Source organism: Papilio machaon, chromosome 2 (genome assembly GCF_912999745.1).
Source record: "Papilio machaon chromosome 2, ilPapMach1.1, whole genome shotgun sequence".
Taxonomy (NCBI): domain Eukaryota; kingdom Metazoa; phylum Arthropoda; class Insecta; order Lepidoptera; family Papilionidae; genus Papilio; species Papilio machaon.
The window spans coordinates 9,272,119-9,344,207 of record NC_059987.1 but is presented as its reverse complement, the minus strand read 5'-3'; the positions used below and the strand labels follow the sequence as shown (position 1 = coordinate 9,344,207).

The following is a 72,089-nucleotide window of genomic DNA, read 5'->3' as shown; positions in this document are numbered from 1 at the left end:
TGATTTGTGGTTCTCGCTCGTTGAAGACAAATGACCTACGTAACTATATGGTTCTGAACTATTATGTTTTCGATCTATCGGCTATTGTGTGGTTAGACATTTTAGAAGGGTAAGGTTTGTTATTATGATGGAATTCCATTTGATACATCATTTTATGTTACTGCTGGAAATATGCAAAAGCAGTAAAACTAAGCGTACCATATTTAAAACTTACTTACTTTTTAGAAAATTGTAAAAAATTCTTTCCATTTTTTTTAAAGTATTTGACTCGTAACAGAAACTAGACAATGACACTTACAAAGACGAAAATAATATTACATTTTACGAAATTTGGATAGACCTAAAATAACATATACGTGTGACATAATGGTATGGACGCGTTGTGAAACGGTCCCAAAAATAAAAGAAAGCACAAGAAGGCTCACATCTCGAGTGTGTAACTTGTTTGCTTTCGGAAAATTGCGTTTCTCCAGCATATACAGAAACTATAAATGACTTACTGTTTTCAAAGTTTATTTGATAAATGCACATGCAAAATATTACATATAATTCAGAAGACTGTCAAAATAAAAAAAAAACTCTAATATGTATGAATAAAGCAGTACTCTTGAACGAACTCAACGGCTATAATGGATTAGAATAATATTAAATTAAATGCATAATAAAGTCGATAGTGCTTTCATTTGGTTATACCAGCATGGAAAATTAAATGAGCTGCGAACGAGTCCTAGCTACGAGTATAAACCGATATGACATCGAGATAGCGCACTCGCGGAATATTGTGTGGTATTAATGGCCTCTGTAGTATTCTCTGTTCAAAAGTCTAAATATAGTATACGTTACTTTTCAATACTCAAAAAATATGTAAGCGCACCCGAAAATTATATGCATGTATGCGTAGATGTATGAATGTGGGAGACGAGAGATGTGTGTGTCAGGACCGCGTCAGATGGAAGTCTGTGGTCGCGGTCTACCCCTCTGGGTTACGACTGACTTTTATCGTTGTTTGTTTGAACAACAAATAAATCTTTGTTAAAGTTAACCCTCTAAATTGTGTATCGCTTCATTAAGTCTATTTCAACAAATAACCGAATCAATGACGTCAGAGCCGCTACGTAATAGAATTACTTTTTGCAATTAGCTTCCGGAAATACTATCCATTGAAGCAAAAGCAATAAAACGTGATATATTGTCTGCAATTCTATTTTCGATTTTTATTCTTTTGGTTTCGACAAAGTTTATAAGAAAAAAAATTGAGACCTAAATAGAAAATATTAAGATTTTCCAAACATCCTGTGCATAAAAAATTCACTCTAACAGTAAATTAACAATGACATATTTGTATGAGAATTGTCATCTCCGTTTTTTACCAACCAAATGAGAGTGACAGCAACAATGTTATAAAGTATATTACTATAGAGTTAACTTACCATAAACATAGAGCAGTGGAACTAGGGTTAGGCGAGTTCACCTCAGCTGTCATTGCATCTAGGAGTTCATTAACGCAACCTTCCGAGACAAAGGGGTCTAAAGTAAATGAGTTTCCAGAAGCGTTGCTGCTACTAGCGAGAGCACTTCTCTCTACACTTTTAAATTAAAATTGCAAATTCAAATGGAAAATTTACTTGTTAAGAGCACTAGATGTTACAATGACTCAAGTGTTTGAACAACCTTCTAATAAACTAGAGGTATATAAAAGACGTGACCTGCTTTTACTATATTAATATATTTTGATGAAACTAATTTGCTTTAATTTTATATATTTTCATTTTATGCAAAACTAATAGGTACTCGGATTCAGTTTGACTTACAATTTAATATTACTTCAGAACACTTAACAACATGTCTAAAGTTTTAAATTATCAATAACCCAAGATTCATGTACAATGCACCAGAAGATGGTTATGTTTTTTTCACGTATGTACTTTTATCAATTTGGGTTCATATGTCTGTCAATTTCATTGTGACGTCCAATAGCCTACACAACTGGACCAATTCGGACTAGCGTATTATTATAGAGCGGTATAGCCAGTTAGGTGTTTTGTTTTTGCTCTTTTCGATTACATTAAATCAATTTATTATACTTTATACAAAAATATTCAAGTACATCACTAATAAAATATTAACACCACATTTAAATTTATTGCCATAGTAATGAATAAAATTAAATAATATTAATGTGAAGGAAGCAAATTACTCTGATGATATGTAAAGTTCTTTGGATCCACTTACGAGAGTTGTGCGCGACAAGCTACCGTCGTCTGATATGAAGTTGTATACAACTTCGCAAACAATGTAATCTTGCTTAAATTATTATAACGACTTTAAAACAAGATTGATACTTCGAATGCCTATTTTTATAACTAAATAAATAATTAGAAAGATAAGTGAACATAAATAAGCAGGGTACTGTGGGTTTTGGGTCTTGACTATGGTCTTCAAAATAAACAACTTGAGAAAGATTCGCTTGGCCATTGAGTAGGAAGATTGATTTTCACTTTTCTATTTACAACATTATTCTAAAAAAAATAACTCATATTGAGGATAAGCATATTAACTATTTAAGTGCAAGGATTTCAGACTTTCCTCATACGTTTTCGACTATTATATTTCAGTAAACATTTTCTTGTATTAAATAATAAAAAATATAAAAAAATCACTTACACTGCACGAACCCTACAGTGCTTTCAAAACACGAGACCTATCTTTGTGTGTCAGCTGCGCGAATCCGATTTCAGTTTACGCTACAACTGACAACGTTAAATGGGAACCGGCGACGCCACACCAACTAGCCGGATCATTCCTAACATTTTGTGTTGGAAGCTATACTTAAAATTTTAATATTACTGATAAAAGCTATATTGCAATCATTTAATGTCATATGAGTGAGATGAAAAGCACCAATTATCGAGTAATAAAGTACGTTCAAAAATTATTTTTAGTTGTTATACTATAAATGAACAATTATTTTACAAATGTAATATCCAAAGAGATGTTTTTAAACAAAGAAAATGATGTCATGTTATATTTTCAATAGAAAAGAGCTAAAGATGTCAAATAGCTAGTAACAAGAACATCACAAAGCTAAATTTTAAGATTAAGATTACCGTAACCTTGAACAATCTGTGCATTGTATGTACGCTGTTTTCTACTGGACAAAAGTAAGAAGAAAGTGAACAAGTGGAAGAGAAGCCACAAGTAACGAACGCTTACTTAAATCTATTAGGCTGTCCTTGATGTAAGAATTTAGTAAAGTGCTCGCTCCTTCCATTTATCAAAAGTGCACTTTCACAATTTATAAATTACTTTTCAATTCAATTTGAGGGAAAATTTATGTTATACTCGGTATCTATATTTTAAGGTAACAAGTATAAAAGATGAGTAAAGTACATTCTACGAAAAAGAACGATTGATAATGAAAACCCAAGAAATCAGTAACTTAACTCAGGGAACATCGACCTTTCGAGAACGAATTACTTAAGTCTATTATTATGAAGATCTTAAGAGATTTTTGACATAATTTGGCAAAGTAGGAAACGTAACGATTAAAAAATAAGCGGAATTCGCAAAATTATGTAAAGCCAACCATTAAAATAGTGTGGAAAAAAATACCAGTTTTTTGGCGTTGAAAGATGGTAAAACTCACGCTGGAATGGTTCCAAACATTTCCTCGGTACAAAGTGTAAAATAATTGTATGTAAAACGAGAAGTTTTATAACCAGTTAAAAATTAAAATAAGGTGCGGATAGAGAGCGCCACTGCGCTTTTGTACGTAGTACCAAGACCGGGCCTTGAATAGTTAAGCATTTTTAACTTATATCTGGACAAATACTTCTTTAAAAACATACATAGTTAGAGTAGTAGTACATACAAAAAAGCAATACTTATCGTGGGTTACTGAGACCTAAATTTCCGTTTAAAACCTATTATCATCTCTGTTTTGTCAAAGATAATGACGAGGATGTCGATATGTTTTACACAGTGATTTAGGCGTCAAAAACCTACTATTAGAAAATGTTTAGTTTATTTGCTTTTTATACCAAAAGGCAACATAAAGCCTACCGAGCGATAAGTCTGCCTGTCGTTTTTAAACAGCAAAAATACCATTGTTTTATTCATAGCACGGGATGAAAAATAACACAGCAATAAAATGAAACACTTCATCAATCGTATCGCCGGACGGAATAAAAGACAAATATTGTGAAAGTTTCACCGTGCAACTGGTTCCATTCCCCTTCCCGGACAGGATAACTAATGATTGGGAAACATATAGAAGCTCACACACACTACTAGTGATAATTTTTCTTATTTAATGAACAAAAGAGGATATTAGTAGACATATTGGGGAATGCGTAGATGTTTACATGTTAAAGATATAAAAAGATTGCAATTGGTCCCGTAAATACGGTATTTTTTATAACCATTTAGAATTATTTTTTCATTAATGGATATTGAAATGTGGTACATAAAAAATATATCGTTAAATGAGATCCGAACGCTATAACCTAATATTTTAGCTCAGGGTTTTCGTACATTGACATTTATTATATTTTATTAGGGTCTTCTTTTTTCGATATCTTTCTACTCTATTACCTAAAAATGTCATAATCAATAAAACTATCAAAAACAGATATTACAGTAACGTTTGTTTATTATGAAACTAGCTGTCGCCCGCGACTCCGTCTACGCAGAATTAAAAAAGCGTTATAAGTAGCCTATGTGTTCGTCCAGATTATGATCTACATCTATGTCAAATTTCATCGAGATCCGTTGTGCTGTTCTGGAGATACCTTCAAACAAATATCCATCCATCCATCCATCCAAAAATTCGCATTCATAATATTAGTAAGAAGTAAGATTTATAAGTGTTTACGACAATTTATACCATGTTTAAATATTTAAACTCCTTTTATATAAAAAATAAATATACATATTAAAAAAATTACTACACACAAGATATAAAATAATACATTTTCATAAAAATGTTGGTTCGTCTAAGTGCTGGCAATATTGTTCACTTCTTTTTAAAAGTTCATTACCAACCCTTTCTAAGATAGTAAAGGTTCACAAATGAAATTTTATTTAACATCTCTATCGATACCTGGAAGTGAGAACTTTTATTAAAGGAATATCTCGATAGTGCGATCACTTAAATTTTCCTACAGAAATTCACATCTAAAGTGTATTAACAAAGTGCTTGCTACGAAGAGAAAAAATTCCAATCTATATTTTTAAATTGTAATAACTAATCCAAGTATTGAAAACGTATAAATTGTAAACAATTTAGAAATAAAAAAACATGATTATTTGAAATAAAATTGACCTTTGCCATCTATTACACCATAATAGAAAAAACTTCAAAAAAGAAAGTAAGCAATTAGAATAAACAGTTCATAAAATATTCAGAAATATATTCTAAGGTCTAAAATGTTTATTTAATAGCTTACAGACCTTGGATTAGAATTACACAAACCAACGAGTTACATTTATATCTAGTGTAATAAACAATCGGACAAAACGAACAACATCGTATAGAAATCCTCTCAGAACAAATACTTTATCTGACTCAACTAAGTGTGACAAATGACTGTTCCTTTGGTTTATCAAATTTGTCTTAGCACGACTGCATCGAGAGTTCTATTGACACCTTAAAGCTGCCGTACGGGCCAAGGATTCTTTGATAAATGAATTTCACAGAGGCGCCCCCTGACAGCATTTCTTCCAAGCGCATCCCGGTACGGAATTAAATTCTTGATATTCAATTTAATTCACTACGTAGGAATATCTTCGAATATCAGAAATTTAAGATAATATTTAACAAAGATTTTAAAAACAAATATTTAAATATAAAGTAGGTAATAAAACTATCACGCACTCTAAAATTCTTTAAATAATCATAAATTGCGTACTTTGGTGTATTAAGAGACAGTTTGAGTAGGTAGGTATTTATTTCAAATTCACAGATTCCCATCAAAAACTATAAAACTTTTTCATTTGCCTGAAATAAATCAACATCGAAGAGAATTTCCAAAATATTTCGACACAATAATTATAGCCCCTCAAGCTACACTAAATGGAACCGTTCAAATTAGACTCTCCTGTGCTTTTGTTTGCAGTGTGGCGCATTTTAACTCTATAGAGCTTTCAAACGTTTTCTACTTCAATCTGGTAAAGTAGACTTTTCTCTCGGAAAGATGGTAATCAGTGTCTTCAAAGTGTACAAAGTGTATGAAACACACTCGACGTCGTCTGCTTGCACACATTGCATTAGATAAACCCTTCTTTATATTACGCTCTTATGTATGAGAATGGGAAAGGCACCCATACGTGCCTAAAATTCCAGTAATTTTAACCATTTCAATTTTTTTCTATAATTTTCATGTGCAAATCGAAAAATAAGTCTCATCACGTCAGAAATCAATTTGAAGTTTTACGACTTTATGATTGAGTTTTTTATTGAAGCGTAATTCTTTTGCTATCAATACGAACTTGTTAAATTGTTCTTGATAGATTATGCCTTTAAATAAAAGAAATACACGAAGCAATCATCTATAAAGATGCTGTATAGGCAATCTATAAATAGGCTATACGCAGTCTCATGCTATCAAATATTGACCAGCGCGATATACAAGTGATAAAAATACGTCGTTATCTCAAGTAGGTACTATACCGAAACCTAATAAAGTTATCACAATTACCGTCACCAGGCACACTCTGATAACACATAACAAGCGTAATAACTGACAGGATAACACCGCTACTTCATATGAAATTTTTAAATAATATTCACATGAATAAAAGTATATTCGGATACAAACATTAGCTTCATTGAGAAGTTCTATAATGTAAATTCAGTATACGAACTCACTGACCCTAAAGACTGTATGGATCAGGTAAGAATACTAGAATTAGATTGGATTTATCAGAGATGCAGAATATTTGACTAGACAAACTGATTCAGTTATTGCGGGCTCTTCTGTTGCTTTTATAAAATTCGTAAGTTTTATTGTTAATTTAACATAATGATGGCAATTATTTTAAGGCCATGGTACTCCATTATTTTCATACAGACATAGAATTCCTGTTAAAAAGCCCATTGTCTTACTTAATTGGTATTTATAACAATCGCAACCACCACAATGGTCTCGGCAACAACAAAAGTTTTTAAAAAACTTGGTCGTAAAAATCAATTAAGGATAACAAAGGCTTCAATCCCATATTGCGGAATAAATGCGAAGCAATAAATAGTACAACACGTATAGTACAGTTTAACATTAAATAAATAAAAACACCCAACATATCCTCATTAAAATATTCACACGGAATATTTACTGCCTAATTTTGATCTGATATCCCGTCATGTCTATAGATATAGGCGTTTATACATCTATAAGTATCAAAATCCCGTAATAGAAATTGTACGGGGATCGCAATATAAACAAACGACACAAAACTTTCGAAACCTCATACCGTAGATTTGTAAACGTAGTCGTAGGTATATAAATGTTAGTAAAACTGACTTTCCCTCACTCGGCCATGGTCCGTTGACCGGCTAACTAAACTACAACTATTTCTCACAACAATTGCGCGTATAATTTCAACTAGACCTCACGAACGACACTAATGTTACCTGGTTAAAGTTAAGCTAAATTCGTAAAAAATGGGTAATGCAATTTTTTATGTATTTGTCGCTGTTCTGAACGTGAAAAGAATCTAGAAATTTCTAATATTATATCAAGAAAAATCCTGAATGAGATTCCTTGAATCTAAAAAAAGAACTGTTTAAAAATATGAAAAAACTAAACTAACATTAAAATAAAAATTACAACACTAATTGAAATAGAGGGCGTTTAAATAATAAAGCTCTGTCATTAGGGGCTCGCTACAGACAAAAGAGCGGCGCCTAGGCCTTTCCGTTTTCATTCGGACTTGCCTCATTTCGTTTACAATTATGACAAGGAATTTTTTGCCCCGCTAATGATCATACTTCCATATTACGCAAATAAATACTAATTGAGACAATAATATAACGAGGTTTTATTTACTTCACTGATAAATTCATAACAGATGTTTTGAAATTTCAAGCACACATGCAATAGATGTAATACAGAAGTTAGATACCAACAAACCCTTTGACCACAACAAGGTAGTGGGTTTAACCTATGTCCAATCTACTTCATTTCTAATCTACTAACGAAGATTCACAACTTAAAATTTCCCAAGAACCAAATTTCAACTCTAAAGGTTAATATGACTAGTCGATATACTATAATTTGGTATATGTCAATAACTTTTGTCCTCTGTTATGTCACCTTGACTTTGACAGTAGCCCTTTTTATAACTCAACTTTTATATTTAGAATAAAATCAATAACACGTATACGTCCACATACTTTGTTCTACCTTTGTTATAAAAAAACAAACTGTTTGATACAACGCATACTCCAAACTTAGAGGAAAAACTTGAGAGGTGTCAAGGGACACCCGGATGGAACGAAGTTCCTTTCTATTAATTAGTGAAGGAACCAATGTTTATTCTATGAATAAAAAACTTAAGTCTTCACAAGAAGTACATTTTATTTCTATGAATTTTCGTTAATATGTTGTCACGTCGTTGCCATGGTGAAGTAGCGCTCATTCGTCGTTAACATACTTACTATAGCAAAGTGTCGTGACACCTTTTCGTAAGAATTTTTTCCGTCTAGCCCCCTTTCACAACGCGCGATAAGGAACTTCGTTCCACTAACTTTACTCCTCCACTAAGAATCCAATCTACTGATTCTAGTGTATTGCATGTACACTATATATACCGCGCTTATAATTTACATAATTTCCCTTTAGTCTTACCGCACTGTATAGTTTAACTACCTACTGTCAGACGTCTACGGCAGGTCAGGTCGGCTTACAATTGCCTCGCGTGTCAGTAATCGCTTTACCAACTGGGGTTAACGTCCGCTAAGACATTACTTTATCCGTCTATTTTTAAAACTTGGCAAAATGTAGTGATAACATATACAACAAAAGATTATGCACGATGACATACCACCTGAAGTTATACACTTGACTTACTAAACAAATATTCCAACTAACGCAATAATTTTTTTAAAGGAATTGGACACCATACAAATTAATGTTGTGAGATGTATTTACTGAGATGTACATTTTGTGAGATGTGACGTAGCATTTTGCAGGATAAAGTAAAATAAAAGAAAAGCAACGACATAAAGTATTTTAATATCAGGCGATGTCGACAATAGCAGTCATTCCTTTCTAAGACCCTTTTCAATTGTTTACTAGAAGAAGGAAGGAATACTTATATTTCTTTATTCATTTCGAAATAGTATTCTTTTCAAGCTACTTTGAATATAAGCCCCGGAATACTCAGGATTTCCTTCAGTTACAGTTAAATTCTATTTTTCCTTTTATAACAAAAAAAGATGTGATAAAATCATAGTTTACGTTTAGTAAACTAATAAACAGTTGTAAATTAAAAATATTCTGTGTCGAAAAACAGTTTTATCAATTGTAAAACATATTGTTAAAAACATGACCAATAGGCATCTAAAAAACGTTTTCTCTATAAAAAAAAAATGGTTCAAAAAGTTGTTAAAACTTAAGTTGACGTAAAAAGTGTTTTAAATGTAAATTTAAATAGTGATAAAGTAGAAGTTGTGCGGGCAGCGAGCAATCCGACAAACAACTTTGTTAATTTCGCCACCGCCCAACGCGCTGCGCCAAGCAAACTTGTTCGCAAAACGAGCGCACTCTGTGAATAACGTTACCCCTACAATTTGTACCTGAGTAGTACTAACAACAAACTTAGCTTATTACCTATTAAACCTCTACCTTCATCATCCTAATTGTAAGTGGATTATAAGAATAACAGAATTATATCAATGAGTTAAAACTGAAAAGTAATAATGCTTCGGATTTGAACATTTTAACGATATTATAAAATGGTCACGTGAAATTTAAAGTAGGTACCTACATGTGTATTTTTGAAAAATCACAAAATACATAGTAATATAGCAACAAAGTCAAAGCTGTCACAGGCGAATATCCGACGTTCAGACTTTATTTTAACCTTTGAGTGCATGTATACGTGATTTGTAACAGTTTAGCCATTCCGTGTCCCATTTGCAAAGCAGACAGCGAGTCAAAGAGTTCGATAACGAGCTCGCAAAGCTGTGGCTAACTGAGTTAATTTCAGCTTTTCGTCAGAGCTGCTGCTCCAAGCTGTATAGATTATAAATAAATAATTTCGCACTATACACGTCGTAGAGCAACTAGTTTACGACAAATTTCATTGCACTAAAAGCTGAAAGGCTTACCAAGTTAGTTGCAAAACTAGTTGCCAGTAGCAAAAATATAGTCGATTGTTTTACAAGCGTTAGACATTGAAATAAGGAAGGTGTATTACCAATTGACAGATGATGTTCAGAGTTTGCGTCATAACGATGGATTTCCACTGTCAAAACAAATGTATTATATTGTCTATTTTTTGGGACAAGAATACGAGTTTCCACAGTGAAACTTCACTGTAAATGGTAAACATTTTATCATTAAAAAAATGGTCATCATAGAATATGGAACAGCATAAAAAAACGTAAAATTCAACGCGCCGTTGAAAAGGGCGTCCGTCATTAAAAAGCGTTATCGTAGCGATAAACCATCGCCACTGGAGAGTCGATAAAAACGAACAGAGAGCTTTTGACGCTACGACTAGCTGCTCCTACTTTTACATTTAAAATGAAGTTCCGTATTTACAAAATTTAAATAACAAAATATTTTTTTTGTTTATCAACATAGCAATGTCCGTTATATTTCTTAATAGCGTAAGCGTTACGTTTGTTATCACTGTCTAATCTTCTAATTCCCACAAAAAGAAACATAAGTTAGTCATAATGTTATCAAAAAGTACAAAACCCTCGTCTATAAAGGGGATATCTTTACAACATAATGGCGGAGTAGCTTTTAGTCGTCGTCCACAACGAGTGGCAGTCGTAAACTGTTAACAATTGTTCCGTTGAAAGTGCCAGGTGGAAATGGAACATTCGAGAACCGGACGTCGCCGCTCGCAACTCGCAGCCTCCCACTGAGATAACGTCCCGGCCGCCCTAGCAACCGCGATTACACATACGTATAAATAAACAAAATAGCAACATTTCCCCTAGTTATTTAATTCAGATAACCTTTTAATAAATTACACTCTTTGCCATGATAGCATTTTTACGTGAACAGGCTAATAGAAAGCGAATAAGCTACAATATCTTCAAGTCAAATAAGAAAGCCTAATCGCTCCGTTTTCTGACAACTTTGTATCGATACAGTATCATCGAGACAACGACACGTCACGGTGGTACTGTAGACAGTACAACAATAGCTATATAAGAAGTTCAATTGACCTATAATCTCTTGACCTTTCCAACTCGATGAATCTATAAAAGGATAAAACATTTCCATATTGCGATTCAAATTGGGTCATATGCTAGAGCAAGCGTAAGTGAAGTGGGTTATTGACAGCCCTCGGACCGTTCAGTATCCAGCGCATGCAACTATGTCATATTTCATGAGTGCATTTCCATACGTTTAAAGCCTTTCGTTTCACAATAAAAATACAATAAACAATATTGGTACATTTTAAATATATTTATCACCTTTTTATCGTTAAAATCAATTAACATATTGAGGTAAATAAAAAAAAGACAATCTCAGTCATTTAAAAATATTTTTATTTTTATTACTATGTTTTTAAAGTTATAAACGCAAAAAATGTGTTTTTTTTTTCTTGCCGCAGACGTTCAAAATCTTGAAAATGGATCTTAGACAACTTTCAAGTACACTAGTTACCTTGAACTTTAAAATGTCACTTTAACAAGTTAGTGGATACGATTAATCATATTTAACAAAGTCCAACTTGATAGCGTTAAAATTTATAGAAAAGTTTACAAAATTGTATCGCTCTCTTCATAATCCTTTTAAAATTAAGTTCTTCAATACAATTATATTAAGATCGTCGAGAATTTCTCTGACGACGAAGTAGAATAACTTTACTTAATAAGACAGACAATCTTTGAATAACTTAAGTTTTAAATATGCATCGACAGAAAGGTATTACAGTTTAGTAAAGGGACAGTTTACCAAACAGTCACTTGTTTAGTAAATGTAAATGTCAACTTTCAAGCGTGCTTGTTTTAGCTCTCACTTCTACCTATCAGTATTGGTAAGACAGCAACAACAGCATCATAATATTATCGTATTTTATGCATATATTATACGCATTAAGTACTCCGTCTAATAGACGGACGAAGACGGAGTACTTAATGCGTATAATATATGTTCACTATATATCTATATATATAAAAGAAAGTTGTGTTAGTTACACTATTTATAACTCAAGAATGGCTGAATCGATTTGACTGAAAATTGGTGGGCAGGTAGCTTAGAACCAGGAAAAGGACATAGGATAATTTTTACCCCGTTTTCAATTTTTTATTCCGCGCGGATGGAGTCGCGGGTAAAAGCTAGTCTATATATATAAAAGAAAGTCGTGTTAGTTACACTATTTATAACTCAAGAACGGCTGAATCGATTTGACTGAAAATTAGTGGGCAGGTAGCTTAGAACCAGGAAACGGACATAGGATAATTTTTACCCCGTTTTCTATTTTTTATTCCGCGCGGACGGAGTCGCGGGTAAAAGCTACTGGTTATATAAAAATCAATCATCCAAATTCTGAACTCTATTGATCATAAAGGTGGGTATAGACTAGAGCATTTACTTGTAACAAAACAACGAGCCGCTCTATGATATGTTGTTGTGTATCACCCTTTCACGGACCAGACGTACTTTGGAAACTATGCAAAAGCATATCATTCGTTAAAACGTTACATTACATAGAAATGCTTGAGAAAATGCTCTAGTGTATATTCACCTTCAGTCCAACAGAGCTGCGAATTAAAACATGAACACAATTTCTACAAAGACATTGAACAGCGCATTCAGATATTAAATTTTCAAACCCGAGTGCACTTACTGCAAATGTATGTTATATACAATCTGACATGAGCCTTAAAGGCTAAATATCGTAAAGGAAAATGTTAAAAAGAGAACTTTTAGAAATATTAACAGCGACATTTCCACGTCCTCACTGTTGTACTGGAAAATTAAATTAAATATAGAAAAGTGAAAAATGTATGTGCATTTTACCGCAACTGTGACGTAAAATGATATAAATTAATATATTTCAAACTAGCAGTTGCCCGCGACTTCGTCAGCACAGAATTTAAATTAAAATATTCCCGCGTGTATCAGCTACTTTCCTAACAAAGTCCCGACAAAATCGCGACTTTCGGACAGACAAACAGAAATTCAAAAAATTTTTTTTCTGTATGCAATGCAAAAACATCATGAGCACATTATTGATAAATATGTATGTAATAAAAAACACTAATTTACACGTTACTATGTGATTGATATACGAATAAGTATATTCCATGGAATTATGGTTGTGTTTATCTGTAAGTGAAATTAATTTGTAATGTAAGTGTCTAAAAGTGATGTATGAACACATGTACTTTTGTTGATAAACCAAATAAATAAATAAATAATTATATGAAAAACGTTAATAGGTTTTATTTCAATCATTAAATTGTATAAAAATCTATGGAAAAAAATACCAGTGACTTCCATTATCCCTTTACAATAGGTGTACATTATTCTCAGAGTACATTAAAGCTCTTGTGGATAAAGAGCACTCAGAAATTTTAAATCCCATAGCGATATGGACGCAAATGAAAAATGTTTAAAACTGCTTCATAATTGCTATAAACGCGCAGTATGTTCTGCAAGTATACATTTTTACTAAAAACCGGACACTTTAACAGTGATAAAATTCCTATCTATGCTTATGTACTGAGAAAATATATAGTTAGATAATCTGCATACCTTTCCAGTAAAATTAAATCCTAATAATAACCAACGGCAAATTAATACTTTAATTATTATAATTAAACAACTCTAAGTACAAATACATACATACTATTACACTCTAATAACTAGATACTTATCTTTTGGAACACGTTTAATTAGAAACAAAAAAAACATAATAACGACTCCTTCATTCATTATCAGCCTGCCCATATCCCTATGCAGGGTCGGCACAGTATGTACTACTCCTCCATACATCTCTATCAGCTGTCATATCTGAATTTACCTCCTTCTTACGCATATCCTCTTTCACAAAATCCATACATACTTTCTTTGGTCTTCCTCTACCTTTATAGCCATCCACATTCAATCTCATTATTTTATTTAACTACTCGTTTATTGAATGCGGTAAAAATATAAGGCAAATATAAGGTTTAAAAACATTTTTTCACACACATTCTCATCACGTTATTAAAATTATACAATATGTTAACCTATAACGTTGATACTAAAACGATTCAAAATACGTACAATATTAACAGCGACACACCATCATTAAAACAATCTAATCCGACTACTCAAAGCAAAGCGAAACACATTCAGAATAATAAAGTCCACATTAAATTTCGAAGACATCACCATACCATTGTGGTTTCGTCAAGTAGTCAGCGTCTACTATAAATTTATGTTACATTAACATGTCACTTGCAAGGACAAATAGCTTTTCGATTTCAAATTTACGAGTACCCTCATAAATAAATATGACTCCTACAGTCTGTAAGGTTTTTAAATAAATCTCTTTAGTATACAATACACTGTGCAATTACGTTTCGAAAACGAAAATAAACTGATCACATGTTTAAAGGTTCTTCTCAAGTATATCATCAATTTTAAACATGCAATAGTTTTACATAGTTAATGAATAAGGCATATATCTTGTAAAAACTTTTCCCAGGTGGCGTGATAAAGAAGATCTAAATAATACGGTCGTAAAAAACCGCAATGATATAATGTCAGTCGTACTAATGCGACAAAATCCTAGCACCGGTCGTCGCCGCAAAACTAATGTCGTGACCCGACGAATTTATACCGTATATTTTTACCTTTAAATTCCTTTGTATTTGTATACCTGTATTATTTGTGTCTAGAATTGTATCTTTACATTAAGCAAACCAAATATGCTTTTAAAACTCGTTACAAAACGTAATCTCTTTAGCCTTTTTCTTACATGGGATCTTGTAAAAAAATACTGTAATAAATTAATACTATTATAGGAATAACATAAACTAGAAAAATATTTTAAGCAAGATAGTAACAATTTTCGTAATAACTTTATTGCAAACAAAACTATAAAGTGTATATAAAGTTAATATTGTGTTAGAGTGACAAGTTTTCGCACTCAAGCGAGAATGATTAAGGCGGATGTAGTCTTAGGGAGCAAAATATATAAGAAATGCTCACACCCTTCGGTAATCTCTCAAAATAGGGGCGACATTTATTTAAGTGCACTATATATCATTCATACTGTCCATGTATGTATTTTTATGAACTATCAAACATATGACAATCTTTACGATTCCATCCAAATTTATCGATAAAGTTATGTTTTATGATATTAATTCCGGATAAAGTAATAAATAGTAAGAAAGCGCGTATTTGTAGCTTTTATACACAAAAATACTTTTGAACTCTTAACGCCATAAATAAAGAAGGACAACTTTAAAACCAAGTTTACATTTCATGAATGTTTACTAGTTGCATCAGGCTCAATTTTAGACAAAATAAATTACATTACAATATCAATAAACGTCTTATACAATACAGAATCCGTCCGGGCTACACATATTGTGAAAGAAGCCTAAGGTACGAGTGGAAGCGTTATTTAGACGTAATTTATCGCCACCGCCCCGCGCTACGCCACCTGCCCTGTATTTTTCACCAATTACTTAAAGCCTTATACCTTACGCGATAGCCGGCGAATGGAAATTCTTCAGATAAATTAAGATAATGGCCCGACTGCGAGAAACTTCGATAATTACCATTTCTTCTTTGCATACTAAAAAGTGGAATTTGCGTAAGCCCAGGTGAATAAATGATAAGTGCATAATCCTCTTTTTACTAATAAATCAAATACAGCTACCTATAATATTAGGTTCACTTTAATATTGAATTCAAAGATACATTCAACAAAATATAAACCCAAAAAGTGAATTTTAATCAAAGAACTATTATAATTATCGTTCCATGTGTTCGCAGTACGACAAATATTTATTATTTTCTTTTCGAATAATCCATATTCTGTTACGGTAATACTTTAGTCAAAATTTGTAACAACAATTGAACACCTTTTGAGCTCAAGACCGGTTTTTATGTACATACAAAAAGATATATCAAATCTTTAAGGTATTCATCGAAGCGTTAACGCTGCAGGCTCGCATTGGAGCTCAAATTTCAATAAAAAGAAAAAAGTTTGGTTGTTCGCTGAATTTAGTGGCATGCAATACGATGTACTCTCAAATTATAAAAAAAGGTTATTCACTGGATTAATTTCGTGTTACTTACTTTAAATGCCGAACAATTACGGATACAATTTCATACTAAAGCGCAGAATATTTCTGATATCAATATTGTGGTCTTAAATTGAATGGTTATACAAACTTACAAAAAGTGTGTTGAGTGCAGAATCAAACCTTCTGCCAAAGAGGTGGCATACTGGCCACCAAGACCTTTGCCTTTTTTGTTAAGTAAAAATAAAAAGTAGTAAAAGAGTAGCGCGAAAATGTTAACAATGTGATGTAGTCGTGAATAGTTAGTTGGAATTTTTAATGTAAACATGTATGCAGTTTTATTAATAGTGTTTTAACAACGAAATAAAAAGCATTTTTGGTTGCCGTGCTTCTATTTTTAATTTATACAAAGTGTTTAGCGGATCAGTTTATTCTAGAATTTAGGTGGCTCTTCTAAAACGGCCACAATGTACCAGGTACTCATCTATTAATCTCCCTAATGTTTCCTGAATCAATTTATTACGAAGTCAACAGAAGGCGAACGAACCGTCGGTCAACTAATTGGAAAGCAAAAATGAAAATCAAATTTAACGTTGCAGATTATTTAATTTGATACCTGTCAAAACATTTATTTATTACTATTTACTGTTCAAATATTATTATGTCATTAATCGTTCGTAAATCGGTTGTAATTGCATATATCTATGGCAATATCCTTTTACTGACAATTCCAAGGTTTATTGAAATTGTACAAGTGTTGACTTGTTTCTTAGTTATCAAAAAATACTAACAAATTAGGTAAATAGGATGAGAAAGTCACCTAAATAGTAGATAATACGTATCCGACAAAAATGCAAGTGCAGTTTTAAACAAATTCACATTAAAAACAATCAGTCAGCATAAAAAAACGTCACCAACTCTTTTTCAGACAATGTTTACAATGTAAGAAAACATTTCGGCAAATAAATTTGGACAGCTTCCAAGTGGTACTATTTTCTAGAGCAGTGTCCTATTTCTTCTAGATTAAAAAGTTACTTTAGCCAAGTCAGCCAAGTGTTGGACAGTCTGGGCAACTAGGGCACCTTTGATAGTTATGGGATTTAAACTAATTTTATAAAAGATAATCAATAATTTACTTGATAGCGATATTAACAATCAAAAAGGAAAATAAAATTAGTAATATCCAATTTTAGTTTATTCTCTCCTGTGTCCAATGAGGGAGACAACGGTATTAAACATTATTTTGCATATTTAACGGTTACTTAACAATAGGAACTTCCTTGTTCGTTTTCAACCTTATCTTATTGTAAAAGTATAGAGCCAGTAAGGCATTCCTACTGTTTCCAATTCCTCGCAAACATTTTACATTCGACCAACCCACAAAATGTACTCGTGATAAACTTAAAACAAAAGAATACAGAGCTTGCGGTCGGTGAATAACTGTCAATTGTTTTAGAGTCAATAAAATTAACAATTATCCAGATCAGTGCGCCGGAATGAACCGAGGTTTGCAAACAGAAACGCGAAGAGAACGGACCGCACCCGGGGCACCGGGCAATGTAAATTATAGTTGACGCCATCTTTAAAAACCCTTTTAAAAAGCTTTTCCGAGGGGTTCGTTAACAATTACGAATTATATTTTACCTTAAAAAATCCTAAAAGGATGAAAGAATGAAAAATGTTTGCTCCGGGACTAAATGAAACTTTTTTAAACCTAAAAACTTTATTTGGCCAATGTTTGAAATTTGCAAAGATTTAAAAATTCAACTGTGACATTCACACGTGAAACATTGCTAAGAAATCTAGACATCTATAAATTATATTTATATTTCTTTATATTAACTAATTAACGAGGCAATAAAAACATTATGACTCAAAGCTATCCCATAGGTGGCTATCTAAATAACATTTTATGCAACGTTATTCAGAAGCCGGGGAAGAGAAAACATTAAAAAGTTTAACGGCTTAGTTAAATATAAACACAGCAATTGAAGTTGCGGTTCGAAAGCAGTAAAAAGGAATAACAAATGTCCAAAGCTACGATATAACTACCTCATAAGACCATTCTTAACATCCATATTATGTCATGAACGAACGAAAGCCTTTAGTGAGGATGAAACGAACTTGAAGACGGCAGTTATTCGACTGTTATATTTGTTTGATATATCTGTCACTATTTCATAAAATCAAGAATTATAAATTTATCAAAAGAGAACACAATTATATTTTAATTACACGTGAACAGTTTGCTTTAATATACCTTGGCGAAAGTTCATGACCGCAAACAACTTTGAATACTAGGCCAGATAAATAGGTCCGTCATGCGCTATCTACATAGAAACTAGTATATTCTAGACAAACTTTCACGACTGAAATCATAAATCAAATGATTCTGAAACACAAATTGATAAGTAGAACACAAGGCGAAGAAAATATAATATAAAAAAATATTTCCATGTAAGGCAATGATTAACATCACCGTCCTAGATTGCGTTAAAAGTTTCGAGAACCCTTCCATTTTAATAAATGAGAAAGTTGTGTTTCAAAGTTTGAAGCACTCTGTACTTCGCAATTTTAATAACAAATACGAATCTAAACCAAAATATGAATTGGACAAATTACTGGACAAGTTAATGGAAGTTCATTTCTATATTTGAACAAAGTATGTTTTTACAAAAACGTAAAATTAAACAACTAAATATATAGTAGAGAGATTGAGTCTTGTTACGTTACTCGTTACTTGTAACAATGGTTAATCTATGATTAAATGTCGCTAAAGACCGCTCAAGTAACTAGTGTCTCTGAGTCCGGCAGTAAGTCAATTAATTATAATGAAATCCCAGATGTTTCTTCTATTTATGCTGCTAACTATAGAATGTTCGTAAATCAATAGGCAAGTTTGATTGCACGCGCATGACTCGCAGAAGCGCCTACTATTTGGGGCTCTAAGTTTAATTGTCTTCCAAATATTGAGGCTTGAACCGCAACATGCCACTAACATTGGAATCTATTAGGTAATCATGTATCATGGATGCACAAATAAAGTCCATAATAAATCCCTTATATAAAATTCTCGTGTCACAGTTTTCGTCACCGTACTCCTCCGAAACGGCTTGACCGATTCTCATGAAATTTTGTGAGCATATTCAGTAGGTCTGAGAATCGGCCAATATCTATTTTTCATAACCCCCTCCCATTTTTTAACTGCGCGCGGACGGAGTCGCGGGCGACAGCTAGTTTCCTATAAAACCAAGTGTTCAGAGGTTCAACTTTTAATATTGGTACTAAACTTTAGATAGTGGTAATTAATAATGCAAAATACGAAATATGTTACCATATTATTTGTTGTGTATTTACCGAGAATTCGATTCCTAATCGATTTACAAATCGAATCGATATCGTACACTCGATTAGTAAGTATCTGACAATTTATCACACCGGGATTGTAATCGAAAGCAATTCAATACAGAGATCATGCAACACATTTGTAGCAAGCTTATTGCTTACATTTATCTCGTACGGCGAATATAATACAAAAAGCTTCTAGTCTAGTAACATTATAGTTTATTTATATTCAAGTCTGAATAACCGTCTGGAAAAACGATCGTAGCAATACACCTGCGCCCGCATTTAAAGTACATTTAAACCACCCCCAACCCCACTTTGTAACTGACGTTCATTTTTTGCCTGTTAATATATTCCAAGGGGTTGTTCAAAGTGACTTAAAAGTCGTACTAACAAAAGTAATAACCTAAACAATCTTATTAAGTTTTCTTTGTAGCTGCCATAAAATTTGATACCGTGTTTATAACAATGAGCCTCGACTATAGGAGCACCTGTGTAACTACTCGTATATTTCTATCTCACTCAATCTCTTTGAAAAAGCTATGCATAATGCATGTCTTATGTATATTTTTCAACAAAAATGTAAATTAACCTAACCTACATTGTTATTGTATTCTATTTTGCATATAAATACTAATAGTATAAAGAGATAAGATTTGATTGTTTGTTTTCATAGAATAGGCTCCGAAACTACTAAACTAATTTGAAAAATTGAAAAACATAGGCTATATTTATTTCTAGATTTTATTTAATTCCCGGCGGACAATGTCACCAGGCAACAACTAATATTAAAATAAAAATTTTTGTACCTTGTAAAAATTCTTCAATAACTTCCTATATCTCGTGTCAATTAAAGCACCGGTTAATGTAAACAAACTTTTCGGTACACATTCCTCTCGAGTCACTCGCGTGCAATCAATGTTGGTATTTGTATTGCGAAAACTCTAAAACAACCCGACTCAAATATTAAACCATGACAAACATACTTTATACACTTATTTGTTGAGTTGAATATTAAAGCAGTCAAAATATTAAAACTTTCAGAATAAAAACAATTTTATATGTTTCAAATAAAGTACCGTTTGTGACGTCGCGTCGTGCAAATAAATTAGTATTTCTGTTTTTTTTTTTTTTTCAAATAGAACAACAATACAAAACCCAAGGTTAAGCAAAAAAAGTAGTTAATTTCTTAGCCATCTCTCATAGTTAACTAGGTAAAGATATGAATGTTTACTTAGTTAAACTCGCTCGCTGTGTGTATTAAAAAGGAAACCTTTAGCAAACCAGCGTAGTAAACAAGTATATCGCTTATTGTATTGATTTCAGCGAAACCTTACGAAAAATTTGATGAGTCCCGCATAAAGAAGCACGAAGAGTATGTACGGCAAGTTTGTATGAGCGTGAAACGTATCGTAAATTATCCCGAACCCCTTTCGATTTACTCAAGTCTCACGTAAGATGATGGTATAGAGAAAAATATCTAAGGGAATATCTTCACGGTACAGCGCCCGTGAGTACACGATACGACATTGTATTCACGAGGGACGTGCCATTTTCGATAACATTTATCGATATTTATAATTTCAAATAACACCTGTCTGTTTTTTTTCCCTTATACCTGCTGCTATCAGTCCTGCAGCAACCTTGGTTTCCTTAAAATTTCCTTAAATTACTCTGTATCTATGCTAAACACTAATATAATTAAATTTAGAACATTTACGGCTTTCAAAAAAATTAACGAACAAATATATCGAATTACAATAACTACAATTATCTATGAATTGAATCTATAATTATCTATGAATTTATATTGTCACCTGTCTGTACCATCCCTTCACCTTGGTGCAGAAGGAAAATAAAACATCTGTTTCATGTTTTTGTAGTTAGCAGTGGTTACCTTGACGTGAATGTTTGTTTATACTCCTTTGCTGCCCAAATAGGTGGAAAATCTATACTGCTTTTCATTCGAAAATAATGATAACAAGGAAGAATATTTGTGTATCGTTAGCCCTCACTACACAATTTCTCATTTAAAAAAAGTTATGACATAAAATATTTTTATACCGTTGATTTATATCGAATAAGGAAAAGTACATCACTATTTCTAAGTATAAACGGAAAGTTGATTTTGTCGGGAAATTGAAAACGACGATAGTTCGTAAACACCATTACACCCTAGATTTATCGTAGCTAAAGTTGTAATGAAATAAAATACATTAAATGTACTGACAGTAATATTCAAAAACGAATCAAACCAAAATCAATGTCAATTAAGATAACTAAGTTTCACGATTCAATATTTTTTTTTAATAAAGGATTACATTTTCAGTGAATTGAAATATTACAAGTTGTTTTAACAATAATTAAGAATCGAAAAAGATATATTTCGTCAACAATATGAAATGAACTTTCAAAAGACCATTATGTACTTAACAATGCCGGATCGATTCCAAAGCCTACAAAAACCACAACAACGCATCTCTATTACCAAACATTTTGTATTGACAATAACGACGCAGATCGCCGCTTAACCAACAGCTGCCGCATTAAAAAACCTTATTACGAACACCAATTGTTGATTACAATTGGTAAAAATATTTTGAATTGCACGCAACTTTCTATGGAAATTGAGAAAAAAAGCTCTCCGCTAATGGCGCGAATCATTAAGAGCAATTAATCATAAATGCGTTGGAAAGATGTTAACAGAGATCATACCGCCAAACATTTGGTGAAATTATAAACGAGTTTGATAATGACTATTGGATGAAAATGAAATTACCAAAAATTATCAACAATAAAGAGCAAAAAACTCGCATTTAATGATCGCCATACATATATCATCTATACTATCCTATTTTCCAGCAAATCTACACATTTATAAGTTAAAAGCGATCGCTCGCGACTCCGTCAGCGCATAGTGAAATTCCCGTCAAACTCGACCCAGCCGTTCCTGAGATCGCGGTCGCCCTGGAATTCGTCGACATTTATTTAAACAAAAATAAATAAAAAAGTAGCCTGTAACATCAGCTACGTTTCCACTTGCAAATGCTTTGCTTATCTTTCGCACAAAAAAAATATATTTCCCTTTTCTATGCATCTCCTCCTCCATTAAATCAACTTCCTCTCCCCATCCTTTCCTTTTTAGAAACAGAAAGAAGACTAAAATTAGGCCTCCGGCACCACACTCATCAGACAAAATGCAGAATTACTTCCACTTCACGTCTGTCTTCTGTATGGCTGTGGTATTGAGCCGGGCGAACTGGTCCATTCATGCCACAGATGTCATTGTTGCTTGTGTCTACCATAGAAAATCCCATCACAATCTGTCCAGCCATTTCGGAATTTACCCTAAACTAACGCCACTTGCGGACAAAAATTGAAAAAATTGCTTTTTCATTATACGAAAAGAAAAAACATCTTGTACACAAAGTATGAATCTTTTTTTAGCAGGATTACACTCCACTGTTATTAACTGATAAATAACTGATTGACAATTTTGTATATTATAAGAACCTAAACTGGTGCAATCAACCCCATTTCAAGTAATGATCAAGCAAAGGCTAACTGAAAATATCAACATTCTATAGATTTTTGAACATGAACTTTTGTCAAATGACTAAAACTTGTTTTAATGATATCTAAACAGTTGTTTCATAAATTTTGATCTTTATTGAAATGCATATAAATATAAAATTTTATTAACACAATTTCAGATTCAAATCAATAAATTTCCTAAGTAATTTATCTTATCTATTTATGCAAGGGAAGCTGAGGTGGATTGATGTGTACAGAACTGAATAGAAGCAGGTGGACAAGAATTATTCTAAAAGTCTTAAAAGAAACATTTAAAATAATAAATCTAAAAATATCATATATTTTATCTATTAACTACTGCAAAATCATTTCAGTAAAAAAAAAAACTTGTAAAGAAGACCTCCATTTTATTTTAAAAATAATAAATTGTGGATAATAGCTTTTTCCTTCATAACTGCTCACTGTAAATAATAAATGCATATCCCATCACATAACATGAAACAAATGTACAAATTCATTTTTAGGAAGCATTGTGCATGATTTGTTTTTGTAGAACTACACATCCATTATGTATTTAAAAAAATCTAATTTCATTTTTTCTCTTGTGTATTTGACATACATTCTTAATAATGTCTCAACTTTCTATAATTATTACTGTTACTATTAAACTGTTAGTTTGTGGTGTACTGAATAAGCTTATCGCTAATGTTATTAGTTATAAATATGATTAAACATGATTTTAAAGTTCGCATTAAGTGTATTGTAAATGTCACAAAAGCTAACAAAGCTCAGTAAAAGCACTGATTTATATTTGGAAAAGGAGTTATTACTACAATTTTCTGCTTACTTCATTCGCATATTTATGTCCCACACCTCTTAACTCTATAAATAAGAAATAAAACTATTATTTTCTTCTATCGATCTACAGTTTGTATCATACTGCGCTAAAATATGTATGTCATATAATGTAACTTACGTGAAAATCTTCAAACGGCTATTTAACACTTTATTTTTTACACTATTTATTAACCGAAAGTGTTTTTAAAACCTCAAAATAATAATACTCACAGCACGAACTATTTTTTAAATGTTTTTATTTTTTTCTATTACAAAACATAGAAACAAATTGCAAAACGAAAAACACAAGGGTGGCGCTACGATCACACCGGAACGGAAATCAACTAACTTTGACACATGTTTGACAGACAAAGAACAAGTTTACTGTCAAAGACTACAATTTACTCTTCTTTACTTACTCTTGCAGCAAATATTACCAGTTGAAAAATTACTGAACAATAAATTGTTTAATAATAAAAATAAACATAATATGAAGTTAACATTCAAACATACTATCATAAGTACTTTAGATTAGAATATGTATTATGACAAAGTAATGTACTCGTTTTCGATAGAGGTCAGCAAATTATCAAAGTTTGAGTTGTTACAAATAGAAGAATTTCTTTACCATTGTTTTCGTTTACAAGCTATTTTTTTTTGTCGTATTACTCTTATGTACCGGGATTACCCTCACCATGAAATGAAATGAAATTACGAAAAATGAAGTAAAAACACTCGTACATTGTCGTTCATCATTCTCTTCCTAAAATTTACCAGTCGATTTTTTAATGACTACTCACAAATAGAAAAACCATTAAGGATTATTGTATTTTAGAAACATATAAGATTTATTTAAGGTCATCACAGATAAAAAGGAACGTATTAAAGCAGTATAATTAAAATTCATTGAAATCAAGTAAAGAAAGTATTAATGTCATAAAAAACAGCGTCTTAATTAAGAATTAATATTGTAGGCATCAGTTCTTAAAACATTTAAAAATAATATTGTATAGTTTCAAAATACTATCATGACATATGATTACATACAAATTATGTACAAACATAACCTACCTAATTAAATATTATTTACACTGCAAATACGATATGTTAAAATTACATTAAAAGTTTTTCCTTAGTACAAAATCAAACAGTCGAAAAGTAAATAAGAATGACAACATACATATGTTATTACAAAGTATAGTCTTAAAACATCACATACAATTGTTATATTAATGACTTATGCGAAATCGACTCCTGTATCGAGTAGGTCTCTAATTAATACTGTAGCTTTCCTTGGTAGTATCCTAAGAATGTGGCCGAGGTAGAGAAGATGTTTGGGAACAGACGCTTCCGGGTAGTTACGACGGACACTGTCCAATATAGACTTGGCCGCTTTTTCCGGTGTTATCGTTCCAAAATAACTTGAAATCCTTCAAAGTAAATAAAATATATGCATAAAAATTACTTAAATTACATTAAACCTTAAAGATAACATTGATATTGAGGAGGGATAAATGGAAAATTTCACATCACACTGAGCAGGAAAGTCTCACAAATGTGAACAGCTGTGACAAATAATGGGGAGGGATCAAAAAATCATGGAATTCGTGTGACGTAATAAATGAATATCACCTTAGTATAAAAGCGTTTTGGCAACCAAAAAGGTTGTATATGTCATGTCATAGAATATACTGACCTTAATCTTAAATCTGAATTTTCGTCTACAATGAATGGATAGATGTGTGTCAATGTGACATATACACCATCAGTCTTATTGATCCTCAAATGCTCCATCAGTGACTCGGCAAGTCCTTGCACAGCGAACTGCGCTACACTGAAAGGCATCTGATCCTTAATGTAGCTCAGACCAGCAACAGAGGTCAATGCCACTATATGTCCGTGATTCCTTTCTTTCATTTCAGGCATGAAGTTCTCTATAAGCTAAAAACAAACATTCTTTTACTTTTTTCTATGGAAAAACCAGAGAAAATTTTCTTTTATTGCAAAATTTACAAACTAAATAAATTGCCCAGGACACTAAATATTATATATAACCTTACCCAGAAATATGAAGTCAATGTGAGGTCCAAAGTCTCATGTATATCTTGCGAAGGTTGCGTCATCAAAGACCGCGGACTAGGAATACCACAGCAGTAAAACAACATGCTCACAAAACCAACATCTTTCTTCACTTGTTCAGACATTTCTGTCACATTTTCTTTTCTTATTATATCACATTCATAAATATAAGCTTTTCCACCTCTACTCCTTATTAGTTTCACTGTGTCTTCATTGTTTGTTATGTTCTTATCAACACAAAGTACCACAGTCCCGAGTTCAGATAATTGAATAGCAATCTGACGACCAACTCCTCGCCCTGATCCTATAATCTAGAAAAATATTACATATTAGGAAAGAATCTTATAAGTCGACATTGCCTCAATTTAAATTTTTAAAAACTGTTTTTTTTATGCAAACAAAAAAAAACTTTTTTTAATAATTCAAATTTTAATGAATAGAGAAAATTAGTTTCAATAATTGCCTAAAACTATTATTATCAAGTTAATTCATTCTAATTAAAATAACTTAAAGGAGTAATAGTTTACTCATTATTGAGGATATTTGTATATGATATTATTTTAACTAACTACATTTACAATTCACATCTCTATTAACTCAAGCATCAGCCTAAACAATTGATAACAACTTATGTTTTATCATAACATGCATTAACAATGAATGATGAAAAGTTATTGAAAAATTTTGATACGTTAGATCATACAATGTAAAACTAGCTGTCGCCCGCGACGTCGTCTGCGCGGAATAAAAAAAACTTAATATGTAGCCTATACATTCTTCCAGACTATGTTTTATATCTATACCAAATTTCATTATGATCCATTAAGCCTTTCTAGAGATACCCTCAAACACACATTCATTTTTATCTATTTTAGAATTAATCAAATTATTTCCATTGAATTGTCATCTTTGCTGATTATCTATATTGAGACTTTTCGTACAAAATTGCCCAAAAAACCTGGCAACAATAGCTCAATCGGTTTTAGTAACTACCTGTATAATTTTGATGACCTTACTAGAGGTAAAGTAGTCAAAAGAAATATTATTTTGTTTTCTTTATCACACTATGTTCCTAGTCTTTTGACTACACTAACACTATCAAAAAGTCCTACTCAATATTATCGTATATCAATGTAATTTATTTCTGAACTTCAAAAAAAACAAGTCCTATGCTTACCAGGGCAGTCTCTGTCTGTAAAGATTTTAATGGAGGAGGATTAAAGAAACCATACACTGCTTGAAGTATTGCATAGTTAGTATTAACAACTACCCACATCACATCCACAATTAAAATACAAAGGGAATAAGAACGGAGTAACATTTTGAATGGAAACATAGGATTCAAAACAGTTCCAATTGTGTTCCCCATCAGTTGTGTTCCCTGAAATTTAAAATACAAATAGATAATTACAATCTTTTAAAGTTTAAAATTTCAAAAAATATTGTATTATTTTTTGTTTGTGGTAAAACAAAAAGCAGAATCGAGTTGTACATTGTGTAAAATAATAATAATAGTTGCTACTGAAGTGGAAAGATTCAGAGAATACTTACTATTTTTAATACAAATTCCATATCCAATGTAATGTGCACTTACAACTGATACAAATAAATTGTGAATGAAGTAAAAGATGACTATACCTTGTCTGTGTATAAAGTTTAAATGAACTTTAATTGTATCGCCCGGAACTCGGTTGCATCACAACGCCAGCTAACATTTCTCTTATCAGCTAATAAGGTTTATTTGATAACGGAACCACAACTCAATGTAATGTAAATTGTTAAATAAAATACACAATCTTTGAATTTGACAAACAAGAATACCATAGCCCATAGACCAATCAGCTGTTTAAAGTGCCATAGACGGAAAAATACTTTAATAAGTCTAAAATGTTGCCCTCTTCTCAAACTTTCAATTCTTTTTAGATTTCATTTAACTCCCTTTTTGACCTAAAAAACGAATTGATGCAATTATCTATATGGCTTCTATCTACAAAAGGTTAAAATTTAACAAAAGACTGGTAAAAAGACTGTTAACTGTTAGCTTTGACATATAGAAATCTTCTGAATTTTTAAGTCAATCTGTCAATATTACAGCTGTTAAGACATATTCATACTTGACATTGACAACAATAGGTTTTGTCAAAAATTAATATAAATTGTTTAGACTTTTATCTGTTTTTGATTTAAAGATAAACCCAAATATAAATAACATTCTACAAGTTTATTGAATCAACTACAGTATTCTCATATATAAAATGGCCTTTGTTTATCAAGGTGATTCCGAATTAGAAACCAAGGCTAGAAAAGGTAAGAGTACTGAATTTTTGTTATTTATTTACCAACAAAACAACGTATTTTAATTGAGTTTAATTTCAGCTGCAGAAAGGATTTCTGAGAACATGCACATAGTAGCAAATGAGCCATCGTTGGCACTTTATAGACTCCAAGAACACGTAAGGAAAGCTCTACCTCCCATGGTAGAAAGACGAGTTGAAGTAACTAAATTACAGCATGAGTTACAAGGAAGATGTTATGACGTTGAATATGCATTGAGGTTAGTTAACAACTTTATAATGTAGTTACTACATTTTGTGGATGTGTAAGCCCATAATAATGGGCATTCATTTAACTTCTATAAGTCCATATTATATTTAATTCAGTTTTTTCTACTCCAATGTATTGCTATATTTCAGTGCTGTCAAATCAATGGATGGTGCAGCAAACAGTTTCAAGAATATTCAAGAGATGTTGAAACAATCTATATATCTTAAGCAACAATTGAAGTATGAGGAAAGTAGGAGAAATAAAAAAGATACCAGTTCTGTCTACAAACGTCTCTCTGCCCATATAGTTTTAGATTTACCAGACTTGTCTGATTTCTCTATGGTTCGTGAAACCACTAATAGAATTGAAAACATGATGGCACATGCCAGAGGTTCAAATAATGAGTTGCAAAGATCACACACCACATTACATTAGATTCTTCTAACTTATAAATTGGTTAAAATAGAAAGGTACTAAAAAAATAACCTTTCGTAATAGCTTTGGTAGCTTTCAGTATGTGAAAAGGTGATCTACATTCCTACATTGTATTAGCAAAATACTTTGTAAAATGACAAATGATCATAGTAATGCTTTTATATATACAAATATCTTGTAAAAAATAGTGGAGAAATTCATGAAATGTGTTTTGGAACTGTAAAATATCTGAATTACTTTTTACTATCTAAAAATAGTTCAATTTGGGCTTAATACTACTTAAGATGTTCAGTTTTAACAGACAACTTCTACTGTCAGTCATGTTTGTAGTGGACATTGCTAAGGTTTTTTGGTTAGAATTATGTACATTCAAACCGTAATGAGCGACAAACTTCTAAAGTTGAGAGTAATTTTCCGGTCTTGATGGACCACCTCCATAACTCGGAGAAACCTCGTCTAAGCGAGAAAAATATCATCCCTTGGACTATCCAGGTCCGACAATATTTAAAATGTGCTAATACTGCCTTACAAGCACAATTGACTTCCAGTTCATTAAGTATTTATGTGCAAATTTTAAGTTAACACCACCTAGCAGGTTACATTTGTCTATATATTTATCATTTCTAGCTTATGAATAACATAGCTTTATATCACGATCTCATATTTTACTAACTTTAAAATATAAAGTAAGCTTCTAGTCAATTATACTAAAATAATTTGTACTAAATTGCTTAAAGGTCATTGCTTATTATACCCACCAAGCAGCAACTTGTTGCGGCTTAAAAATTGGCGTTAACGCGTGGACGACGAGTGAACCAACAGCACTTTTTACAAACATATTTTCCAACTTAATTGCTATCAATGAAGGTGTTTACTCGTTGTACACGAGTGGACTCCCCTGCGCGGTGTTCGTCTAATGAGCGATAACATCAATTTCACTGCAAATTATATTTCAAGTTTGCCTATAATATTATGTGTGCAAACATTAATATATTATGTACAGTGTAAAGCTTATTCTACTTATTTTATGAAAAGGTATTGGTTAAATATTTGTGATACTTATAATATTTATCAGTATTATGATATCTAGTCAATAAGAAATAAAATAGATTCATGTGCAACTTATTAAAATTTTATTCATCAAATAAACAATTACTTATTGCTTCCGTTTTCTTCGCTTTGAAAATCAAAATGGCTTAAAAATAACTATAAGCTTACGCAAAACTTAGCCAACATCTCTGCTAACCTTTTGAAAAACATCAAATATTTAGTAAAAATATAATTTCAAGGAAAGTACATATTCACGCCATTTGCAATCAGCCTACTCATGTTATATTTATTCATATGTTATATAAGCGATGTTATCTCTTTCGGCTGTTTTCATTTGTTTTATTTTTAACACACATTTATGGTGGTTGGCAAACTCTTGGTATTTTTCTCATGGATAAAGGTAATCTATCCACTCTGCAGGAATCTGCTACCGCGCAACCGAAACGCGGCAGCTCGTAGATGCTGCATCGTTCTTACGCAACAGAGTGGCGGCTGACACGGAATTGGGTAAATGAGATAACATTAAGTTCTCAGCATATCTAGGATACAGTCCTATCATATTTTTTATATAATATTAGGTGGCAAATGAGCAAGCAGCTACCTGGATTCGCCGAAGTAGCGAAGCGAAAGCTGCCCATAGAGATTCGCAATTGCAGATGCGTTGCCTACCCTTAAACGACGGAGGAGGGGACGGACAGAGAAATTATTTCGTCGTCAAATCCACTCCATTTTCTTACAAGAAGAGGAAGGGAAGAGAAAGAGTAATAAAATTAGGCCTTTGAATATAGTCCCATATCATATTGTTATATAAGTTTCTAGGAACAAACAAGCAGTGATTCACTTGGTATTAATTGATCACTGCATTTAGTCTTAATCCATTTTCATTTATCGTTGGAAAATGACTGACCATGGTAGCTCTTTCAATTGAGTTATGTTATATTTCTGTTCGAATGGGATTAACTTGCTCAATGTTTCATCTGTTGGTTTTATCTTCGGAGTGCGCTCGAACCGTTTTCTCAGGAACGAAAATGCTTCATATTCTTTGACGGCGTGACGTGTTTCGTGAGCTAAGATCCAGTTGTATATGTAATCGATAGGTATCGCTGTTACTATGTAAGTGTATACAGTAGCGTTTTCTGCCACCAGCATCTCCAACTTTTCGAAGATCGTCATCCACGTGAGGTCTGAATCTAGTATCTGAACGTTTACGAGGACCTGGAATGGTAAAAATATCAATTAATATTCTATTTAAGATTTATGACATGAGAAAAATTTAAAATGAAAAGGATTTTCTTGCAGTCCTCACTTTTCAGCATTGAGGATGATAACAAAAATATTTTATCCAAGGAAAATAAAATAGCTTTATTAATTTATATGGACTCATCGAAGGGTAGTTTATAAAAGGTGTTAATCGTTAATAAATTCAATGCTTACCAGTAGCATACTGACCTCGGACATGTCATTGATAACAAACATATCGAAATATCTGTAGAGCATAGCCTTGACGTCGACATCATCTTTAAGATGCAGTACAACTGTAAAACCACTTTTACCGCAACGTTCCACCAAAACATCTATATTGTCTATGTCATAGATTAAACCATGCAGAAGAATGCCTAAGCGATTCGTCATTGGCAAGTGAGCTTCCACGCTAGCGAACAGAATACATTAATATTACAAATAAAAGTTACCTATTTCGGTACTAATACGTTTCATTCTGGACTCTATTAAATTACACCAGTTAAATGTTCGACTGATTAATTTTCTACTCAAATATTAAAGTTAATATTTGTCTCATACCTACTGGAACCCGTAACAATGGCATGGCCTCTTTTCTTCAACTGTCGCAATATAAAGTACATAGCTCTCCTGACAGAATACTTCTGATGTGCGGTGAATTCATCCATAATTAATATGGGTGGGGCGCCCACCACAGCCGCCGCGAAATGCACTTTGGTGCGTTCCATTGGTTGTAAATCACCAATGAACGTGTTTGCTTTTTCATGTAGATCTGTAAACAACATTTTAATGGTATATCTGTTGAAGAACTTAAGGTCCATTCTGCGGTGCTTAATTTTGGGGTAGAACGTTTTCCGTTTGCACAATTACGCACTGTGAAAACTTGTCTTTAACCTCTTAATAGAAAATTTTATAACTAACATAATCGATCAGTATGTTATACCTACCAAGAGAATTAATGTAATTTTCCACTTCATGTTTGACGTGATTGATGGGAACGCCGCGCAGTGTTGCGAGCAGCTTCAGTGCTTCAAACACTGTCATCCAGGGCGGCAGGGGATTGCGGTTTGAACAGAGTGCAACGTTCCTGGCGTACTGTTTATAAAACTCTAATTGTACAATTTGTAGTACAATTTCGAAAGTTGTACTAAATATTAGTAGTTGTAGTTTTCTTATTAGTACCTATGTTTAAAATATTGTTAGCTACTAAAATTATAAGAACCTAGGTTTTGCGCCTATAGGCAATGAAACTTTGGTTTGACTATTGTTCGATTTCTTTGCAAATTTAAAATCTACCTTATGTGGATGCCTGCGTACTTCCCAGGTGGACATGGCCCAGAGTTTCCCATCTGTGGGTATTTTGTATCCTGCCAGTATCTCGCAGAGGTTCCTCCTGCCGTGCAGCACCAAACCCGATACGGCCTTCACCTCCCCCTTCTCCAGGCCCAGGTATAGGTGACGGATTATACACTCGCCGATATGCTTCTTTGTCACATCCACTGCGAGTAAGTACTCGCCAAATGTTTTAACCCTCAATTCTGATAAATTAAAACTATCATGTTAAACACATTCGTAGTTTTGGGACTAGGACGAGATGGATGGAATGCATGGATCATGACAATATTAAGAAGGAAATGAGGGCTGATATGACAGAAGAAAGATCTAGAGTACGGAACTAAGTACGGAAAAACTAACTCTTATCTGTTTTAAGAATCTTTTCTTTCTCCACAGCATCCTCCTTTTCCTTTTGCACTCCAAACGCCAACGGATCTGACGCATATTTGACATAACAAGTTATCTTGACAATAAACATCCATAAGTGTTGTATCATCCTGTATTCCCATAGCAACAGGATGATCATAAATACACAGCATGTTGTCAATATTGCCACCAGCTCTATAAAGATTCCATTCTCTTGGTCGAAGAGATAACATCGTCGTTTGAAGCATTGTTGAAGGACACCGCATTTCTCTGCAACATGTTTTATAGAAAAATTACAATAACACTGCCGAAGTATTAGTACGATAAAATAGAGTTATCTCAGTTATTTTCCATGATAAAACTGAGATAGTTGTATGTTTTTTGTAAGTACGTGTGTTTCAGCGGTGAAATATCACGAAAAGTAAGGAAATAAATTATAGTAGAGATTTTATATTTACCGCAACACTTGTGTAAAGTTTCCATTGAACAAAGGTTTTTTGATTCAAATATACCGCATTCCATATTGTAAAGGAAGTTTCTTTTTATTTTATCATACGCATGCGCCAAGTTGAATTGAGGCGAAAAGCTCGAGAATTGTAAAATATAACTCCACGCTTCTCCGAATTGAATTTTGGCTATAATGGCCGTTTCTCCTGTTATGAAATGAAACATTTGATTTTGATTAAGTCTATTCGAACGCGTATGCTAGAATTCTTAAAGTTGTTTCTCTATACAATATTAATTGGCCATTTCGTTATATATCTTTCACGTTTTATATGATTATTATTTAAAAGCATTCATGGTATATCATAATATGTCATCTTGTTAAACATATAAATTGACTAACCTAACATAATGTTGACAATTATAAAAATCATAGAGTTGAGTGCGCCTTGGGGACCCAAACTGAAGAGGTAAGCTTGTGGAATGCTGCCCATTCCATACACAATTATCAATAGTGGGAGTATAGCTGAAATTATGACATGAATGAGAATTGGAGTTTAATGCTTTAAAAATACTAATCTATGTTGCGGCAGCGTCTAACTAATACGGTGCAACCAAATATATTCTAAGGTTAAAAAACAAAACACAGCAGGCGTCTACTTTGAATATTGTATTTAAACGCTGCATTATACTTGCTTACACAAATCATCGATGTGGAAATATGTAGGCGGCGTGACGAGATATATGACTGCAATAGTCAGTGCCGTCATAAAGCACACCAGGATGCTGTACAGCACCAGATCGCATAGGAACATCGTGAACCAGTAGCGAACCGGTGAAAAGTTCATAGCGTGGCACTGTCAAATGAATAATAGCAATAATGGAATAAGCACTTTTAAAAGATTCAACTAAATCTTTAACAGCTTGCCTCATGTAGATATAAACTCATTTCGGATTAAGTCAAGGATTTTCAAAGTCACGTTTGGTTGGTATAAACTGTTAAATTTTTGACAGTACATAGACAGTTATTTTATTAGCTATGTAGTCAATAACGATGCATTCCTTAGTTCAGATTTACTAAGATATCAGTCCATATCAAGTTTTTAAGAAAGTCTACGTAATTTGTTAAAAATGAATATATTACCTGCATGTGACGGATCAAACCATGCTCCTTCGAAGGTATGTAAGTAAAGTGCAAAATGGTTAGAGTGAGTAAAAATTGTTCCAGCAGTGGGCCTTGCCCAGCGTACGTCAACCACTGTTTAATTTAAAAAAATCAATTAATGTTTTTACAACAAAACAAACAAAAAAAATCAGTAACCAAAATAACAAATGATTCCAGAGAAAATTTTATTTTATTTCCGAGATTTTTCGTACCCTTAGCTAAATTGTTAAGCAATTTAATTTACTACTATTTTAACACTTAGAAGCAGACATGAAGCAAATGAAGGTCATTCTTTTACAGTTTTGACGGCAAATGTTTTTCTAACATCGTTATAATCCTACCCGTGTTAGATCCAAGCCTAACGGATCATCAGTAACTTGTATGGTAGCATCCTTTTTGCCACTGTAGTGACGTAAGAGTGCCATGAAAGTGCGAGCGAGAGATCTCGGCGCCGTCCAAGAATCTTGGTGAGGAGGACTATGAAGGACACGCACCTACGAATTAAACACAAGAAGTAGATAGGTATAAAACAATTTCTCTTCTCCGTTGACACTGGATTCCGATTTTCAAATAAAATATTGTCTCAATTTATGTTTTAAATCGGCGTTAAAGCCAACGTTTGTTGAATTTAATTTAACACGTAGGAAACAAAATATTTTTTGTACTTTTGCCACATCAAGCGGCGTCGATTACTACACCAGAACTTTAAAGAAAATTATCTGATAATTCTGCATTTTCTTGACAAGCTTGATGCTACTGTTAGCCCCATCTTCCCTTCATGCTTTGCACCAAAAAGAAAAAGTATTCATACTTTCAGGGTGTCATTTTTATCATATATTTCGATGCCGTATGCATACAGAGTGACGTAATGTTGGGGAGAGTCGATCGCGCGGGTCACGAGGTACTCCGTCAGACTCTGGCGACAAATTAAAAAATTGACATACATTTTATCTTTAGTTTTTTGCCTCTCAGAAACAAGTATGTTATGTAAGTAATACCTCTTTTTCTGCAAAAGCTGTATATTCAATGAAATCAATTTCTGCATCCGTGGAATTTGTATCTGAAAGAATGTAGCTGAAACATTTGTAAAATTCTTTAATCTGAATGAAATGAGCCATTTACTAAGAGGGGACAAGGCCGTGTAGATATTGTTGCAATTGCAAATTGTTGCCTAAATATTATAACTGTACTCACTTGTTAGCAACTGAAGTAGCGGCGCTCGAATTATCGAGACGAAGTACCAATGTAGTGTTCTGTTTTCTCGATTCAACGTTTAAAAGCTATAACCAAGAAACAAGCTTCTTACAATTTTAAAACTATAATAAAGTTAGAAACTTACAAGTATCAATACTTCTAAAGCATGACGCGGAAGCTTGGTATTTTGTATGTCACAGCTGCTTTTTTATATAAAAGTATTAGGCATAACAAAACCACTTACTTCACCGTGTAAAGACTTCCTTGCATCGATCTCTAAGTGAACGAGTAAATCGGATTGTATAATGCCAATTGCAATGCCGGCTAGGGCCGATGACGTCATCTGTTATTATAAATATTTATTAAGTAAATGTTTAAATGAATCCCAGTGGTGAACCCACATAAATAGCCCCTCCCCTCCAAAGAACTAGTAGAGTTACGCGACTAATTTTATTCTTCGTCTTTCTCGTCTTATTTGTTTCGTGTCACTATTTGAAGACAAATAGAAAAGCTATTTTAAAGTATATCTAGTGAAGTTATTACCATTATTAGAAAGTAGATTTTGTAGTAAGCATAAAATGCGTAATATTTTCTACCGAAAGCTTTAATTTGTGATTCTCCACAGCAACCTGATGTCTTTCTCTTCCACTGCGGATACTCTATAAAATGAAATGATTAATTAAATAATTATACTTTTTTGTTTTATATAACGCTAAGGAACTACAGCTATACTTAGAGTCCCTTTCACACTAACACTTTTATAAGTTTTGGTTAACGTTGGGTTTTGAATACCAGTAATAATAATCAAAAGTTTACCAGCGATTTGTATCAAGGCACTTCTTGATAAATTTTGTGGTACGATTGTTTCATACAGCGGTAATCGTGATTTTGATTCATTGATGGCCCTAATAAAAAAAACGTTCTCCTTAAATATTGAATTTCCATTATTTATTTTATAATTCAAAATACAAAAGGATTCATAAAAGAGTTTTATATAAACTACAAAAATCTTGTCAAGATGACTATTCTCTACTTAATGTTATGCGTACGATAAAATTTATATTACGAGTTGAAACAACTTACCTGTGACAAACTTCTTGCGAGTCCGGAACGCTGATGTGCATGGAGGTGATGCCATACTCCTTAGTATGTATTGTTAGTTCTTTGATGAAGGCAGCGACGCTAGCGGTGGGGAAGACGGGTACCATGAGGATGAGAAGAGAACCTAAATTGGCCCGTACTCGCGCGCCTGCCCCCTGTGCCCTGCGCAATATCTCAGGCATTGCTTCATTCTCCAATATTCCCGCTTCAAATGTCAGTCTTAATCGGTATTCCCGACCTGTCCAGGGTTAGAACAATATTTTATAATAATAATAATAATGAATTAACATTTGTCACGTTTATTAGTAATCGAGGTTTTCTTCTGCCATAACATTATGAATAAACATATTTCTTCCCTGTCACTCTCTCTGACAAAACTAATAGAACATAATGTTTTCACATACCTAGATGTTTTGGTTGGAAACAAAAAGGACATTGTAGTTATCCAGTTAGAAGAGTGAAGAAAAGAAAGCGACGAACAGATGGCAGAAGTGCTATTAAACATTTCAATTTAATTAATGGAAATTAGTTCTTTTGGACATTACGTATTCCAGAAAGAAAAAAGAAGTAGTAGAAGAAGTTGTACCATATTTAAAGAACATGTACGCTGGCGTGCCACCGAAGATGAGAGTTTTGTCGTCAAATAAGAATACTCTATCCGCAAACTCCATTTTAATACTGGTAAACGAGAACTTCACGATTGTTATATACTTCTTGTAGCGCTTAAATAATAACAATATATTAAAAATAATTTATTAGTTATTAAAACACTGTATATTAATACAATTATTATATTACCATTATTTTATCCTTGATTAATGCGTCATACACAGGCATCATTGTAAAATTGTCGAGTATAATAATCTGGAATGCACAAGATAATATTTACTGTAAAACGAAATAAAATATTGATTGAACCAATAACATTTTTAATACACCGCAATTGATGTGCCACGTCGTAAACGGGAGAACGCTTCCACATAAATAGCCAACTCAAGCATCGAATTCAAAACCTACCCTCGGTTCCAAAAGCAGTGCAATCGCCCAACACAACTGCGCTTGGTAGTACACATCCAGGTATTTAATTTGTTTATTCTTTACATCTTCCAAGTCTCCTTCCTTCAGGAGCTGTCTGATGCGTACTTGACTATATTCAATAATGTTTTCATTCGTTTCATGCCACAGACAAATCTAGAGCAAACAAGAAGCTACATAATCCACAGCTCTAAACACAACTTACTTTACTAGCGCCGTAGACAACTACATAGAAAAACTACGACATCTATATTATAGGTTAATTAAAGTTATCAAATTTGGTTCTTGCCTATTACTGTTATCTGTTGGGTAAATTGTCGTAATTAATATTTTAATATTATGTAACCTCTAGAAACAAGATGAGATGTTCTTCCACTGTGAGGTCGTGTATGAGGCATTGGTTACGGTGGCAGAAGCCCGTCATATAGGGCACGTTCATGAAGTTGCTGCCCGGCCGCAGCTCGTGACCCAGCACGTTGATTGTGCCCTTATCCGCGAACGTTAGACCTGGACACATATAAGTATACTGGTAACAGAAGTCCGTCTCAAGTTAGAAATACCATCATGAATTATAGCCCCATAAATTGGTTTCATATCCCAAAAATCTAGCCTGGATTTGAATTGTTCTTTGTTGAAATGAATAGACGATACAAAAAAATATGACAGCTTAACTGCGACAAGTATCTAAGTGCAGTTTTTTACAAGTTATATTTTGTGGAAGAGTTTGCATATGATTTAGAGCAATTCTGACATTTGGTTTACCAGTAAACAGATCGGTTAGAGTAACAATCATCTTGTGTTGAATGCGATCAGCGATGATCATGGAGAACTCGCCGCGGTACACGTCAAATGTCACGTTACTCAGCACCACAGATCCCATCATGCTCTGAAATATAACTTTTAAAATAAAAATGAATCTGTATTTGATTATAGAATGGGGCACTAGCACGATAAAGTGGTGTGGTTGGAATCTAACATAATTTGTTTTCTATCGTACCTTCGAAACATTTCTAAAACTGATAGCTTTAGCTACAAGTTCATCGACAGCTTGAAGGTTATCTCTTTCAGTTCCAGTCAAAGACTCAATTCGATGCAATTTGTTTATGTCCTGTAAATTATACAAATGATAATATTTTGCTCCAAAAGATCTGATTTTTGTTACAGAATATCATGCATTCACTCTTATTCGTTTTTCTATAATTGAAATATAAAAAATATCTCACCGTACTTTTCTTAAATAATACAGTTTTCCAAGGTACTTGACCCCCGATTGCTTTTTCGAAGCTAATAGTTCTTTGCAACGTCATCAATAGAAAAAAGTAAAATGCAATCATCAACAACCATGATAAGATAGGATAGACCAGTGAAACCACGTTATCGAATTCTCCTGGAAAGATATTTTATTTGGGAAATACAAATTAATAACAGCGCCATCTAAATTTGTAAAAAAAAAACCGTGCTCGAAATTCATTCTCATTTCTATATTTTTAAAACTTTAAATTGTTATTCAATGGATAACTTACGGCCGGTTTGAAGCAATGCAAATTCATTGAAGGCGTGCACAAGACCCAGTGGGGGAAGGATGACTTGGAGCACGAATGTTAGCGCTTTATTCTCTATGTCGAATTTGTGATGCACGAGTAGCTCCGATATAAACGTCTGCATCAGTGTAAACAGCGTCGTCCACGTGCAGGCTATCCAGGCTGTCATAAAAATATTATGTAATGACAACATTTATAATGTGCGGCATGTTTGCGCCTGAAATTATTTAATAGTGTTAATTTTTATAATCATTTTCATCGCTTTTTTTTGTAGGCGCTTCTTCTAAGTTGTCTAAGCTCATTGTCATTAAATTTGGAACTTTAGATATTCTTACAAAATACCTTTATTATGAAACATGGCCATTATGAGAGCGAGCATGATCAAAACGGTCTTGTAAGCAAGCACGATGATGAATGCAAAGAGAAGGTGGATCCAGCGGAAGATGAGGATGAGCGTGATGCTGGCCAGCAGACAGATTGGCACCGCCGTTAGGTAGGCGTACATCAACCACCCCACATAGATGGAGGAGAACGACACGTCGCGGATACGCAGAGCCCTCTGGGAACGTAATAAAGCTTATCATTTTACTAATTCCTTTTAATTCATTAAGTCCATTACATCAGATCAGGTCCACATACTGCTTTAGCCTATATGTAGCAACTTTAGATTCAATCACATACAAAGAGCCATCTTAGACATTTTAAATAAAATTACACTTTGATAAAAAGAAGACAGAAAGAAAGGGAAGGAAAGGAAAAGAAAAAAGTGTAATCCGGACACCCAACGACATCGGTGAGTTTCCAGTCGCAACATGGATGTTCTACGAAAAATCTCAGTTGTGTCATCATGGAAATATAATTTACATCTTCATCCTAAAGACAAAAACTGTAAATTACCGCACCTTAAATTGTGACACGGACTCAGTAACTACTAGGGCTTCGATCTCGAGCACAGGCGGCAGCAGGGCGACTGTGAAGCAGAGCAGGATGCCGGCCAGCGCGCGCTTTACCGCTGGCTGCAGCATCAGGGGCGACACCGGCATCGCTACCAGGCTCAACTGCAAAGAAAGAAAGAAAGTTGAAGTGAGAGAGGGAAAGAAAGAATCAAGAGTGCAAAAAATTTTTCAATAAAAATGCAAGTCATTGTTAATAGATGGCGCTGTAATAAAAAACATAATGGTTTCATTTTGCACATTTTACTCAACGATCAAATAATAAATGTATGTTTACATTTAATTGTTAAAAGACCTCAATATGAACCTTTTTGTATAATTTAATAAGTCCGGGTATCGATGATGTAATTGCTTGTTGACAAACTAGAATGGCTGATGGCGTTGTACAGGCAAGGTCAGTTGCGGTCGCTGTGCGAAGAATCGATACATTTCAAAACAAAAAAATATGTAGTTTATTAACACTTCTCGAACTTATCTATTTGGAAACACTTCCTTTGACTAGTTATTTTTATATTTTATTGAATTTGCATTTACTTTAAATTATATAAATTAATCTTTAACGAAGGTTATATATTATCTATTTGTCTTATTCGATGTCCTTACTTTATTTAAAAAAAAGAGTGATAATTGAAAAATTATTGTTATTACATAGAAATTCCTGCTTAAATTTGACAAGACCCTAATTTTAACATCACACTCATCAGCCGAAATAGCTCAGTTGGGAGAGCGTTAGACTGAAGATCTAAAGGTCCCCGGTTCAATCCCGGGTTTCGGCAGAAATATATTTTGCTTTTTTTTTTGAGCACAATTTTATTGACACTTCATTTTAATATGAAATCTTGAACTACGAACTATACAAGTTAATAAAGGTAAAGTTACCAATTTTAATTTTTTGAGGCATTAAAATCGGGATATCTTACAATTCGACTACAAACAGAGAACATAGGTCGAGAATACGTTGATTTTATCAATTATCGCACTAACCGTAAGTTTCTGAGGTTTTTTTATAAAACACATCGTCATCCCAATTATCTTTGAAAAATAGACAACAATGTATTTATACAACGATTTTGGTATCAGAAACAAACGAATACTTAGAACTAAAGTGCTTAACATAGTTCTACCGCTATTAACTTTTCTAAGGGCCATAGCTCACATCAAACTTGGGCGTTGTTGCAGAGCTGTGTTCGAGTATGGCCTGGCTAACGGCGAGCTGGACGCCGAGGAAGCCAGTGCTGAGGTGCTGCTCCGGCGACAGCTTGCCGTCCGACTGGATCTCCAGTCGCGCTCGCTCAGAGCTCTTTATACTGAACTTCCAGATGTTATAATCCTTTGAAGAGAATTAACCAATAGAGTTTACGTTCAGTGCCATTAACGGGACTAAGTATCTTATTAAGCTGGTCATCATAATCTGAAATACAATCTGCTAAGAGTTGGATATTATTTTTTTCCTGTAATATAATGTTTAAGTATCAGGTTAGTATGTCATAGATTTTTATGTATAATAGTTATTTTCTATAGCATGTGGAAGCAATAGTTGTACTAACACTAGTCTTCCATATGACCCATATTACAGAATTATTCAGCGGCGATCCTTGCGATCTGTTGTATAATAAATTGTTGAGATCACTTTCAGAGCTTCCCGCCACGACTTCTGCAAGATTGTATCAAATAATTTATTACGTTAAAGAATTAAAGAATAATTAATGCATGCATTTCAATATTTCTACCCATTCCATCTACATACTACCAAATGTATAATCTATCCTCCTTCATTGTTAGAATTTCCTTAATTGCGGAAACCCTTTTTTGTAAGGAATGGATGGGAAAAAAATTACAACAATTGACTCTCCGGTACCTTATCAGGCCAAACTAATAGGTGAGAAAGTAGAAGATCTAAGTTAGAGATAAACCGAGCGAATTCAAAATTACGTGCTGTTTCGAATTGTACCATTATTAAAAGTTTCTAACTATATTACCACTTACCAATCCTCAATAGAGCTGCAGCTCTTGTCATAACTTTGGCATAGGGATTTGTGTTGGGCGCGTATCCGAGAATTGTGCTGTTCTGTAGCGAGGAGAGTATGGCATCACCTGTCAGCGGCGGCCCCGGGGCGTCAGTGATCGGTGTTAGGAATACGGGCTTCGCTATAAATACTGATGTTATGAAAAATACACCCGCAAACAACGCCTCTATCACCAAGATCGGCCATCTTCTTCTGAAAACAGAATAAAGAAGCTGATACAGACATTTTAGTAATTTACACGTATTAATAGAAGTGGAGTGTCTGTACGTTATATCGTTATATAAAAAATGACTTATTTTGTACACATCTTGCATTTGCGTTGTTTACAACGAAACGCTATTTTTTTAAATAGTCTGTATTCATGTCCAAAAGGTTGTGTTTGTTCAGGATAATCCCCGGAACGACTGGACCGATTTTTTGACAGAACTTTGACGATTACTTTGATGATATTAAGTGTGCATTAATCTTGTTTAACCACCGTTTTCCTACTTAAATATTCAATGGCCATAACCCATAACGAATTTTTACATATAGCGTTGCAAAATTATTTATCTTGTACAAAGTTGTTGGTCTAGGATTCTTGGAAAACAAAAGAATTATTCTCGTCATATTGTTGTGTGTAACGTACGTTTAATTTGTGTTTACGGGAAACGATTGTATTATTAAACATCAAAAGTTATTTGGTTTTATTAAAATTCAATACACGAATACGTTGTTAATCTAGACGCTGTGCATTTCCATTTAGTACTACGTGGGTAAGCGAATATGTAACACGTTTTTTGAATTTATGAAATGTCTCTACCGTAAATACAGAACGCAAAAGTTTCGACTTTTTCTTATAAGGAGATAATGGGAAGGGGAAGTAGAATTGGCGGAAGAAGGGAAGTATAGAAAGGGAAAATATCCAATGAATGTGCATCCGGAGGGGACTTTGATTAAAGACAGGCAACGCAACTGCAATTCCAGATGTCCATGGGCAGCGCTCGCTTGGCTATTTCGGCGAATGAATAAAAAAAAAGAAAAAATATACAGCTAACATAAATTATGTTCGAAAAGTATTGCGATTGACGATATTCGTATAGGCGAGTCGACAAGTATAAAATTTCTGTCTACTCTTTTATGGTAAGATCGTGAATACTACTTACTGTCTTTGAAGGTAAGATTTCCAAATTAGCAGCTTCAAATGGCGCTGCATGTGCAGATGTCTGGGTTTTTTAGAATCCATTACAAAAGTCATAAGGAATTATTACTAATTACTAATAATAAATCTCGACAAAATCAAAATTTGACAGATCAATGACATCGTTAATTCAATGTAATTTATTTATTTGTAAATCAACTAAAAGGTTTAATGTAGGTAACGTTGTTAGACTCACGGTTACTTTTGTGTTACATGTTTCTCGCAACTTTCTAATATTACTAATATTACTGATCTCAATGAAATTTGGCATAGATGTAGATCGTAGTCTGGAAGAACACATAGGCTACTTATCATGTTTTTTTAATTCCGCGCGGATGGAGCTTAGGACGACAGCCAGGTTTAGCATATAATATATTACGTGTCAGAAGGTCTGAAACCTTAAAGAGCAGCGTCACATAGTAAGTACTTAAGTAATATAATAATCTTATATGAATGCAGAAACTTTAAATCACTGGCATGATAATGTCGCTGTCGTTGTACGTATAATTCGTTGGAAGAATATCAAAAAATGTTCCATGTTTACTATTGTATTTCAAGGTTGTACTGTCTTAGATCATTTATATTTAATAAGAGAACGGTATCACAAATAGTAGTGTTATTAATTAAAAGATAATCAATTTAATATAAACCAAACTAAATGCTACTCGTACTCTTTGATAAAAGCATACAAAGTATATATTTAGACGACGTAAAGTTGAATCAAAAACCCTATTTCGTGAAACAATGTTAAGAGCAAATATTAGTTCAAATATTAGGTAATCCCGTAAACTAAAAGGTACACATAGAGTAGGCTACATTTATATAAATACAAACAATACATATTTAAGAATAAATAAAATAAAGATTTTGTTTCATGTATAAATTAGAGCTAAGCCTAAAAACTAGAAAAAAGTAGAATTATGGGATCTCTCACTAATTTCACAATTAAATCTATATCTATATATATAAAAGAAAGTCTTGTTAGTTACACCATTTATAACTCAAGAACGGCTGAATCGATTTGTCTGTAAATTGGTGGGCAGGTAGCTTAGAACTAGGAGACGGACATAGGAACTTTTTTTATCTTGTGTGCATTTTTTTTATTCCGCGCGGACGGAGTCGCGGGTAAAAGCTAGTTATTAATAAAAACAATCGTCTTTTCATTATTTAAATGTAAACGATGTCTCTATAGTTAAGTAGTCTGTATGTTCCGTGAAAAGCGCTAATTGTGCTAATGATATCGCCAAAATTAGAAGTGGTTAGTTTTGTTGTCATGTATAAAACGAAATCAAATTCGCCACAACTTTATTAGTACAGCTGTACACTTCAAGAATCAAGATGGTTCTAAGAATTTATTTTTTGGGTATTTTATTATTCGCTTCCTTTATCACTATTCATGCTGGTACGTATCAGAACATTTTTTATTAAGCTAATATTATGCTACTCTTCTCAAGTCAATAATAGTTAAGGTGAACTTGGAACCTAACATTAAAGGGCTATTCAATGCATGCACTAAGTTATAATACTCAGGCTGATGTTACAAAGTTCTTTAAAATCTCCTAAAATCATTAGGTGTTCCTAAGAAACAGAATACGACAAAGGTTTAATATTTTCTAAATTTTTCAGGAACCCGAGTAGTAAGATCACCTCAATTCAGTGAAGCGAATGCGCAGGCGCAAGCGCAATCGTTTGGTGGTTTTGGTGGTTACCGACCTAATTACCACCATCACCATCAAGGACCTGGATTTGGCCAAGGCGGTGGTTTTGGGGGCGGCGGTGGTTTCGGAGGAGGATTAGGAGGAGGAGGATTCGGAGGAGGTGGTTTCGGAGGAGGAGGAGGAGGATTAGGAGGAGGAGGATTAGGAGGAGGAGGATTCGGAGGAGGTGGTTTCGGAGGAGGAGGAGGATTTGGTGGCAGAGGATTCGGAGGTAGACCCGGTGGGTTCGGAGGCCGACCCAGTGGATTCGGAGGTCCTGGATACGGGTACGGAGGCGGACAGATACCTCAGGGATCCATCAGTATATCCAAAAGCGTCAGTATTAATTCTGGCCCTGGAGGCGGCGAGGCTCAGTCCAGTGCGAACTCCGGCGCTTACGGAAAATAGTTTTATGTAGAGTTAAGTTCAACGCCAATTATTTAATAGAGTTTACTATTTTAAAAAAAAATATTAATGATTTACTGCATATGTTTTAATACTTTAAGCTATCGTTTCTTATGTCTACAGTTCACTTTAAAATTCCGTGAAACCAATACATTTTTGCCTGGAAACATCTGGTAGTCAGAAAAAGGGTCTGTTGAGAAAGGAAAAGAAACTTTAATGTGTAAAGTGTTTTGTTTTTTTTACTGATTAATTTAATAACGATTAAATGATTTGCGCAATGACAGATTAAGTTTTTTTTTATATTATAAGGTAGCAAATAAGCAAGCGGTCTCCTGAATTGACCGAAATGCCAAAGCGACTGCTGGCCATAGATATCCACAATCGCAGATGCGTTGCCTACCTTTAATCGATGAAGGAGGATAGCACAGAAAGAGAATATTTTCCCGTCCAATGGGTTCCCTCCCATCTTTTCCTTAATTCTTTGAAAAGGAAGAAGGACGGGCAACAGGACTGAAATTAGGTTTCCGGCGCGCATACTCAAAATACGAAACACGGAATTGCTCCCTCTTCACGCCTTTATTCTGTGTGGTTGTTATTTATTAGACTTCTAATAAAAAAAAACTTATAATAAATGTTAAGAATGTGCTGTTGCTGTGTCTCTTATTATTTATTTTCCTCATTCGTACCAAGTGACGTTACAATATATTTATTTCAAATAAGACCTTATGATTCGCGGAACTTAGAAATGTCAATGTCTGTGGTCAATTTAGATTCTCTATGGACCCACATTAATATTACAATGACCTTTTATTCGAAGAATATGTTCATGTGATTTCAATTGAAAAGTTAAATAAATGTGAAGGTAATGTTTCTCTAGGAAATAAGCACCAAAGAATTGAAGATAATATAGGTAATAATAACTCTAATATGTAACTACTAAAGATCGCTACACACTTTCAGTTTTGACTGCATAGTTTATAGAGCGGTTATAGAAACTGAAGGTGTGTAGCGAACTTAATGTATTATTAAGAGTACTTGAATAGTCCGAATATAAATCTAGAGAACCCTAATTGAGTTTTCAAGTTTGCGGTTAAACTATGAAACTTACTTAAGTACTGATTTTTACTAATAAATAGTACCTACATACTATAAATAGAAATTTTTATTGGTTAAATACTTTGGTAAAAGAAACGTGTTAATTTGTACTAAGTTATTGACTCCGTTGTCTCTTTATTGACAGTGTCAGGGGATTTTCGCGTAATGTTACAAAATAAAATGTTTTCCTTACTAATTTGACACACATTAAACGATTATTTTATTTATGCTCAAAGACATAAGGTACAAAATCTCTTTTAAATAGTAAAAATTGTCGTAGTAGTATTTGTATTGTAATGTTTGTATGGAATTTGAGTATTTATTTGAGGGGTATAAATTGAGTTTGATGATTGTAGTTGACTATTAAGGTTTGATATTTCGAGTGTTCAAGATGGTACTAAAACTGTTCGTTGTTTTGCTTCTAGCGGCTTGTGCGTTTGAAGTTGAAGCTGGTATGTAGTTATTTATTTTCAAAAAATATATAAAATAAATCCTTCTTCTCCTTCTTCATAGCCCTCCCCCAAATATCGCCACGACGATCGGTCCTGTGCAACCCGCATACAGGATACTCCCGCAACTTTGACCAGAGCATCGGTCATTACGTATTAATTGTATTTAAAAATAAAGTGATTTACACTGTTCGTTTTTGAATGTTGTATTGATGATTATATTTTCATCTCCAGGCACCCGTATAGTCCGTTCACCCCAATTCGGGTCCGCAAGTCAAGCCAGCGCGAAAGCTAGTGCTGGCAGTTTCGGAAGGCCCGGCTAAACCAGGATTCGGCAGTCAAGGATTCGGTCGTCCGGCGATTGGAAAACCAAGATTCGGTGGTCCTGGGTTTGGTGCGAGGCCAGGATCTGGAGCGAACATTAGTATTTCTAAGAGTGTCAGTATAAGCACAGGGAATGGAGGAGTTGCTAGGTCCAACGCTCAGTCCGCTTCTTCTGGTTAAAGATGTGATATTAAAAGACTTATGTTCACAGTGTTTTCGATATTTATAACTGATACAGTAAATAATACCAGTAATGTAATCCTACTATTACTGATAAAGACAATAAAATTACATTAAAATTACATCTGTTGTATTTTTATCTCTGTAACATAAAATATAATAAACTAAACACAAATAACTGATAAGGTACTTCATCATTATCATCATCATCAGCTCACTATACGTCCCCACCGAGGGGCTCGGAGCCTACCCCAAGTTAGGGGTGACAAGGCCATAGTCAACCACGCTGGCAAGTGCCGGTTGGTTGACTTCACACATACCATTGAACATTACTACCATTACTTCACTATTATTATTTATTACTACATATTATTATTAATATTATTTTATGAAATATGCGAATAGTTGAAATTTTTAGTTCATTAATCTGAAAACCTAAATAGAGATTATGAAATAATATGTCCATTCTTAAAATATTGTCCAATTGTTCAAAATTTACAAAAGTTCTAAAGTTATCGTATCTAAATGAAGGTTTGGACTGTTGAACCACTCGTTTAAAAATATCACATCATTCTTAATTTCCTTGAAGTTTCATTATCATTTAGTACTTGTGCAATAAACTTTTTCCTGAAGTTATCAATGGATTTATAGGTTAAGTATAGTATGGAAATCTCTTGCTAATTATGAAAACCTCAGAATTTGATCATATGAAAAAGCGACAAGATTAGCGAAGCTACAGATTTATAAATGCATAATTTTAGCAAACACTTTCGATAATGACGTATCTCACGACTCATTAAATTATTCTGCTACATATGAAAGACTAGCTGTCTTAAATAGTAGCCTTAAAAAAGTAGCCTAAGTTTACTTCCAGACTATATCATACATCTGTACCAAATACCTTCTAACAAACCATCCATCCAACTAAACTCGCATTTACAAATTTTGTTAAAAAATTAACAATAGATAAAGTTCTTGGAAGAATCAAGAATAGATGTTTCAGAGAAATATCCATGAGCTTGCCTCATATTGTCAATGTTGTTTGTTGACTAAATAACGATTGCGAATAAATATTTGCCTTGTTAAAGACAGTGAAACATTACTTTATTTATGTTGTTCTTACCACACATACATCTAAAGATAGGATAATTATAATTGTGAAGTTTATAACTAGCGGGAATTTCTATAAATTAACAAAATCAAATAAAATCTTATATCTATCTATATATATATAAAAGAAAGTTGTGTTAGTTACACCATTTATAACTCAAGAACGGCTGAATCGATTTGACTGAAAACTGGTGGGCAGGTAGCTTGAACCAGGAAAAGGACATAGGATAATTTTTACCCCGTTTTCTATTTTTTATTCCGCGCGGACGGAGTCGCGGGTAAAAGCTAGTATTGTTATAGAAAAAGGATGAAAATCACAAAGTTATTGTAAGGATACAGCAAGACAATAATAAACAATAATATTGGAACACACATTTAATAGATAAAAATGTCATTTTTTAAGTACAAAGTCTCTTTTCACGGATATCGTTCTAGCATTTAAAAAATCCAAACATGACGTAATTTATATTATGCATGAAAATAATAAAAAACCACACAAATTTCCTAAAAGTAGTGCTAACATTAATGTTTACCTTCCAATTTGTCGCTACCTATAATTTTAAATTACTATTCTTGGAAAAATATTTATCGCAAATCGCGTATATAACGCTGAATCGATAGTTTTCTCGTCAGAATAGCTTCAGATGTTCTACAAGATGGCTAAAGCATTCTTACTTTTAATAGGCATCTGTGCCTACGCTGTCCAAGGATCAGTAATTCGAAATGAAGGTAAAAACCGTTAAGCAAACTTACTAAATCGAACTTCTAAAAATTATTTCAATTTACTTAACTGTTCTTCATTTAGGTTTATTGAAAATCTTTTGTCATTATAAACAAAAAATAAAAAGTACGATCTTGGGATGAATTATTAAAAACAACGTTTTATCACCAGCTTTGTTCTTAAAATATTTATCCGTTAAAATATATATCTCTGTTTCAGAGACAGTCGTAAAACGGCAAGCTCGGTCTCCAGCTCCCTGCGACGGATGCGACTCTCCAGGCGTGCCAGCACCGCCCCCACCACCACCCCCGCCAGGTATACCGCCGGTGTTTCATACAGAACAGTGGAGCGGACTGACCCATAGCAATGGTGGACATGGAGTATTCAGTGGTGCAGCCGCTTCCATAGATGGAGGCACACAAAGCGACAGTCAAGCTTTCTCCTTAGCTTCCGCCACTGGGGGTGATGATGAAAAAAAAGGAACAGTCGCACCAGAATTATTAAGTAACCGATTTGGTTTCGACAAGGATTCTGATAGTTTTGGTCAATCATCAGGTGGCGACTTCGGCGGACAGGGCGTTGGATTTGGCGGCGGTAAGAAAATCAGCGGCAGCAAGAGCAGTTTTAAGGAATCACATTTCTCGATCCAAAGCGGGGGCCTACAATTTGAAAAAGGCTCTGGTTTCAAAGACGGCGATATTTTTCACCACCAACAATTTTACACGCCTGGACGTGGCCATAGAGGCTTTGAAGGAACCAGAAACATTCATGGAGGGTTCGGTGCTGGATCTGCATCGCAAAGCTCTTCCTTTGCTTCTAGTGGTAGCAACAAAGACGACGCGGGAGCAATTCATTTCGAAGGCCAGCATTCAGAAAGGGGAGATCTAAATTCCCAATTTGATCATTTACATTCTGGATCTGGCTTAGGCGGTAGTTCAAGCAGTGCAAGTAGTGCAAGTTCTACATTTACTGGAAACCAGCAACAACAATCTGGATTTGGAAGCGGAATTCAAGGCTCTGGTTTCGGATCAACAGGACGACTTGAAGATGGTAGTTTAGGATTTGGCAGCCAGAACGCTCAATTTGGTCAATCTGGATCTGGATATCACTCGTTCGATAAAAGCAAAGGATTTTCTACAAACGAACAGCAGCAACAACAAAATTTGCAGATAGGATCACAAAGAGGATTTGGATCTGACAGTGCTAGTGGACATCAACATTCTGGGTTTGGTTCTGGAGGACATTTTGAAGGTGAAAGCTCAGCTTTTGGTAGTCAAAACTCTCATTTTGGACAATCAGGCTCAGGAAACGGTCAGAGCAATGGATTCGATGCAAACGAACAACAACAACAAATTAACGGTCACTTTGGTCAATTACAGTCCGGTTCAGGTTATGTGGCAGGCAGTGCAAGCAGTGCAAGCTCGGCATCCTCTGGAAACCGTCAACAACAACAATTAAACTTAGGATCGCAGACAGGTTTTGGATCCAATGATGGAGCCCAAGGTCAAGAGGCTGGGTTTGGCTCAGCAGGTCATCTCACAGGTGGAAACTCAGGTGGCCACTATGAGCAACAGGGATCAAGTTTCAATTCATTCGGCAACGGTTTTACGGATAACGGACAACAACAACAACAACAACAACAACTGCAGCATGGATCACAGACAGGTTTTGAGTCTAGCAGTGGAAGCCAAGGTCAAGGGGCTGGGTTCGGCTCATCAGGTCAACTCGCAGGAGAAAGCTCTGGCCACTATAAGCAGCAGGAATCGAGCTTCAATTCATTCGGCAAAAGTGACGGATTTGCGGATAACAGACAACAACAACAACAACAACTGCAGTTGGGATCGCAGACAGGTTTTGAATCCGGCGCTGGAAGTCAAGGAGGTCTTGCATCTGGATCCAGTTCAAGCCAAGCCAGTGGATCATCTTCTGGAAGTTTCGGTGCCAATCAACAAGAACAGAGCGATCTTCACACAGGTATAGGTGGTGCTTTAAAGCTTGCGGCTCAGGGTTTGAAACAAGCTCAGGAGCAAAATAGCGGCTGTAGCACTTGTGGTAAAAGCAGTTACGCACTTAGCAATGCCAAAAGTCACAGCGGTTCAGCGATTGCCCTCTCCGTAGCCGGTTGAAGCACGTAATCTCTAAAAATAGGGAATAAATAGATACAAATATATTATATGTTACATGTATTGAATGTTTATCATTTTTGGATATTTAAATAAACGTATTTTTCTTATATTCCTGTCTTATTTTATTCGCACCATATTTCTAAAAAGGTAACAGATTATGATCATTTGAAATACAATTTTATTTTAATGCATTCCTCCTGAACATCTATAGAATTGTCTCTCAATTAATAAGAGCTAATAAATACAGAAGTATTCCTACACAATCCTGTCTAATGTTGTGTTGTCATTTAACCCCGATATTCAAAGTCAATGTTCCTAGTTTCAAATTGTAAAGAAATATATTTAAAATCAGTACTTATGAAATATAAACAAACCTGAAAACTTGACCCAATAATATGAATTCTTATACATATATTTATGAAACAAATGGACCAAGTGGACATACAGTTACTGTAATAGTTTTATATATAAACATACGAGGAGAAACATTACAGGTTTATTGAGATAACCTATGATTTGAGCTAAGAGTAGCTGCAAGATTGCCTTTCCATCCTAGTACGATAAAGACGAAATTCAGAATTGATCGATAACATAAGTTTAAAGTACATGCGACTGATGTCAAGTGACCGCCGCTAATACTCTACAAACAAATATAGAAAAACACGAGATAAAAATATGTTTAGGAAAACACTTAGTTGGGTGTGAAAAATGTGTTTGCCGAGAAATTAAAAAAAACCAGAAACACGATGGCAACGTCCGTATCGGGTGCTATAGTCGTATTACAACATTGTTTCTATCCGTGGTTTTCCATTGCAAAAAACCATATTGTTATTTCTGTTGTTTTTCTTCGAAGAGAACGAAAGCCATGACTTGACGTTTTTGAACTGTTGTTTTGGCATTATACACGGTAAGTCCAACTCTCTTATTTATAAACATTTCCTTTATTGGTATCAAAGTATGAGGTTAGGTTGCTAACTTACATTCACGTGAGTTAATTAATTTTAACATGTTTTTTATTTAGTTGAATATAAAGCGAATTTAGCCACGAAAGTAGTTATTAGTATATTGTAGAGCGAATAACTGTGTGTTTACAGCCAAAATGTTCGTTCAAATTCATATATTGATCCCTCTTATTCTCCTTGAAAAGACAGAGAGAGAGATATTAATAACTTTAAGTATTGGCGTTTTGGTAGTGAAAATTCATGTTCGACAACAAACAGCTACTTGATGTTTACACACATTCTGATAGTTCATTTCATTTTACATCAGCTCACTTTTAACATAGATCATTGCCAAAACAGTTACTTGGTAGTTAAAACGTTGGTATTTGCACATTTGAGTTTCAGTCAATGTCCTGTTGTTTGTTCCTAGATATGGAAGATTATTTAAAAGATAAACATAAAGTATAACATTACGTAATCGAAATTAGCATCAAGACTTTGTAACTAAGTAATTCCCCCGACTTTGATTCGATTTCACACCTTACATATAAGTCGGCACGATTTATTATCACCTTTGCTAGAATCAGGAACTGATTGTCGCAGTTTTCGTCGAATTCGTTGTTTGTATAAAACTGGTATAAAATTTATAACATGTTACAATGTATGTCATTAGGTCTAACGAAATGGCAGGAAGAGCTGTCCTGTTCGCTTTTCTCACATTAGTAGCGTACTCTACAGCTGACGTACAAAGTAAGTATTAGAATTTAGGATAATATTTTCCTTCTATTTTAGTCTTAATGTAACCATATATATGCAGCTTATTGCATCAAAATTTGACTACACATTAATATTTAATATTTTGATGGCTCATGCTTTATTTTATTTTTCAACACAAACATGTAGAAATTATGAACATAACGTTAACGAAAAAATTTCTCATTAGTAAATTAGCCAAACAGGAACTCAAATAAACTATAATTTTTGCTATTATTAGACACAAAGATTGTATATTTACTTTGAACACTATTTGCCATTTTTTATAAAACAACTAGATAATATTTAGATTAACAACATTTTTCAGACGACCTGACCAGGATAAAACGCTCTCCGCACTATTGCGACTATCCACCGCCTCCCCCACCTATTACCCCTCCTCCTCCCCCTCCGCCACCACCACAAAAACCACCGAGGTTCTTCTGGTACCATGAATCCCCAATAATGCCAGCCTTCCCACGTCATGCGCCTTTACAATGGCAGGCATTCATCCAGCCTCAACAAACGAACGAAAGACATATACAGAACGAGGCTCAGAATTCACAGTCCGATCTAGGATTTGATAAAATTCAATTTGGTAACAATGAAGAACCGCCTTGCGAGAAATGCGGTAAAAAGAATACAGCAGTCAGTAATGCACAGAGTGAAACCGGTGATGCGGTTGCAATCGCCGTTTCCAAAGGCAGCAACCAATAACAAAAAATAAAAAATATTCAGTTCCTTCTATTAGATATGAAATATTGCTGAATGATTTGGATTTAGTGGATTGATACAATTATATTTTTTTTTAATAAATTATGTGTTTTTTTTATCTGTATCTTTCTAGTTATATTAAATAAAAAACCTTATTTTTCTTTAGAGGTTTGCTGTTCCGATATCAGATAACATAAAAATTAAGTCAATAAAAACACTGAAATAAAAGAATAAATATTCATTGCCAGTTTATTTTACGTTATTTTTATTTTCTTTTTAAGAAATTCATGATTATTTAATTTGAATTTAAAATTGGAACCGAAATTAACGGTACTTAATTAGACTAATTAATCCTAGAACAATAAAATATTACAGTGACTAGTTCGAGGTGAGCGCATTTTCTGGAAAGACGAAGGAGGAGGAAAGTCTTATTTTTATTATAAGTATACACTTTAAATGTCATCAACGCAGATACAATTACTTCTAGAAGGAGTTTTTCATATAAGTTTCACGTTTTAAAGTGTGCCAATTTTCGATATAACATTGTTATCCGCGATGCAAATGTTTACCAGTTTTGTAAAAAAAATTCTCAAATTCTAAAAAAATATGTGTGTAAAAATTAAAAGAAAAAATTCTTAAGTTGTTTATTATTGTTATTATGTTGTATTTATATTTATCTAAAACAAATTATAACCCAAAACATATTTATCAAACAAAATATTGTATTATATTGTATTGCAAAATTGTTAATTATCACGACTAATTACATGTTAAAACTTCACTAAAAACTAATAAATTAATTATAAATACTAGAAAAGAGGTTGAATTCGATTTATTTTTTATATAAATATTGTAAATGACAACACCTGGGAAATTTATCACAAAATGGCTTCCGGAGACCTCCTAACGCTCATCTTTAAGTGCTCCGAACGCTTCGTCTAGAGCTAGAGATACAAGTCTTTTAATGTTATGAATTATTTATACAAACCACAGATTAAGAATTGATTTCGCTTATTATTCCAAATAGTGTCACACCGTTACAACTTATCTTGACATTATGACCTTATCATCAACAGCATGCGAAAATTAAAAAAATCGTTCTTTATCTATACTTTAGTGTTTGTTATTAACCAATTAACGTCTTACTGGTAAATAAACTAATCACAATGTATGTTTAAGTAAGCCGTTAGTTTGGGATTCCATTGAAATTTTTAAATTAAAATAACTGTAAATTTCAAATTAATCTTCATCTTATTATCGCTGAATTTATTATGACCAAATTATGTATAATATTTTCGTTGAAAATATTTGTATTATATGATTGTACATACTTTAACCAAATATTACATTACCATAACAAAAGCTATAGTTAACATACAATAATAAGCTATTGATAGGTTATTTTAGACGAAGTTAAAAACCGTTTGGCTTCTAAATATACATATGTATGTATAACTCTGAATATAAATCACTTGATATTTCTGATAAAGCATAATTAGATGTGGACTTTACCAAAGATTTATTAATTTATCAAGAGTAATATTATTAGACAAGTTATCACTAGGTAACAAGTCTAGTTTGACACCTTCGAAAGTAAACTAGCTTTGCTACTAACGTTTGCCTTACCGGCAACTATGATTTTAAAGTTATCATCTTACTTATAGTATAAATGCGAATGTTTAGATGGATGTCTGTTTGAAGGTATCTCCGGAACCGATCAAAGGATCTTGATGAAATTTGGCGCAGATGTAGAACATAGTTTGGAAGAACACATAGGCTACTTATTACGTTTTTCTTTTAAATTCCGTGCGGACGGAGTTTCGGTCGACTGCTAGTTTTAAAATATTTTTGATATTGCTTATATAAACAACTGATTTATTTATATCTTTTGGATAATAAAAGATTTTCAAGAAGTCGTTATTTTTATAACAGGAGCAATAGCATGATTTGGGATACCGTGGGTTTCTGAGACCAAAATTCCCGTTTAAAACATATTATTATCTCTGTTTTGTCAAAGATAATGACAGGGATGACGATGTTTTTATGGAGATTTTGGTCTCATAAACCAAAGGTTTCGCGGATCACACCCACACAAATAACAAAACTATATTTCACTCCATATGTGGACAATTTGCGGTTGATTTGGACATTTCACATTTGAATATATTACGGACTTACTGATAATCATTTCCGTAAATCTTTTATTTTTTTATTTATGTCTCTTTATGATAATATGTCTTTAAATTAATGTCGATAAAAACTAACAAGTTTTTTCACCAAATAGATAGAAATACACATCGTATATTATCGATAAATAATATAGAGCTTATGAAAATAACTGGAATTACTTCAAGTATTACCAGCCTTGTGTACGAATACTTGATCATAAATGTGCGATATTCAAAATTTATTCCAATTAATTCCGGGGAATATTATCCAAGGCGGTCTAAAATGCAAAGATATGCGACATTTTCTGTCACCTGGTCAACAAGATATCAATTTGAGACAACTTGGTTGTGAGATGTGTGCAGTAAATTCGAAAAATCTGTTACTTTACTTGTTTCATAGTTGTCATAATGCCGTCAAAGTTACATCACATTCTGATTTAAACAAAGGTCAACGTCCTTGCAGCACTCTTTGTAGTTGTAAACGAAAAAAAAACTATAAAATGTCGGTACTACTTCTGTATTCAAGAAACAACAATCTTGACATATTTATTATCTATTCTCTTACTTTACTACTTTACTATTTCTTGGTAATGCTTCAAATGGAAATTGTTAAGTTTAGTAAATGGTTTAGTTATTGTAATTTACGGACTTTCAATTAGTATTTTCTAAGAACCCAATGTTTTACTTTGTAGTAGAAATCGCTATTAAAAAAATGGAATGAATAAAAAACGATCTATGGGTTCCATTACAACCTGAACTTTTTCAATATCCTTGTTTCATATACCTTCATTATATAAAGACTAGCTGTCGCCGCGACTCTGTCCGCGCGGAATTGTAGCCTATGTGTTCTTCCAAACTATGCCAAATTTCATCAAGACCGTTGAGCCATTCTGGAGATACCTTCAAACAAACATCCATCCAAACATTCGTATTTATAATATTAAGTAAGATATATTGAATTTTTACAAGCTCATTTCTATGTATGAAACAAAATTAATAGTTGTAATTTAAACATTTTTCTTCTATGTAACAATAACTTAGCCGCTGTTTTATTTATTTATGGCATCTTGTTTTTTTTTTGGGAAAATTTATGGAACCTTGTGAATTTATGCATCTAGATTTAAGATTTTATAATTTTACCTGACATTTGTCAGATACAGAAATCTTCTAATGGATTATAACTATGCTAATGATTAACATAATATAATTAATAAAGTTATGACTGCCATTAATTTTTAGAAAGAGCAATCTTAAAATATAATACTTTCATGTCCTAAAAAACTAGACTAAAAAAAATTGTTTTTAAAAATAACAGTTTTCATACTTAATCTAGCCTATCTATGAAGCCTTTACTGATCGGTAAAAAAATTGGGGGCTAGAAAAGTTCATCAATTTTTTTATAGTTTCCTCATAACGAAACAGGTTTACAACTTCTAGTTCGCGAGTAATAATAGCAAAACCAGTCTTTTAATCTGCATTACAAATCGATTTAATATAATTTCAGAATATCCAAATAAGGGCATTGCTTCTTAATTTGCCTATCAATTATTTCCGCAGGAAACAATATTTAGTTTTTTCCAATGTCAAAGTGCGTGGGATAAGACCTCGGATTGACCTATAAAAATGCTGCTAAGTGTACAAAATATAACACATTTGATAACGGAACATATCGTATAACATAGTAAAAATGAACTCAATAGTTTTTGTAGCCGTGCTTGCGGCTCTGTGCCAAACCCTAGTAGCTAAAGGTTGTAATTATTTTTTTGTGTGGTTAATGTTTCTACTTTCATTACTCTGTGCTGATTCATTTCTATCCTAATCTAACCGTTACCTTGTTGTTAAATTATTATAAATGAAATTACGTCCTTGCTTTTTTTCATAAAGGAAGTTATTTTATTTTGATAGTAAAAGTAGTTCTAGTTACAATAACAATTCAGATGCAGTTTTTAAAAATAGATACCATCGCAATTCAATAGACTTATTTATACAACAACATTACTCACACCCGTAACCCAGAGGGGTAGGCAGCTACCACTGACCGGACGGACTAAACTATAGCGAATTTGTATATTATGTTTTGGTCCTAATAATAATATAATAAAAAGATTTGTTTGTTTGTTTGTGTGTTTGCATTGAATAGGCTCCGAAGCTACTAAATCGTTTTGAAAAATTCTTTCACTGTTGGGAAGCTACAATTCCATTCCTTCGACTATTTTGTCGCTTGACTTCTATATTTCGCCTTTACACTTTTCTAATTTAACGTTAAATCTTTTAGTTTTATCTATAATTTTCTTAATAACTACTTTACAATAAACTTAAATATACTTTATTTTGTTACAGAAACTGATGAGGTCGCTCACATAAGAGTACCACGCACATTATTGTTGAAAAAGAAGCTTTGTTCTATACTAGGACTTTGCGGAGGCGGAGGAGGACAGTATGGCGGAGGTGGGCACTACAGCGGAGGTCATAACTATCAGAACCAACAAGGAGGCTATCCACCAATAAATATAGGCATCAGCCAATCACAATCATCAGCAAATGCAGGCGGTGGAGGTTTCGGAACTGGTTATTACCCAAATAACTACCAATACAATGGAGGTTATCCAAACCACGGTGGTTATGATTCTTATGGGAGACCAGGTTACTTTGGTAATGGTTACGGTGCTAACAATAACCAGTTTAACGGTAACTATTATGGAGGTAATAGGCAGCCCAATGGTGGTTATGGTTACCGAGGACCTTTTGGTAATTATTACGATGAAGGTGAAGATACTAAACCAATTTATGAAGATAATAATGAGAATGGATCAACTTATGATGGATATGAACGTGATTACAGGAATGTAGGATATAGAAGTAATCAATAACTTATAGTTACTAAAATTGAGTCTATTAACTCGATCTGTGATAATTATCTGACTAGAAAGTGTAACGTTCGATACAATAATGAAATCCTTTGGTTATTATTAACGAGTTTTTAACCAATAAATTTTGGAAATTATTTTATTGATTTTTTTTTCTAACATGTTCGTAACAAGTAACACTTTAAAAGTAATATGTTACCTACAATTTTTTTTTTAAATTAAACGATAAAAAATAGTGGAAAGCTGTAAATGTATAACAATTTTATTGCGTTTTATTTCACTATATTTATGATGATCACCTAGGCGTGTCCTGTTCAGGTCATAGTTGATAATATTTTTCGAATTCTTTGTAAGGTTTTGTGTTCTTTTTTGTTTCCTTTGTCTTGAAACAAACATAAATCAATATCTTTACTGTATACAAATCTCTTAAATTCCCAATAAATTATTTTGATTGCATATTTGAAATTTTTTAATAATTTATATTTGATGAAATTTCTAATAATAAAATACGAAGATGTCTTGTCAAAACTAATATATTTTATGAAAGATAGCGGATCTTATCATCAATAAAATCATGTAAAATGTATATCACAGTTCTATGACCTTAATCAATTCATTTTATAGCTCATAGCACATCTATAAATAACAATAAAGTAAAAACTGGATCAAAACTTGAATTATCCAAATTCATACTAATGAGATCTTTAACAAACTTAATGACGTAATTAATTTAATTTTTATTAAGAAATCTATCGAACGGTATCCTGCTTGATTTTTAGGTACTAATAAAACTTGTTAAATTCGCAGAAAGGTTTGAATAATATTCTTAAATTAACGCTCCACATAGTTCTGCATAAAACTCTAAGCAATTCAGTTACTAAAGGAAAATAAAGAGACGCTTGATAATGCCAATATACTGCCACATCTGCTTCGAATGACCAAAACGACCTTTGGAGTGAACTTTTGAATGACCAATTGAAGACGATTATCAAGAATATAGATAAAGAATAGCATTATCACTGAATTGAGTTTATGTGATGATCACTACCAAACGAAAAGAGCTTAAAGTTTTGTACGATTTAACGTAACGTTACGATTATGTTTAATTAATCATAATTATAATGTTTAGTGATCGTAAATATTTAATCAAACTTCTTGTTAAAAGAAAAGTTTTCAAAAAATTCAATGTATTGATGTATTATAGAACAATCTGTAACCTAAGAGTCAGTAGTAACCTAAGAGTAAATCATAAACATCTAAGAGTTTTATCACAAAGCACTATTAATAATTCGAAATAATCGAAAATCTACGTGAAATTTTGTAAATCTTGTGATATTATTTTAGATTACTTTTAAACACATTAATGTATTCATTCAGGTAATATGTTGAGAAAGGATGATGTGGCCAATTAATAATTTAATGGATCTTAAAGAAATTTATGGTATCAGAGCATCGCGATATTAAATTAATTTACCGTAAGTTTTGCGATAATGTTATGGGTGTCAACGTCTTCTCGTCATTATCTATGACCCAGTCGAGATGAGCAGTGGGGATCATTTTGTAGTATATATACACGGAGATATGATTCACGGATATCCACTACCGTTACAGCGGAAGGAGAAGCTCGTCCTTGCAACAGACACTATGGCAAAGTTTATCATCCTCGTAGCGGCATTGGCGGCCTGCCACGCAGTGCCTGTTGAAATCGGTAAGTGCATTGTAAAATTACTGAAAATAATCAGTGTTATCATGCAAGTAGTTGAAAAAAGTATTTTAAAAATCTACATACTCTTCGTAGATAGAGTTTACTACAACAATAATATCTAACGCTTATTATTTTTGCTTCCAGTTGAACTTCCCGACGCTACATTCCGTGTGGGCCGGTCGCCGGGCGTGGCGTGGAGCTTTGGCAGCGGTTTCGCGAGCGACATCGGCGGTATCCGACATGCGTCAGGACAGTCCGGCTCCTTCCAGAGCGGAGACGCGCAGGCGTACGGATCTAGCTTTGCCAACGCCAACAACAACTACGCCAGCGGCACTGCCTTTGCGCAAGCACCACAAGCAGTCCAATACCCGACAATTCAACACAATGTAGTACGACAACCAGCCCATCAAAATAATATTGTGGTGCAATCCGTGCCACTCGTCCAATACAGTGTGGTGAAACAACCGACTCAGCAACATACTGTGGTCCAGCATCCCGTCAGCCACCAACACGCCACCATTGCTCATCACCAACCCGCCCATGCCGCTGTCACGGTCCCGAAAAAGCCTAGCAACCATATCACTAGCAACTTGGGCAACTTTGGATCGGCGAGCTCCTCAGCGGCGGCTAACTCTTATAATGGATTCGGTTCCGCCGCATCCAATGTTTACAACAACGGCTTCAACCAGTACCAGACCGCGGCGGCTTCGGCGCAGAACTACAACGGTCTGGGCTACGAGTCGGCGGTGGCGTCTGCCAATAGTAACGGATTCGGCCGAGGATCCGCTGTATCGTCTGCTCAAAACATCGGTAACCAGGGAACCGCCGTATCGTCCGCACAAACCCTCGACAGATTCAACAACTTTGAAGCGGCGGTAGCGGCGGCGGAGAACTACGGCAACTACCAAGCTAGCACCGCACAGACCATCAAGCAGAGAGGTAGCCAGGTGCAGCAGAGCATCGCCAGCAGTGTAAACGCACCCGGCTTCCAAGCAGCCAATGCCAACGCTTACAATACTGGTTTCTATTAAACCTTTTAAATTATAATAATTTATTATAATATTTATTACAATTAATTTATCGTCATAGAAAAAAATCTCTAATTGCATTTATAATTTATAGAAATTTAAATTAAAGAGAGTCTGCAAAAATACTATATTTTTATTTACAAACCTTCAACATGTCAATTTTATGACATTGAAACGGCATAAGTAAACAAAGAAAGTATGGATGGATTGTGTGAAAGAGGATATGCGCAAGAAGGGGGTAAATTCAGATATGACGGCTGATAGAAATGTATGGAGGAGTAGTTCATACTATGCCGACCCTCCATAGGGATAGGAAGGGCAGGTTGATGATGCTGATGTTAAGTAACCTCGGCCATCGCTTTCTATAACTCTTTTATAATTATTTAAATTTTCAAATGTTCGTTAGAAACGTAAATTTTTTCAAAATCAACCTTTGGGATCATTAAGTAAATATTCGTAATGATAGTAAAAGGAAACCTGTATAACCGTGGGTTTGTTGTTAAGTTAGCCGATTGAATTACTTACCTTGTTAGGCATAACATCATCCTTATTGTAAACAGTTTAAATATCTAAATCTATACTAGCCTTTGCCCCCGACTTCATCAACGTGGAATTAGAAAAAACACTTATGCTCAATTCTAGATAGTGATATATCTCTATGACAAATTTCATCCAGATCCGTTTAGCTGTTTTGGAATTAAGTACCTGCAAACAAACATCCATCCGTCCATCTGTACTTTTAGTTCAGATAGACAGATCGTTCAGTTCTTTTCTTTTTAAATATAAATAATAGAATGAAATAAGATAACAAATATGTACTTTTATTTTCAAAAGTTACCCTGCCTTCTGGGGGAATGACAACGTTATATGAGACTTGACTAACTAAAACTCCCTCGGTAGTCATCCTCAAGTGCAACTGGTAAGAGTCCCGGGATCTCCGAAGGAACGCACAGAGACTAACAAATATGTACTTACATCAAGTTTTTCATCACGTATAATTTAAAATTGGTTGGGAGGGTCAGCCACAAGTTAGCGTAAAGTCTAAAGTTATTACCACGGAATAATATTTATGTCCACAAAATCTGGGACTTGAGGAACGGAGTATGAATGTTATATCAAAAAGCTTGCAGTTTGTAATTTATCTTACGCGGTCGCTTGTATCAAAGTGATGGCTTAGGTATGCAAAGAATGAATTATCATATTCGCTTCGAGCGTTTGAAAGATTTATTACACAGGCGTGAAAGAACATATTTGATTTGTTATTATTGCCTTTATTAAACAAAGTGATGTTTCTTTTTATCTGAGTATTTTTTTAATATTAATACTGAAGAAGGAAGCTGAGGTATCAAATAACTTGAATATAGTTTTTGCGAATTGCACAGCAACATTTAGAACATAATTCACATACAATTTTAGATTTAATTTGCTTTCCGCAGTATTTAATTATAGTCAATATTATTATTTACTTTAATTTCTACAGCTTGTATTTAAAGTATTTGACATTAATAAAACAGTCAAGGTACAAAAACATGTATACTATAATGCAAAGAGACAATTTTTTTTAATTAATATTTTCTGGCCTGGATACCAGTCTTTTTGGCCGAGCAAAGAGACAATGTGGCAAAAGGTTGCCAGCTCAATAAGGATGGATACTTGATATTTTAATTATACACGATAGTTTTGCTTTTATTATGTTGCATATGGATATATGAAAACAGTTTTTAATTGCATTTCATGCTAATTCTAAATTCCCTCTCTTATACGAAAGATATTCTGATTGACATCATTTATTTTAATTAGTCAAACGATATTTAAAATATACGATCCTTATCGAAAATATGAAAAAAACATTGTACCTAAAGTTATTTAATTAGCAAAAAACAACTTTAAATAAATATATCGAGTAACGAAGTCATAACTTTTAAAAAATCTTACTAACATTTAAAATGGGAATGTTTAGATGGATGGATTGATGTTTGTTTGAAAGTATCTCCAAAACGGTTTAATGGATCTCGATGAAATTTGGCATAGATGTAGAACATATTCTTGAAGAACACATATACTACTTACTAAGTTTTTAATATCGTGCGGATGGAATCGCGGGCGACAGATAGTCTAGTTATAAAGTCATGTTTGTGAAGATGTTACAGTTTTGTCAATAATCCATTGTATTGTTAATGAATATTTTTTTGTCATACTAAATATGTAAATACACAAAATAATTTAAACTATTTCTTCAATATTAATTTACACTTATGTAATTAAGTGGTAAATGAACTTAATTATGTATTTGTTTTAAATAATTAATTTGAAACATATTAATTAATAGTAACAGATCCTATTTTATTTGTGAATCAACTTTTTAATTTGCAAAATCGATAGATACAGGTTGAGAAGTAAAAATATATAACTGTTCCTAAAGTCGTTCCTATAGTGTATGCTATAGCTAGTTTTGTTATAAAGATATAAATATTAAAAATAAAGATCAAGAGAGTTACTTTTAACACATCTATATATATAAAAGAAAGTCGTGTTAGTTACACTATTTATAACTCAAGAACGGCTGAATCGATTTGACTGAAAATTGGTGGGCAGGTAGCTTAGAACCAGGAAACGGACATAGGATAATTTTTACCCCGTTTTCTATTTTTTATTCCGCGCGGACGGAGTCGCGGGTAAAAGCTAGTATGTTTATTATTTTATCAATTAATTTATTGTCAATTCGCCGTAATTAATACAATAATTTTATAAATATTATAATAATTTCTCAATCCAAATATATTTGAATTTACTTTATGCTCTACTGTGTATTACAGACCTTAACCTATAAACAAAAAGTTTATGAAGAGAATATAAAGAGAGAGATCGTGTGACCCGCTTGCATTTCAAGTTTAGACTAGACAAGATGTCTATCATTCTATATCCTTGTATAATTATTACTTTTACAACTTTAACTTGCAAAGGTAATACTTCTATAAAATAAAAGATCAGTGTAGAACTAAAATAATTAACAATTATATTATCTAATATATAAAATTCTCGTGTCACAGTTTTCGTTCCCGTACTCCTCCGAAACGGCTTGACCGATTCTCATGAAATTTTGTGAGCATATTCAGTAGGTCTGAGAATCGGCCAACATCTATTTTTCATAAACCCCCCCCCCCCCCCATTAAGTTTTTTTTTTAACTGCGCGCGGACGGAGTCGCGGGCGACAGCTAGTGATATCTATAAAAATACCTTGTTTCTTTTTCAGGTGCCTTCACAGAAACAACAGGCAGTGATAGATATCAAGGATATGCGACAATTCAAAACAATAACGGCATAGAAGTAAGGGCAGCTGGTCATACTTCTAGTAATCAAATAAAATTCGGAGATGTTAACTTTTACACCACTCCAGGAATGACTGTTAGGAAAAATGGAGACACTATGATGTATACGTATCCAATAAATAACAACGTAGGCATAGCAACCGGTTTTATCCAGATGAAACCAGGATCCATATCAGTTTCTTCATCTACTTATACCAAATCACCAACATTTTATTGGCCAAACATTCCAAGATTGGATCCAATAATGCCAATGTTTAATAATTTCATCTTTCGTCCAATACAGTTTTATCAACCGCCAAATATAGAACCTTGGTTTGCTAGAAATATGATAAACAGCTTGGACCCGTTAAAACCGGTTTTGAAAAATCCTTTTAAGCATCAAAATTTAGATCAGCTTTTTAACGTGTGGCAATAAATTACGAGACGTACATTAAATTACATGAGTAAGATGACGAGAAATATCAGTGAGTCACAATTCATAAAAATTTATGAGTTTTTTTAGATAGAAGCTTCTAACAAAACACAGATTATGCGATAAGAATTTAATTTAATTTAATTTTTCGTTCGTTGCCCCGAAAGATGCATTTTCAACTATGCAAAATGTTAGGTCATCGAACTAATTAAGATAATAAATTAAATAAATTAAAGAAATTCACGATTTAATCAAATCAGTAAAATTTTATGTTTTAGATTAAATTTAAATGAAATTGTTTTGAAGTTATATTTAATATAATTAAGACGAAAGAATTAATGTTATCTGCTTAATTTGTTTTAAATATTATTTTTAAACTTAGAAATAAAGAATAAATTTAACATAAGGCTTATTTTATTTCCAACTTTTGTTCCTTCTTTTAATTTTTACAATAACTAGAACCACTTGTTCTATCGCTAAAAATGTTAACTGAGCAATTTAAAGTAACGCGGTATTGCGTACTTATTCACAGAACAAAGATACGATTTTGTAAGCTGTGAGTATTTGAATAAATCAACAGCACTCTCTCGCATTATTAGAATGAATACACATCGAATTAGTAGACTGTATTTGCAAGAATATCGACGTACTTACACTTTGAATATTTTCATGAATTATTGCATATCACATAATTATGGCAGTGTTAATTTATTTCTATCCGTCAAACCGTTTAACAGACAGGCTCGCTGTTAGAAACCAAATATAATAAACAAAGTGCTGAGTTTGGAAGCACTAGTGCATATCTGTATTCGTGTCTCAATTTTCTACAGGCATTACGCTCTGTTATAGTTCCAATTCGCTTACGCGGTATGTGTTACTAACTTAAATCCAGGCGTAAACATTATAGAAAGAATTACCACTAACATGATATGTTCTTCGCCGTGTGATAATGGTAACACAGCCACCACCACTCACATACCGCTGTACCATATGATGGGCCAATCAGGAACCAAACGTCGCGGCGCCAACATTCACCACGGCTCTGGTTATGCAAACGTTGACCAGAGTTATTCTCATAAAAAATGACATTTCCAAGTCTTAATTTATAACAGTACTAAATAAATGAAATGTAATCTTATCGTTTGAACTCTATTGTAATCGTTGGCAAAAATATAAGAAATTAATTGGAAGAAATCAAGTATCTAACAGAGTTTTTTAATAATCTAAATATTATAGTTAAGATATGTCAATTACTATAATTGATCTGGTTACAAAATTGTTACAGAATAACCCTACCAACTAACATGCACCGATAGACGTTCGAAAGCGCAGTTTCTGTCCGTCAGTCACGATGCGTGCCATAATACTACTGTCGCTGTTTATTTTATCTATCTCCTTTGTCAAAACTGCACCACAGTCAAAACTACAAATCAACCCAGGTAAGAAACATTTACACTTTATTTAATGAACTCACATTAGTTTGCAAGCGCCGGTTCATTTCCATTATATATTTATAAATCGAATCTTACTTGAATGTACTTGCTTTATTGTTATTTTAATATTTAAATGCAACAAAGAACAACATTCTACGTAGATTAATTGATCGGCTCGCATTTTACGTCTCTTTTTAGAATTATAGTGCAATGATGGCAACGATCCAGCAAACACTGATAACGTGTATTTTGTATCATTTTGTGTGTTGTTAGATTTTGATTCTAGTCTCGGATCTAAAAGTTAATCACTGCGATTATGTAGCAATTTTTTTCAAGAAAATATTTGATTTGATATTTTGTTGTATGATATTTTGTTCAAATCGTAGTAATTTTTTAACTTCATCGTGGATAATACGCAAGACCATTTTTTTTTGACTGACTGGTCACTGTTTGTCTTGAAGAGGCATTTACAGTTTCACCGGGCTTGAGGTGGCCGGGCGCAGATGGCGCTTAGCCTAAACCTCGTTTAAGAGTAACTAGGCTCGAGGGCTCCCTCGGGCCTCGGCTCGGGCTGTTACTTCGTTATTATTACCGGATTGGGAGATCACCGAGCTCTTAGGTCGCTTCGGTGGACGCTCCATGGAGTGACTGGGCCGCAAGGGCCCCCGAGAGGGGACCTCGGCTTGGGCTGTCACTCATTACGCGTTTAGCATTCCGATTCAAGGGTGCCCGAGAGGGCCGAACCTCGGCTTGATCGGTTGCTATTATCTGATTGCTATTATTAATACTAATGCAATTAACATTACTTCCACTTCGGAAAGCGTTAGCGCTGGGAGAAGAAGTGGCGGAAGAAACTCCAGCAACGCTTCTACTATTAATAGGAGAAAACCTGCCTGCTATGAGGCCGTATCGCGAGAATGATTGGCGCAGCCGACATCGACTGCGGCGTGTAATCTGTCTGTGATTTTTGAGTTTAGCCTGGGCGATAGTAATTGCATCGACTTGAAAGTCAAGAACGTGCCTAGGTCTACGATAATCCCGACGAAACTTTCCGAGCGCACCATTTAAATGCAACATCCAGGCTACATATTTCTATAACAAGGTCTAGTTTCATCTTTAGAGAACCTGTTTTACTCCATTACACATTAATTGCACAATTATTTTTTATAAAATAGATCAAAACCATTTGTAAATAAAAACTGGCCAGCGAAGAACGCACTAAAACCTTTTTTATTATACATTTACTTATTTATTCAAAGAGGCCAGCTTATCAAGGGCGTATTTCAAGTAGTGAATTAAATTAATTCTTTTGTTATGACCATTTATTTATTTTTTATCTTTTTAACCTGTGGCATGACTCAGCTTCTTTAATTTATGAGTAATTGTTTTTTTTTAATACAACATTTTTACGTTAGACAAAGAAAAAGTGAAACATAGCATAATGTTACTTCTTACTAATATTATAAATGCGTTTAGATGTACGGATGTTTGTTAGGTGTCTCCAGATCGGCTCAACGGTTCTTGCTGAAATTTGGCATAGATGCAGAACATAGTTTTAAAGAACACCCAGGTTACTAATTAAGTTTTTTTTTAATCCCGCGCGAACGCAGTCGCGGCAGATAGCTGGCGTACAATAAAAGTGAAACATATTCTATATTTCACTTACCTATTATATATATATATATATATATATATATATATATATATATATATATATATATATATATATATATACATATATAGGTAAGTGAAATATATTAGCGTGTGACTGGTAATTAATTACTTCAATTGTACAATAAATGACACATGAATGATAACGTGAAAAATTCGATATGTCCAATGGGAAACAAAATTTAATGAATTGATGTAAAGGAGAGATTTAATAGATGTTTATTTACTACTTACCATGGGTTTTTGAGGCCAAAATCCCTGTTTTTAAACATATATTGTTATCTCTAGTTTATAAAAAATAATGACAAGGATGACGATATGATATATACAGAGATTTTGGTCTAAGAAACCCACGGTTAGTAATATTAATAATCAGTTGTTTTTTTATAAATTAACGCTCATTTCTCTAATAGCTAGTAATATATTAATGGCTTAAAGGACTTTAATAAATGGCACGTAATTACGACGGGAATTTAAATTAGTTATGTATTAATGTTTAATACTCCGCTTTAAAATACAATCAATTATTTTTAAATTGTCCAAATAAAGTATTTATTTTAATTCACAAAATGAATTTCATTTATTTTAAATCATTTTAAATTAATAAAAATAATGGAACATTAAAATAATATATAAATGTAATATGAAAAGATCAACAAACATTTAATTGTTCATATTAATAAAGCAAAATCTCATAAATAATAGAAAGAGATACATACATACATAAATAAATACATTATATTTTGAGACTCCTTTAATACGGAAATAAACGTTGGAATATGAAGTTTTGAAATGTCTCACTTATTCAATTCTTAACCCTTCTTAACCTTAGCCCTGCAATTTTGATCAGGTGTAGTTTTAGTTTTTATTGCTTAATCGAAGCTGTCTTTCTGCCAACGTCCGCCATAGATCCCTTTGACCATCATAATATACAGGATGTTTTTATTAACGTATCTTTCAGATGTAGAAGGCAAGCCGTTCGTGGAGGAGGTATTAGTGGAGTCAGTGCTGCACGTGAGGAGTCCGTCCGTGGCTCGCAGTTCCCGCACCAACACTAACACAAACCTGCAAGACGGCACCAGAGTCACCGAGAACAAGATCTAATATATCTTTTTATTGTAGTTATTAAAAAAAAATACAATCATGTAAAGTAAACCAAATTTCTATAAGAGGCTATTTTATGAATTCGACAATGTTATTGATTACTGTAATTAAACTTTTATGAAAACTAATGGAATTATTACTGCAGTGTAATGACAATACATTGTACAAATTGTGTTATATTTATTTCGAATAAATAATAGACCCATAACGCATCTGCAATTGCGGATGTCTATGGGCAGCAGTCGCTTCGCCATTTCGTTGAATTCATGTGGCCGCTTGCTCGTTTGCCACCTTAGAATATAAAAAAATAGGCATACTTTCTCAGCTCTTACGTAGGAAGAGACGAAGGGAAAGACCTATCATCATCAGCTCACTATACGTCCCCACTGAGGGGCTCAGAGCCTACCCTAAGTAGTAGATCACACATACCTTTGTACTTCATCGCAGATATATGTAGGTTGTATCACGATGTTTTCTTTTAACGTAAGAAGATTATTATATCCCTATTTAATTTAATCAAAGGTAATTTTAATATCTAATAATTATCTATGCATTTACTAATCATATAATAGTGAATGTGTATGTTCCTTAGTCGTAACATAACAATAATTCTGTACAGACAGCCGACACGTGTCGAAGTATCTACAAAAAGTTGATAGCGAGTTAGCGAGTATTGTTTACACGTGAAAAGCATTCCAATAGGGCCAGGGACGTATTAGCATTGTCCGACGCCCGCTCGAGCCCGTCTTACGTATGCTAAAATATCGAAAAGCCTTAAGATATTCCGTCAAAGAATGCGTCCGTCGGTGTATATCATAGATTAAAAAAGTGCTAAATCCAGTAATGATATTCATAGACCGCGACGCGCGCTGCTCCGCCAATGAGATGTGGACGCCGTGCGAATAAAACAATACGATGTGCGTACTGCGCATATACAGGACGATGGTTTTTTGGTTTTATCTTGAACTTGCAATAGAAAATATTTAATCAATAAATGTAGTGCTTTGTGAAGCTTGTCCATATTCAGTAAAAAGTATCTTCAATAATAAACCCAACAAGAATTCCTGACACAAAAAGAAACTGTTTTAATATTGACGTGTTTGTAAGACTTCAACATATATGTCAATCCCACAACATAATCAACCATATCATAACTCACTCCAGTTCCCTAGTGGTAGAACCCAGTAACCTATAGGGCTAGTCAAAAGTCCATTTGGCAAGACCCTGACATATCTAACACACCCTCGCGTCTTTTAGTCACGTCACTTTCGGGTGCTCTTTAAACATCCCTTCTTAAATATTTTATACCCACATTAATGACAGAATTATCCCACAGCGTCTATCATCATTTTCATTATTTAAAATCAGATACATTGCGTATAGTAATAGCCACAGGTGGGCACAGTTAATCGAAAAGTTAACTTCGTTAATCGTTAATTCGTTAATTAAAAAATTAACTTCGTTAATCGTTAAAGCGTTAAATTCTCGAAAATTTAACGCAAGTTAAAGTTAATCGTTAACAGTTAACCATACCAAAATTAGACATACTAATTTCACACTTATGTGGCGACACTTGTTTAAAATAGTAATTTGACTATACATTCTATAACAAATAAGTATTAGAGACAAGTATGAATGTAGTATAGTATATTTCATTACGAATGCGGAATACCTGTCATTGCAAAAAGTTCCAACAAATGTCTACCCGAGCCGAGGCGCAGCCGAAGGTGAGGGTTGACAGTTGGAACAAGTTGTAATGAAAAATAAAGCAATTTAATAGAATAATAAAAACACAATAAACTCAACTAACTAAAATGTTTGGTAAATGGCGCCAACCGTAAAAGAATACAAACAGAGATTTTTTTTTGTTTTCTTCACCCATTCTGGGTAGGCAAAGGGAACTACGCCCAAACAGCCAAGTCCTCAGTAGATTATTTTTTTTGATATAAAATGAAAATGAAATTTAAAGAGATGAAATAAATTGAAACCTAACCTAATTCATTGAATCAAATCATTAA

At 33.5% G+C, this 72,089-nt stretch overlaps 8 protein-coding genes and 1 non-coding gene across 10 annotated transcripts; 7 read left to right on the top strand and 2 right to left on the bottom strand.

The window, feature by feature from the left end:
• Window positions 1-25,286: 25,286 nt before the first annotated feature.
• Window positions 25,287-28,050, bottom strand: LOC106716863 (epidermal retinol dehydrogenase 2). Of its 2 annotated transcripts, none has more exons than XM_045683632.1 (5): window positions 27,869-28,050; window positions 27,408-27,611; window positions 26,212-26,541; window positions 25,848-26,092; window positions 25,287-25,581 (listed from the first exon to the last, which is right to left on the bottom strand). In XM_045683632.1, exons 2-5 carry the CDS (start codon window positions 27,597-27,599, stop codon window positions 25,389-25,391), a joined length of 960 nt encoding a protein of 319 aa, XP_045539588.1. In that variant the 5' UTR covers window positions 27,600-27,611; window positions 27,869-28,050; the 3' UTR covers window positions 25,287-25,388. The 2 variants fall into 2 exon arrangements, with proteins under 2 accessions (XP_045539588.1, XP_045539584.1); XM_045683628.1 differs by lacking the exon at window positions 27,869-28,050 and adding an exon at window positions 27,782-27,840.
• A 343-nt stretch (window positions 28,051-28,393) lies between these two features.
• Window positions 28,394-29,238, top strand: LOC106716948 (BLOC-1-related complex subunit 8 homolog). Its single transcript, XM_014510635.2, has 3 exons — window positions 28,394-28,537; window positions 28,607-28,784; window positions 28,924-29,238. The coding sequence occupies exons 1-3, from the start codon at window positions 28,486-28,488 to the stop codon at window positions 29,207-29,209; spliced, it is 516 nt and encodes a 171-aa protein (XP_014366121.2). The 5' UTR covers window positions 28,394-28,485; the 3' UTR covers window positions 29,210-29,238.
• Window positions 29,239-31,054: 1,816 nt separating this feature from the next.
• Window positions 31,055-43,884, bottom strand: LOC106716861 (ATP-binding cassette sub-family A member 17-like). The gene is given in 32 exon segments (XM_045681541.1): window positions 31,055-31,474; window positions 31,709-31,910; window positions 32,060-32,270; window positions 32,446-32,593; window positions 32,795-33,029; window positions 33,190-33,469; window positions 33,658-33,852; window positions 34,047-34,169; window positions 34,344-34,500; window positions 34,788-34,901; window positions 35,150-35,302; window positions 35,620-35,724; window positions 35,807-35,882; window positions 36,003-36,088; window positions 36,247-36,345; window positions 36,546-36,661; window positions 36,819-36,907; window positions 37,086-37,341; window positions 37,690-37,825; window positions 37,902-37,967; window positions 38,121-38,294; window positions 38,485-38,645; window positions 38,901-39,024; window positions 39,136-39,246; window positions 39,362-39,525; window positions 39,662-39,841; window positions 40,022-40,238; window positions 40,582-40,737; window positions 41,789-41,962; window positions 42,180-42,286; window positions 42,619-42,851; window positions 43,805-43,884. Coding segments are annotated over 32 exon segments (5,058 nt in total). The 3' UTR covers window positions 31,055-31,144.
• On the top strand, window positions 41,336-41,408 carry Trnaf-gaa. The gene has a single exon. It is a non-coding gene; the product is annotated as a tRNA-Phe (tRNA).
• A 5,828-nt stretch (window positions 43,885-49,712) lies between the features above and the next one.
• On the top strand, window positions 49,713-51,973 carry LOC106716887 (filaggrin-2). The gene is made up of 2 exons (XM_014510532.2): window positions 49,713-49,828; window positions 50,040-51,973. The coding sequence occupies exons 1-2, from the start codon at window positions 49,756-49,758 to the stop codon at window positions 51,944-51,946; spliced, it is 1,980 nt and encodes a 659-aa protein (XP_014366018.2). The 5' UTR covers window positions 49,713-49,755; the 3' UTR covers window positions 51,947-51,973.
• A 1,597-nt stretch (window positions 51,974-53,570) lies between these two features.
• On the top strand, window positions 53,571-54,409 carry LOC106716913 (histone-lysine N-methyltransferase set1). Its single transcript, XM_045681537.1, has 2 exons — window positions 53,571-53,637; window positions 53,969-54,409. Exons 1-2 carry the CDS (start codon window positions 53,571-53,573, stop codon window positions 54,355-54,357), a joined length of 456 nt encoding a protein of 151 aa, XP_045537493.1. The 3' UTR covers window positions 54,358-54,409.
• A 3,778-nt stretch (window positions 54,410-58,187) lies between these two features.
• Window positions 58,188-59,492, top strand: LOC106716915 (heterogeneous nuclear ribonucleoprotein A3). Its single transcript, XM_014510572.2, has 2 exons — window positions 58,188-58,270; window positions 58,863-59,492. Exons 1-2 carry the CDS (start codon window positions 58,210-58,212, stop codon window positions 59,390-59,392), a joined length of 591 nt encoding a protein of 196 aa, XP_014366058.2. The 5' UTR covers window positions 58,188-58,209; the 3' UTR covers window positions 59,393-59,492.
• Window positions 59,493-61,007: 1,515 nt separating this feature from the next.
• Window positions 61,008-62,125, top strand: LOC106716906. Its single transcript, XM_014510558.2, has 2 exons — window positions 61,008-61,097; window positions 61,239-62,125. The coding sequence occupies exons 1-2, from the start codon at window positions 61,034-61,036 to the stop codon at window positions 62,123-62,125; spliced, it is 951 nt and encodes a 316-aa protein (XP_014366044.2). The 5' UTR covers window positions 61,008-61,033.
• Window positions 62,126-67,187: 5,062 nt separating this feature from the next.
• LOC123722482 lies at window positions 67,188-70,165 on the top strand. Its single transcript, XM_045684332.1, has 2 exons — window positions 67,188-67,302; window positions 69,929-70,165. The coding sequence occupies exons 1-2, from the start codon at window positions 67,215-67,217 to the stop codon at window positions 70,069-70,071; spliced, it is 231 nt and encodes a 76-aa protein (XP_045540288.1). The 5' UTR covers window positions 67,188-67,214; the 3' UTR covers window positions 70,072-70,165.
• The last annotated feature ends 1,924 nt before the right edge of the window (window positions 70,166-72,089 follow it).

Bases quoted from the DNA above. Each gene is read 5' to 3' on its own strand.
- LOC106716863 (XM_045683628.1), bottom strand. From the start codon at position 27,802: ATGGAATTTGTATTAAAAATA. The intron at 26,542-27,407 runs GTAAGCATAGGA...ATATTTTTCTAG, and splicing joins TACAGACAGAGACTGCCCTG to ATTATAGGATCAGGGCGAGG. The intron at 26,093-26,211 runs GTAAGGTTATAT...GTTTGTTTTTAG, and splicing joins CATTGACTTCATATTTCTGG to CTTATAGAGAACTTCATGCC.
- LOC106716948 (XM_014510635.2), top strand. From the start codon at position 28,486: ATGGCCTTTGTTTATCAAGGTGATTCCGAATTAGAAACCAAGGCTAGA. The intron at 28,538-28,606 runs GTAAGAGTACTG...GTTTAATTTCAG, and splicing joins AGAAACCAAGGCTAGAAAAG to CTGCAGAAAGGATTTCTGAG. The intron at 28,785-28,923 runs GTTAGTTAACAA...GCTATATTTCAG, and splicing joins GACGTTGAATATGCATTGAG to TGCTGTCAAATCAATGGATG.
- LOC106716887 (XM_014510532.2), top strand. From the start codon at position 49,756: ATGGCTAAAGCATTCTTACTTTTAATAGGCATCTGTGCCTACGCTGTC. The intron at 49,829-50,039 runs GTAAAAACCGTT...TCTCTGTTTCAG, and splicing joins ATCAGTAATTCGAAATGAAG to AGACAGTCGTAAAACGGCAA.
- LOC106716913 (XM_045681537.1), top strand. From the start codon at position 53,571: ATGGCAGGAAGAGCTGTCCTGTTCGCTTTTCTCACATTAGTAGCGTAC. The intron at 53,638-53,968 runs GTAAGTATTAGA...AACATTTTTCAG, and splicing joins CTCTACAGCTGACGTACAAA to ACGACCTGACCAGGATAAAA.
- LOC106716915 (XM_014510572.2), top strand. From the start codon at position 58,210: ATGAACTCAATAGTTTTTGTAGCCGTGCTTGCGGCTCTGTGCCAAACC. The intron at 58,271-58,862 runs GTTGTAATTATT...ATTTTGTTACAG, and splicing joins CCAAACCCTAGTAGCTAAAG to AAACTGATGAGGTCGCTCAC.
- LOC106716906 (XM_014510558.2), top strand. From the start codon at position 61,034: ATGGCAAAGTTTATCATCCTCGTAGCGGCATTGGCGGCCTGCCACGCA. The intron at 61,098-61,238 runs GTAAGTGCATTG...TTTTGCTTCCAG, and splicing joins CGCAGTGCCTGTTGAAATCG to TTGAACTTCCCGACGCTACA.
- LOC123722482 (XM_045684332.1), top strand. From the start codon at position 67,215: ATGCGTGCCATAATACTACTGTCGCTGTTTATTTTATCTATCTCCTTT. The intron at 67,303-69,928 runs GTAAGAAACATT...CGTATCTTTCAG, and splicing joins AAAACTACAAATCAACCCAG to ATGTAGAAGGCAAGCCGTTC.